Raw genomic sequence first — 72,089 nt, forward strand, 5'->3', positions numbered from 1 at the left:
GGCTTGATTCACATAAAAAGTTATTGAGGTACTATTTGTATGGATGATGCTGGATCAAAATTTCCCTATTCTATTTAAGTGTATCTATAGTTAAATGTATCCTTGTCTATGGTTATATATTGAAGGTGGACTCTTCTGTCAAGAGTTTAGTATAAAAATGAATGAAAACCTATGTTCGATGATAATGAACGTATGAAGATTTTATTTTAGTTCAACATTCCTCTAATTTTGTGTGCTCCAATCGCTCCACCTAAAGTTAACACCATTTAAATGGGTAATGATAGATTACGGTTAATAGTGAGCGACTAAATTAAAATTATGGGGAATCATCGCTTAGTTGGGCAAGTAGATGAGACTCAATTACCATTGGGTTAAGCTCTTGAAGGATGAAGTAGCATAGAATTGAAATGAAAATTAACCTACCTATCTTAATTTTTTTTAAAAAAGAAAGAGAAAAAAGTCATTGAACAATCTGTTTATGGTTATATATTGAAGGTTCACTCTCCTATCAAAAGATTAGTATAAAAATGAACGAAAGCTTATGTTCTATGGCAATGATCCTACGTACAAAGATTTTATTTTCGTTTAAAATTCCTCAAATTTTGTGTGCTCCAATCGCTCCACCTAAAGTTTAACACCATTTAAATGGGTAATGAGAGATTAGAGTTAATAGCGAGCGACTAAATTAAAATTATGGGAAATCATCTCTAAGTTGGGCAAGGAGATGAGACTCGATTACCATTGGGCTAAGCTCTTGAAGGATGAAGTAGCATGGAATTGAAAATAAAAATTAACTTACCTATCCTAGTTAAAAAAAAAAAAACGGAAGAAAGGAAGAAGAGAAAAAGGTCATTGGTCGGTCTGTTTTGGCTCTTCCATGTTCACTATCACCGCACCCTGTGGTTGAGCAGCGCTTGAGTCTCTGTACACGTCTTATGGACAGTGAAGCCATCAGCCTTTATTGCTGCGAAAGGCTGGCTTTGGACGCATCTTAAAAAGATTAGACCTAGGCCACATGTCCACAAAGGCGTTTGAAAGTGATGACCATTATCTTCAACACAAAGCCCCATATCCTCAACAATGTCAGTGTCCCTAAATGTCCCCGTTCTACATCTAGTCCCATACAATGACACACTGCATCATCATCATCATCATCATCATCAAATAAGCAATTAAGACATCCATGTGTCAATCACCACAAAACCCAAATGGCTATGCAAATTCCAAGTATCCATAAAGTTTAGATACCAAATGGTGGCATATGTGCTGAGCTAAGTTCATGTTCGATATCTTCGGAATTAGAAATTTGACCTAAAACAGATCCATTTGCTCAGCGACGACCGGATCGGATGTCATGCTATCTTAGCATATCATTTAAGATCAACTAATCAGGCTTCTTCTGGTCACTGGAGCTTAATTTCTAAGATACTCAGCCTGCACTTGACCAAATTCATGAATATTTGAAATTTGGATATGACTCATGGTCCTGATACAGGAGACGGATTAATGGAACTAGTTAGTATGACTTCATCCCTTTGCAATTGCTAGGGATATGCATATCTGGACCTATAATAGCTTACACACGTCTGATGAAATTTAGAACAATAAAAAACAAGAACAATTAATTATCTGATTATAATTTCTAAAGAAACATGTGTTGGTTGCTAAAAAGTTCCTCACTTTTTGGTCGCATCTAAATCTCACCAAGTTTTATGTCTAGGTCTATCTGAAACACTTGCACCCTATCAAGTAGAACAAAATTTGCGTCCCTCACCATGAAGTAAGTATTAGTCCCTGTAAAACAAAGTTATAAGTGCTAGGATCAGTATCTCTTTTTAGGACGATTAATAATTCCACGACCCAACAGTCTCCAACTCTCATTATTATCACCACAACAACAGGGATAAATTCCTTTCGAGCTAATAAAATCTCCAATCCCCATATATAGTACTAGATATCCCCCGCCCCCCGCCATCACCTCCCCCATCCTCTCTCTCTCTCTCTCTCTCTCTCTCTCTCTCTGTGTGTGTGTGTGTGTGTGTGCGCGCGCGCGCGCGCGCTTGTGAGTGTGTCTGCTCGCCATGCACAGGAACGCAAGGATCGTAGGGAACGGAGAGCAAACTGTGGTGCTCTCCCATGGCTACGGTGGGAGCCAGTCGGTTTGGGACAACGTGGTGTCGCGCCTGACGCAAAGGTATCAAGTCCTGCTCTTCGACTGGAACTTTTCCGGTGCCACCGATGAGTACTCCGGCAAGCCCTTGGAGCTGTCCAAGTACTCCTCCTTCACTGCCTTCGCCGATGACCTCATCTCTCTCATCGACGAGACGAACCTCGACGGCGTCATCTTTATTGGCCACTCCATGTCCGGCATGATCGGTTGCATTGCTTCCGTTAAAAGGCCCGACCTCTTCAGCCACCTTGTGCTCATCGGAGCGTCACCCAGGTATTTCTTTTACTTATGCCGGTAAGCTTGCTTTCTTAATTAGAACTGCTCATAGTTTCTTCGGTAGGCAAGTTACTTTCCCTTGAACAATGCTTGCATGGTAGATTGGTTTGGTTTTCTTTCATTTCCGCACCCCGGTCCAGGTCACCCACCTCAAATTGGTTCGTAATTTAGGATTTGAACTTTGCATCTTTGATCCACAAAACTATGTGCTTAAATTAAATACATAAGCCTTCTTATGATGATGCTCGTAAGGTTAATAACCTTGCTTGGAAGGTTAAATTCATGAATAATTCAGCAACAGTACTTGGGGCTCATGACACATACAAGACCAATGTCTCATCATGCATGTGGAATTCATAGGATTCTTGGATTCATGTTCATGCACCATGTGGCGTGCCCGCATGAACCGCTCAAAAGAGATTTATCATTTGCAGGATCAAACATACGATATAAAGTGATATATACGTAATTTGAACAGTGATGTATGGAGAAATACAACAACTGATGTTTTCTTTTTTTTTCCATTAGACACTGCATAATATGAGCAGGGAGTTAGAAGAAAATAATATTTGCAACTTAAAAAGCTAAAAAAAAATTTATTATTGTTGGCCGCATTTCACATATAGGGTTACACACAATAAAATTTTTTTTGAACGAGTTAAAAATCAGCGATAATTGATCACTGCTCAGTTCACCAAGAGGAGATATGAAAGTGGGTGATTGGTTTAGTACAGGTGCAGCTCGACCAACACCACCCACCGATCCTACCACGTTTGGTATCAATTCCTAATTGCCATATCTCAGATAAATTGAGCAGTGATCGATAGCCAGTGATTGATAGCAATGCTTTTTTTTTCTCACAGAATGGCTTGTAGTCTCCACTTTAACACTAGCAGGGATTTCAATGTGGAGGGACCCTATATCTGAAATAACCCTTAACATCAGCTTATGCAAGAAGACCCTTCAGAGAAAACAATTTACGAAATGCATCTGCTTTTTTTTATTTTTTCCAGCAAGGATCTCTCTATTTAGTAAAGTAGGAACAGATACAACCCAACAAATGGCACCAGAAGGCCAGGGGACCTTGGCTATGAAACCAATGGACAACGGTAAAGGGAGAACCAAAAACGGAAGCAAACAACCAAAAGCATATGAGGTTAAAAAAACAACAGCCGGACAATACCCATCCAACCTGAAACGGCAACCATTCGTACCAGGCGTGCAACGGAAGCAAAGAATGTGATCAAAAGAGGGGGTCAAAGAAGGGCCCCAAGAGCCTGGCCCACCCCAGGACACCAACGAGCGCCATGCGGCGTGCTCCAATTGCACGTACAACCATGATATCTGCGTATGTGGCCACAGAAGTACCATACGAGCTGGGGAGAGGCAGACACTCCATGATCTTTTATTTTTTGAGTTTATTAGATGTATTCGTACACATATTGTATAAAATACCTGCTTTAGCGTAAAAAAAAAAAAAAAAATCTAGCGACCCATGGGCCTGCTAGAAACTGGGTCTCTCCTACCTCCACTATTGGATCCATTAGAAACGTATGCTGATAGGTAGCCTTCCATGATATAAATGAGATCAATGAGACAGTTTTAGATCACCAGTGATCTTTATCTCAAGATAATCTGGTTCTTGATGATCTAAGATCACCGTGTTGGTTTGTAATATTTTAGTGATTAAAAATATCCGAGTATCTATAAGTAATCTGTTTGGTATTAATTCTATAGAAATCTAAGATCACTGACTATATAGTACAAAAATTACCTCTAATATATTACATAAAATATATTTATTGATCATATAAAATATATTATAATAAATTATAATATAATTTAATAATATATTAGTTATTAATATTTTTTCATAGAAATATATTTATTAATCTTAAAATTATAAATTCTATAAATATATTAGTTGTTATTATATATTATATTATTTTTTTAATACTTATATTATATTATTTTTAAATACTAATATTTATTTTGATTAAAAAATAAAGCAAATAGAAGTAATATATTAAATAATTTTATAATATAAATATAAATAACAATAATATATTTTATTATAGTTTAAAATCATAATTGAATAATAATACGATTGATATTATATTATAATATAATATATATCATACATATAAAATAAGTATATCAATACAATATAATATATATAACATTGATATAATATATTAGGTATATTGATTTACCATTTTTTTCAGCTGAACTGATGTATATTCTCTGTTTCCAAATTCAATCCACCATCACTGCTTTATGGTGATTTTGGATATCCGATCTCAAGGATGGATTTTTCATCATTGAGTTAGGCAGTGATTTGAGAAATAGGGATAAATTAGGACCTCCCGTAGTGAAGATGAACAGCCCGAGAGGGCTACATAGATATCGTCGGTGGTTATACACTGCTCTCTCTTATATGAGAAAAGCTAGCCCAATTCTATTTGATTTTCCTTACCTAAAGTGGTAAGTCTCTAACCAATTTCGTCTCCGCTTGTGCCAGTAAGTTCGTGAATGGATGTGGACTGGATACTTTAGAAATAAGTGACAGATATGATATTGTTCTTTTCCAGTCTTTCAGAGAGAAATTATGCTTGAATAGTTGAATGGAGTTCTATTCATCACCCCGAGCCTAAGGACATTTTTCTCTCTGTTCCGTGGAGTGAACATTAGTATTAAAACATTGTATGCTTATCCTCCTAAAATTTTGAAGGATCACTAAGTATTAATTCACCCAGCTTACTTTTTGTAGGTACTTAAATTCAGAAGGTTATGAAGGAGGATTTGAGAGAATGGAGGTGGAAAAGATGTTTGTTGCTATTGAGTCTAATTTCCAATCATGGGCTCAAAGCTTTGTGACGCTTGCTATTGGGGTAAATGATCCCATCTCCATTGAGACATTCAAGAGGAGCTTTCTGCAGATGAGGCCCGATATTGCACTATCTGTTGCAAAGATGATCTTCCTGAGTGATCTGAGGGATGTTTTGGGGAAGGTTGAGGTGCCTTGCACCATAATCCAAGGTACCAACGACATCGTCGTGCCGACCTCCGTCGCCCGTTATATTCAGCACAAGATGAAGGGTAAGGCAATGGTAGAGATTATAAGGTTCGATGGGCATTTTCCGCATCTAACCGCCCATCAGATGCTTATGGAAGCTCTTGACAGGGTCTTAGCAGCAGTGGAAGTGCAGAAAGATGGCAAGGTTTCCAGTCAGGAATATGTTGTGAATTCTGGTGTCTTGGGATGATGATGTTGTGAACTCTAGGATAAATAGCCTCAAAAAAAACCATAGCTTTTGTCTTTGGAGGCTAACTTTGTAAATCACATCCTTTTAATGACAGTACTTATCACTTACATATTGCATTAACAATTCCTCCTAATATATCTTTACATCATTTTCCCTCAGCTCTCTTCTGTAAGGTTTCTTATTCTGAAACAATGAACCCTGTAAATATTCATGCAAAACAGATCTGGGATGTTTGAGCAAACAATATCGGTGACCGTCACATGAAATGGTGCCTCTCGTGTTTAACTGGGACCGATGGTTTTTGCCTGTATGGTCTGCAAGTAATCAAAGATTTAAACTTATCACAAGCATAAGGAAAGAATTTTAATAAAAGGGAGGCGAAGAACAACGATGGTTGAGTTGAAAACAGAACCTCCTGAAGGTTCAGAATTTTGGCATTTTATAAACTGACAAATAAGCCTGCGAGCCAGCTGAAGAACCAAGAACAGGTCATGAAAAGCTAAATGAAGGAATGCAAGCCAGCTATCTGGACCACTGATTCGAATATTTTAATCACCTATTATAATCTGGGTTATATGTCGAGCCCCAGAAAACTTGACTGGAATATGAGGCCAAGAATCAATCTAAAAATCTGAAACCCAGAAATAATCAGATTGTGTAATCACCACAACAAAAACCTGAAAACATAGGCAGTACCTTCTATTGAATTAAGGTTACTGTGTTGATTGCAGCTGAAGAACAGCTGCTGGAAACCAGGGACGGTAACCATCAGCTTCTCAACAACATCATCATTTAAGTGATCAAAAGTACAAATCGTAAGCATAACCAAGCTGCAGGTACTGGAGAAGAAACTGATTGGAGTCAGATCGATCATTACAATTAGTATACGACTAACATCTTAAAATGACAACCAGCCAAGAGCTCTGATCAAACAAAGAACAATGAGACGAGCAATCTTTTTCACCAAAAGGAAAGCAAAAGGAAAAAGAAAACCAGCACAAAAAAAGATGCAATTGGAAAGGACAGCAGTAAGCAAGTCCTATCAACAGCTAACCTCATGCTTCCTGGTGGTATAGTTTATCACAGTACAGTATTGTTGCCCAAGGTGACAAGCCAAGAGGGGGGGTGAATTGGTTTCTTCTTCTTTTTTTTGATGCTTTAAACGTTTTCTTAATTAAGTGCGGTGGATGCTTTCTTAAGCTATTTGAGTGAGTTAAACTAACGCAAGAGTAGAAGATGATGCAAGAGTAAATGAAAACACAAGCACAACACAAACACAACAATATATAGTGGTTCGGTGCTCTCCTTAGCACCTACGTCCACTCCCCAAGCGACCCCTTGGGAATTCACTATAATCCCGCGGATTACAGTTGGATTGTTTTCCGGGCTCACAATCCAAAAACCTTTGTTGGTTTTACGGGCTCACCAACGAACCTATACACTTGGTTTTCCGGGTTCACCAAAAACCTTTGTTGGTTTTGCGGGCTCACCAACTAACCTTTACACTTTGGTTTTCCGGGTTCACCAAAAACCTTTGTTGGTTTTGCGGGCTCACCAACGAACCTTTACAAAGTGTTTAATTAACAAAAGGAAAGATTCAAACTCCTAAATGAGCATATGAAACAATATAAGCTACAAGGAAGAGTTAGAAAGTATTTATCGCTTTGAAGTCGCTTTTCTCTTCTTTGTCAAGGATGCTTCACTCTTTCAAGGGGATGGAGCTCTTGATGCCTCTTTGAATCTGCTCAATCCCTTTCTTTGATTCTTGAATGAAGCTCTTGATGAAGAAGATTAGGGCACTTTTGTATTCTTGGGTACTCTTTGATATTCAACTCAAAAGTTATTCTCTCTGATGAATAGTGCCCCTTTAAATAGCTTCCCACCTTCTTTGGTCAAGCCCCAATGGTTAGAATTCAAAAACTAGCCGTTACTGACCTTGGGAAGGACAAAAAGTACATCTGCAGAACTAGCCGTTACTGTTCAGCCCGTGTTTGGGTCGGCTCAACCTGTCCTTGGGTCGACCCAACTTTGCCTTGGGTCGACTCAAACATTCCTTGGGTCGACCCTCTCAGAAACCACAGAAACCTCAATTTCAGCCTTCCTTCCCATGGGTCGACCCAACCATTCTTTGGGTCGACTCAAAGTCCACTTGGGTCGACTCAACTTCTTCTTGGGTCGACCCTCTCAGTAATTCCAGAGAACCAATTTCTGTCTGTCTTTCTGTCTTGCCTTTGGGTCGACCCTCTCAGGGTTTGGGTCGACTCAAGCTTGGGTCGACTCAACCACTGTTTGGGTCGACCCTCTCAGTAAATCCAGAGAGCATTCTTCAGTTATGTTTTTGAGGTTCTTCAAGGTTGGGTCGACTCATGCTTACCTTGGGTCGACCCAACTCACTGTTCATTTGTGCCATTTTTGCAGGAGTGTGCCAAATGATTTCTTGATGTGCCGGGGTTGACCCAATCAACCTTTGGGTCGACTCAATCCACACTTTGCTGCATTCTCAAGGTTAGATTCATTCAAATGAACAAGGTCATGTATCTATTTTCAATTAACCAAATATACTGAGAGTAATGAACTTATAAATGAAGTATCAATTTAACTTATAGCATACTCTAGATAATTGCTTGTTAATCATCAAAATAACACTATCATCCTCAATCTCCCCCTTTTTGATGATTACAAAATAAAGAGTATAAGTCTATTGATACTTGTTTTTAAAATCAGTTTATAAAAGGGATTAAATTGCTGAATTTCAGCTTTTCATATATACTTGTGAAATCTCCCCCTATATCATTCAAATGTTGCCAATTTGACTTTTTGAATTGCTTCCCCTTTCATTTATAATTCATTAGCAATGAAACTTCAAAAATTGGAGATAAACTCTGAGTTTCAGGTTATGTATCGGGGTGCGAGAGGTGCGTGCCAAATTCTGAGCTTTGATGGAAATTTTTGATTTAGTCAATTTCATTATTACAAATTGCTCCCCCTTAGATGTATAAGCTTTCTTATATGATTTTCAATTTGTTTGCCCATTTATTTCTCTTTTCTTTACATAACTTTTATCTTTATTTCTCCCCTTTTTGTTATATTTCTTTACTTCTCCCAAAATTAATACTCTTTCTTTACTTCTTAAATAAAATACTCTTTCTTTACTTAAATTGAATACTCTTTCTTTTCTTAAATACTCTTTCTTTTCTTCTCCCCCTTTTTGTTATCATCAAAAATATATATTTGGGAAAAGATGCAATAAATAATAAACTTCAAACTTCATTGATCAAAATAGGAACATTTTCATACATTCATGTCAAAAACAAAGACAGATACAATGTTCCTTAATCAAGATTTAAAGATACATAAGATAAAAACAAGATACATAGGAGAAAAGCAAGATACATGTGAGAACTAGATATTTAGCCTAGGCTCTAAACATAGACGCTAAGATTAGCCTAGGGAGAATCTAATGGCTGGGATCTAGTTCTCATCCTCCTAGCATACGTGGCGAGGGGAGGTCGAGCCTGGTGAGACTGTGTCTGGCGTGGAGCACGACGAGCTGGATGACTCTGTGCCGATATCTCTGACTCAGCAGCCTGTGGCACAGATGGTCCATGTGTCTCTCTCTCTCTCCGGAGTGCTCCTATCTGCTGCCTCAGATCACTGATCTCAGCAGACATGACATCCAACCGGGCGTCCAATCGGCTCGTGAGCCCGTCAGTAATAGTCCTCGCCTGAGCTGTCATGAGCTCTGTCATCCTGCTCCAGAAGTCATCCGTATCTGTCGGAGGAGCGGATGACGATGGTCCAGCCTCTGAGGGTACAGTAGGATGATCCATAGGCTCCTCATCCTCATCCTCTGGTGCATCTCCCTCTGGTGCCTCACCCTGAATGCCTGCACCTGTGTGAATCCACTGCCCGTTCACTTTCTCATATCCCATGCGTATAAGTGTCCGTGCAGTGTACGTGTCAGTGTGATGCAGACTCTTGGATGCCTCCTCCTCGAGAGGTAAACCGTGCTGTCTAAATATCAAAGTGAGTATCATACCATAAGGTAGTGATACCCTGTTGCTGCACATCACCTTCCTCATCTGCCTTAATATCATAGCCGGAAGATTTAGAGGAGTCCCTCGAATCATGCACTCCATAACTGCTAGATCTCGCTCTGAGATGAGATCAAATCTCCCGGTCTTCGGAAATAAAATCCTATTTATCATATTGAGCAATAACCTCATCTCAGCGGAAAGAGAACTAGCTATTACCTTCTGAGAAAAATCGAAGTTCTCGTTTTCCATGATCAATTGCAGAGCTCTCATTTTGTCTTCTGGCCTCTCCGGAGTGGCTCCTATGCAGGGTAGGTGTAGTAACTCACTCAAGCTCTCCTCGGATACACGGATCCGAACCCCTCGAACTTCTGAAACAAGCCCTCCCATACCAGTCTTGAGGAAGGCATAGAACTCTTGTACCAACCCGGGGTAGATGACCACATCTAGGGAGCAAAGATACTCCCAACCTTGTCTTTGGATCCATTCCCAAATCCGAAACCCTTCTTGATTGAAAAACTCGGAATGGATCCTTCTCCCCGTTGTCACCGGCCTCCCCGCAAATCTAGCAAGAATCACTGAGGGGGAAGGAGGAGGAGGGGCCTCCGCACGTGCCTCACGTCGTGGAGACACGGGAGATGGCTCGGTAGGTTGCCTTTCCTCCCGTTGGATCCGAGTCACTCTTCCGGATCTCTTGGCCACGGCTCGTTTGGGTCCCATTTCTCCTAGATCTTTAGGAAATCTACTATTTGGAGGAGTTTAGTGGAGATTGGAGAGTGGGGAGTAGGTTTTTCGGAAGAAGACAAAGGGCAAACAGTGCCCTAGATGTGCTCTCGGGCCCCCTTTTAACAGTGGGGTCCCGACGTTGGGTCGACTCAAGATTTTTCTTGGGTCGACTCAACGTTGGGTCGACCCATGTTCTGGGTTGGGTCGACCCATGTGCAGAAATTTTCTTTTCTCTTCCTTTTTGCTTCTAAAAAGTTTTCCTTGCTTCCAATCCTTATAAACTCTTTATGGAACAATGATACATGAGTAAGAAATCTATAGATAACAAATTTGACTCATGTTTCATGGGATTTTTGAAATTAGAGGAATGTATCATGAGACTACTATCTCCCTTTTATATTTCTTTAATAAAAAGGATCACATATGCCTAATTCCCTCCTGAGCATACAGAATCTATCTTCACTCAATGGTTTGGTAAATATGTCGGCCAATTATTTTTCCGTGCATATATGCTCAATACATACATTTCCATTTTGCACATGATCCCTAATAAAATGGTACCTTATTTCTATGTGTTTGGCTTTAGAGTGCTGAACTGGATTTTTAGTGAGATTGATAGCACTAGTATTATCACACTTAATAGGAATATTATCTAGTTTGACTCCATAGTCCTCTAGTTGTTGCTTGAGCCATAATACTTGAGCACAACAACTACCAGCAGCTATGTATTCAGCTTCAGCTGTGGACAGTGCCACTGAGTTCTGCTTCTTACTAAACCATGATACTAAGTTATTTCCTAAGAATTGACATGTGCCACTTGTGCTCTTCCTATCTAACTTGCATCCAGCAAAGTCAGCATCTGAATATGCAAGCAAATCTAGACAGGAGTCTCTCGAGTACCATAATCCAATGGTGGTAGTTCCTCTTAAGTATCTAAGGATTCTCTTAACAGCACTTAAATGTGACTCCTTAGGATCCGATTGGTATCTAGCACATATCCCTACACTAAATACAATGTCGGGTCTACTAGCAGTAAGATAGAGCAAGGATCCAATTAGTCCTCTATAGAGCTTAATATCAACACTTTTCCCTTTTTCATCTTTGTCTAGCTTACTAGTAGGATTCATTGGAGTGCCAATTTCCTTATGATTTTCATTCCCAAACTTCTTCAGTATTTCCTTTGTATACTTAGTTTGATGAATGAAAATGCCTTCTTTGGTTTGTTTGATTTGTAATCCTAGAAAGAAGCTTAGTTCTCCCATCAAACTCATCTCAAATTCTCCATGCATTAAATCAGCGAATTCTTTGCATAGAGTATCATTAGTGGCACCAAAGATTATGTCATCTACATATATTTGCACCACTAATAGATTTTTGTCCTTTCTTTTGATGAATAAAGTTTTATCTACATTTCCTCTACAAAAATCATTTTCAAGCAGAAATTTACTTAGTCGATCATACCAAGCCCTAGGTGCTTGCTTTAATCCATATAATGCCTTATGTAGTTTAAACACATGATTTGGCAATTCATGATTTTCAAATCCTGGAGGTTGTTCTACATATACTTCCTCCTCAATAATACCATTTAAGAATGCACTCTTCACATCCATTTGATATAATTTAAAATCCATGAAACATGCAAATGCCAGAAGCAATCTAATAGCCTCTAATCTAGCTACAGGAGCAAATGTCTCATCAAAATCTATTCCTTCTTCTTGATTGTATCCCTTAGCTACAAGTCTAGCCTTATTCCTTATAACTAATCTATTTTCATCTAATTTATTTCTAAATACCCATTTTGTTCCAATTACTGAATTATGCTTTGGTCTTTCAGTTAATGTCCATACATTACTTCTTTTAAATTGATTTAATTCCTCTTGCATGGCATTTATCCAGTTAGTATCTTTTTCAGCCTCTTCATAAGTTTTAGGTTCTAATTGTGAAACAAAAGCAAGATAATCATTTAAATTTCTAAGAGATGATCGAGTTCTTACCCCTTGAGATGGATCACCAATGATTAAATCTTTAGGATGTCCATGTGCATACCTCCATTCTTTTGGCACGTCTTGGGGTTGTGGTGGCACGCAATCATCTCCCTTATCTTGATTTGGCACGTCATCAATTTTCAACTTTTCAAAGTCGATAATTCCTGTATCATCATCAATAGTATTTTCTTTCCTAGCAGACTCACTATCAGACTCATCAAATATAATATTGACTGACTCTTCTACTACTAAGGTTCTTTTGTTGAATACTCTGTATGCCTTGCTAGATGTGGAGTATCCTAAGAAGATACCTTCATCTGACTTGGCATCAAATTTACTTAAGTCCTCCTTGCCATTATTTAAGATAAAATATCTACATCCAAACACTTTAAAATATTTTGCAGTTGGTTTCTTATTCTTCCAAAGTTCATAAGGAGTTTTCTTAGTTATAGGTCGTATTAAAACTCGATTTAGAATATGGCAAGAGGTGTTTATAGCTTCAGCCCAAAAGTACTTTGGAAGATTTGACTCGCACAACATTGTGCGTGCCATTTCTGCCAATGTCCTATTTTTCCTTTCAACAACCCCATTTTGTTGAGGCGTTCTAGGTGCTGAAAATTGATGTGATATTCCATTTTTAGTGCAAAATTCCTCGAAGTGTTGATTTTCAAATTCAGTACCATGATCACTTCGAATGGCTACTAAGGTGAGTTTCTTTTCATTTATGATTTTATTATATAGTTTCAAAAATTCTGAAAATGCTTCATTCTTATGTGCCAAAAATGAAACCCATGTATACCTTGAAAAATCATCAACAATAACTAGTCCATATTTCTTTCCTCCTAGACTTGTAGTTCTAGTAGGTCCAAATAAATCCATGTGTATGAGTTCAAATGGTCTAGTTGTTGATACTACGTTTTTCGATTTGAAAGATGACTTAGTTTGTTTTCCCAATGAACATGGTCCACATATTTTGTCCTTTTCAAAAATCAATTTTGGCACATCCTTTATTAATTCCTTCTTAACTAGTTTTGATATTAATTCCATACTAGCATGTCCTAATCTTCGATGCCAAAGCCAACTAGTTTCAATTTTCTTTTCTTCATTAGTAATTAAGCATAAACCATTTTTCTTGCCTAACTCATGAAGATCTACTAAGTAAATATTTATTTGCCTTTGTCCTACAAGTACAATGCTATTATCTTTAGGATTTGTGATTATGCATACAGATGCTTCAAATGTAACTTTAAATCCTTTATCACAAAATTGACTTATGCTAAGAAGGTTATGTTTCAAACCCTTAACTAATAAAACATTTTCTATAAAAATAGATGGAGCAATGAAAATTTTACCCTTTCCAATGATATACCCTTTACCATTGTCTCCATAGGTCACTACTCCACCTTTCTTTGGTTCCAAGGTGACAAATCGATCTTCGTCACCGGTCATGTGTCTTGAACAGCCACTATCTAGATACCATCGTTTTTCCATTTTATCAGCTGCAAGACACACCTGCAATCAAGATCAAGAAGAACCTTTAGGTACCCAAGCTAAGTTGGGTCCTTTAGGGTTAGTACTCCATGTTCCTTTTGGAACCCAAACTTTCTTGAATTTTATCTTTTGATTATTACTTGATCTGTTTTGACTAGACTTTCTAAAATTACATTCATATGCTCTATGTCCTATCTTATTACAACAATAACAAGTAATAATTTCCCTTTTAGCTTTTACAAAAATATTCTTTAAGAGTTTTTGTTTCCTATTTGTTCTATACCCTAAACCGGCCTTATCATATACAGCTTTTTGGCTATCAAGAATCAAGTTTAATTTGGTAGAACTAAGAGTAAATCTATTTACCAAAGACTTATATTTTTCAGCATCTTCTTTTAGCTTGACATTTTCAGCAATTAGATTTTTGGTTTCATTTTCAAGTTTCCTACTTAATGTTTCATAGTTATGAGACAGTTTTATCTTATCTTTAATGAGAGATTGATTTTCTTCTTTTAGAGCTTTATTTTTATTAATTACTTTCTTATGTTCTTCCATGAGTTCTAAGAATGCATCATGCAATTCATCAACAGTAAAATCACAGTCAAGTTCAGAATCTACCTCATCGTCATTGGCCATATGACATATTTGGGCCGTGTCTTGATGATCTTCGTCCTCCGAACTTGATTCCTCACTTTCACTCCAATCGGCCATAAAATTCTTCTTTTTCAACTTTCTTGCCATCCTTTTCAAATCTGGGCAATCTATCTTATAATGCCCGGGTTTGTTACACTCATAGCAAATGGGAGTCTCCTTTTCTTTTTCCTTATCCTTAACCTTTTCTTTGCTTGAGTTACCTTTAAGAAAGGGTTTCTTTTTATGGAACTTATTCTTACCTCTCATGAATCTTCTGAATTTTCTCCCAAGCACTGCCATCCCTTCTTCATCAATATCTTCATCATCATCTGAATCTTCCGATTCAGTTTGTTGTCTAGGGGTGGTAGTCTTTAAGGCAATGGGTTTTCTTCTCTTGACCTCATCTTCTGAATTTTGCCTCATTGTCAACTCATGGGTCATGAGAGATCCTAGGAGCTCCTCTAACTGCAGTGTGTTGAGGTCCTTTGCCTCTTGAATAGCGGTTACCTTGGCCTCCCAATTCCTTGGTAGAGACCTGAGAATTTTACGCACCAAATCAGAGTTAGAATAAGACTTTCCTAAACTTTTAAGCCCATTTATAATATCAGTAAAACGAGTAAACATATCAGTTATGGACTCAGTAGATTCCATTTTAAACAGTTCATACTTGTGTACTAATATGTTTATCTTGGACTCCTTAACTTGATTGGTCCCTTCATGTGTGACCTCAAGTCTATCCCAAATTTCTTTGGCGGTGGTGCAAGTGGATATTCTATTAAATTCATTTACATCTAAAGAGCAGTAAAGTGTATTTACAGCTTTTGCATTTAACTGTGCTAATCTTCTATCACTTTCATTCCAATCCATTTCTGGTTTGGGTATGATAGTGCCATCTATGTTAAGTGTGGGTATGTGAGGTCCTCTAGTGATGATTTGCCACAGTTCATAGTCCGAAGCTTGAATGAATATCCTCATTCTAGCTTTCCAATATGTGTAGTTTGTGCCATTAAATAGAGGTGGTCTATTTGTGGATTGCCCCTCACTCATTGCACATCCCACTTGGGTTGTCATGATCTTTAACTCTTGATTGTTAGATCAATGAGCACTATTAGAGCACCTCGCTCTGATACCACTTGTTGCCCAAGGTGACAAGCCAAGAGGGGGGGGTGAATTGGTTTCTTCTTCTTTTTTTTGATGCTTTAAACGTTTTCTTAATTAAGTGCGGTGGATGCTTTCTTAAGCTATTTGAGTGAGTTAAACTAACGCAAGAGTAGAAGATGATGCAAGAGTAAATGAAAACACAAGCACAACACAAACACAACAATATATAGTGGTTCGGTGCTCTCCTTAGCACCTACGTCCACTCCCCAAGCGACCCCTTGGGAATTCACTATAATCCCGCGGATTACAGTTGGATTGTTTTCCGGGCTCACAATCTAAAAACCTTTGTTGGTTTTACGGGCTCACCAACGAACCTATACACTTGGTTTTCCGGGTTCACCAAAAACCTTTGTTGGTTTTGCGGGCTCACCAACTAACCTTTACACTTTGGTTTTCCGGGTTCACCAAAAATCTTTGTTGGTTTTGCGGGCTCACCAACGAACCTTTACAAAGTGTTTAATTAACAAAAGGAAAGATTCAAACTCCTAAATGAGCATATGAAACAATATAAGCTACAAGGAAGAGTTAGAAAGTATTTATCGCTTTGAAGTCGCTTTTCTCTTCTTTGTCAAGGATGCTTCACTCTTTCAAGGGGATGGAGCTCTTGATGCCTCTTTGAATCTGCTCAATCCCTTTCTTTGATTCTTGAATGAAGCTCTTGATGAAGAAGATTAGGGCACTTTTGTATTCTTGGATACTCTTTGATATTCAACTCAAAAGTTATTCTCTCTGATGAATAGTGCCCCTTTAAATAGCTTCCCACCTTCTTTGGTCAAGCCCCAATGGTTAGAATTCAAAAACTAGCCGTTACTGACCTTGGGAAGGACAAAAAGTACATCTGCAGAACTAGCCGTTACTGTTCAGCCCGTATTTGGGTCGGCTCAACCTGTCCTTGGGTCGACCCAACTTTGCCTTGGGTCGACTCAAACATTCCTTGGGTCGACCCTCTCAGAAACCACAGAAACCTCAATTTCAGCCTTTCTTCCCATGGGTCGACCCAACCATTCTTTGGGTCGACTCAAAGTCCACTTGGGTCGACTCAACTTCTTCTTGGGTCGACCCTCTCAGTAATTCCAGAGAACCAATTTCTGTCTGTCTTTCTGTCTTGCCTTTGGGTCGACCCTCTCAGGGTTTGGGTCGACTCAAGCTTGGGTCGACTCAACCACTGTTTGGGTCGACCCTCTCAGTAAATCCAGAGAGCATTCTTCACTTATGTTTTTGAGGTTCTTCAAGGTTGGGTCGACTCATGCTTACCTTGGGTCGACCCAACTCACTGTTCATTTGTGCCATTTTTGCAGGAGTGTGCCAAATGATTTCTTGATGTGCCGGGGTTGACCCAATCAACCTTTGGGTCGACTCAATCCACACTTTGCTGCATTCTCAAGGTTAGATTCATTCAAATGAACAAGGTCATGTATCTATTTTCAATTAACCAAATATACTGAGAGTAATGAACTTATAAATGAAGTATCAATTTAACTTATAGCATACTCTAGATAATTGCTTGTTAATCATCAAAATAACACTATCATCCTCAAGTATCACTGAAGGCATTTCCAGGAAAAGCTGTCTGCTGAGGAGCCTTTAGATAAGATTTCTAAGTAGAACAAACACAAACCTGGCGTTCAAGAAATTTATGAAAATCAACTTACCTAAGGTGACTCCTTGGCAACCATGACAAGAGGCAGGACAACCATCTTCCTCGACAATCTAGGACCCTGCAGCTGATTCCTTTGTCTCGTTTCAAGCATGAGCAAAATGGTCTCTCAACTTTCACTTCTGACTATAAAAACATCTGCATGTTAAGTTCTCGCAAATATAAATGAATTATCTGCAAAGCAGCCTAGGAGAGAAAAATGCTGTTGGCAAGATAATGATAAAAGTGAAAATCAGGAGAACAGAAAAAGATTTTTTAGGCAAGAATGGATGAAACATCACAGATGGCCCTCAAATGTGCTATAGGAATGTCTCTGCCGCAACAGATTTCCCATCATAGCAATAGACAGGGTAAAAGGTATGATCAGGAAAGACATGCATCAGCACCAAACTATTGATAATGACAACACCTCCATCAACCCTCCACCATGGAGACAACCACACCATTATAGGAAGGGAACTCATCCATTGCCAAGTTCAGTCTCACTTCTTTCTAGCGTTACAAGTATGCTACTGAAGAATATAACTATTATCCTAGCAGATGCCCTACCTGACAAATCTACCAAGAATCACAACCAATAATTAGTTTCATGGAGATGACCATTTCACATTTGGATGTCACATGTTACTTAGAGATATTTGGGAAACATTCACCAAATTTGCAAACAGATCCAAGGCTCTGTAAATCTGATCAAAAAAATTGATTCGCATTAGAAGTTCAACAGAAATAACAGATTTTAAATATCGCCAATTTTGAGCATTTCTAACTTTCATGAATCATGTTTGCTTTTTCCTACACCAAAGGAATGCACAAAATTGTCTTCCTCTAGATCTATGAGATACCAATCATTTCCCTGACCTCCAATTTTGGGCTACTGCAATCTTCACAATCTCTCTAACCACTAAGAGTAACAGTTTTTTTTTTGTTTTTTGTTTTTTTTCAAAAGACCACCTGCCACTAAGCCTCCATCATCTTGTTTTAATATATTAATATATTGACAAGTTGTTGAAGTGTTTTTCAGGTTGGAACCAATCAATTGGTCGCCAAGACTACAGATAAAAATGTGACAAGATGATATTGCATGTGTAATATAGTGTTATTATAATATGTATCAAGGTACTATGACAACTTTTTTTTTAATGTCTTATTACATATTCCCTAAGAAGCTTCTAATTTTAGAATCTCCTTACAATTGAACACAAGTCTGACACGTTGACAAACACTTGAGTTCAAAACCCACTTATAAAATAGATAACAGATAGCATCAGCTAAAACCTAATATATTGCCAAATTCAATAATCTTTTCACCTCTCCATCACCACATATAAATCTATCATGTGCCACGGAGGAAAATTTCTAATTAGTGCCAGATCCAAGGAAGTGTTTCTAATAATGATGGAGATAGATCACAACTCCATAGACTGTGGTATCAATGATCTTGTGTGGGTTTGCTTCTAATACCACTGGCAAAGCAAATCAGGCTGAAACCTCCAACAACAGCTAATCAATATCTTTGCTAAAATGTAATTGACAGGTAGCAAACTATAGTTAAATCAATCTAAAGTACACAATCGCATGAGCAGCCAAAACAACAAAATTCTTCCAAAAAATGCTTGAGACTTTGGAAAGTAATCTTAACATATTCAGGTGCTAATCACATGAGATGTTATACAAATTACTTACATTTTTCAGTTGTGGAGACTACTTGATAATTGGCAGTTTCTCCTGTCAGCACTTTGAAAGTTTCAATGAGCTTGTATACCTCTACATTCACTGTTGTTGCTTATAAAGCAAGCGTAAAGATTATGGCAATGAGAACACTTTCAGCACATAATTGCACTCCCATCAACACACATTCGCAGAAATAACATATAACTAAAGAAAAAAAAAATTCTGTACAATATGTATCAACCAAAAAACTACATACAATCCCCTGATTGGAGTTACAAGACTCCACCTTAATGGAGAGTTACTACAGTAGAAAGCCAAAATGGTAAAATTGACCAGCTGATCAAACTTCTCAAAATTGACTTATCTGGCTTTGCACGGTCCTAATGACACCAGTTTGCCTGGAAACCATTGTGGATGGCTAAACAGCTCTTCTCAAGAAAGAAATGCCTCAACCAATCTATGCAAACATTGGGCCACCAATATGCAAAAAGTGTGCCTGCTTTTTTCTCCCACTTTCTTCATGCCTGAGATATAACTGATACACATCTAACCATCACCAATCACATCTTTCTGAGATGCTTTTATCGCTTCTGCGGTCATAAATGCAACTGTTGCTTTATGAAGAGCAAGGTCAGCCTTGCGCAACAACCACTGAGCTTTTTCCCTCTTGAGTTTAGCCATGTTTGATGCATGTTGAGCTGCACTTGATGCATCATGCAACCTAAACTCTCTCATATCAGCTTGTTGCTTCTGAAACTCATCCAACTGTGACTGCTTCATGCCAGGCCATTCGCGCACATCAGCACTCCATCGATTGACTTCATTTCTCCTTGGTTCTCCACAATCTGAAAATATATGGGAAAATGGCAACATCTGAGAATCCCTTGCAGCCAGCAACATTCTGTTTTTCTTTGAATTAGTCCTTTGAAGGTTCGGGTGTTGGCTTCTATCTAGAACATCTCTGCTCATTGTTAGAATTCCAGCCCTCGCATCGTCCCTTGGTGAGTAACCAGATGGAGATGAATGCCACCGAGGAGAACAAGACAACTCATGGTTTGGCTCAGATATCAAAGCCTTCTCCCCTCTGACTGAAAACTCATTTAATTTTCTGCCTGATGACATATAAAGCAAGTACACTGGGAAAAAGGACAATCAAGGAGAAATATAATGCAAAAGCAGGTTAGAATGATGTTAAAATTGTACCAGAAGCACGGAGACCATCCTTCTCTCTGGTAGAAGAATAGCGGTGACCGGTGAACATCAACTTCTTGTGTGATCGCTGCTTCAAGCATTTGTTAGGTACTTCCAGGCTACGTGGCTTCAAGCAGAAAGCAAACATGGGAGGTTTTTCAACTTGACATGCCTTATTTTGGCACCCACCAAGTGAACTGCGAATTTTTCTCATAGCCAATTCCCATTCTCTCAACTGCTGCTCGTAACGCTCCCACAATGGAGGCTGGAACATATAAAAGAATGAAAATGGATAAGAGAAGCAGAAAAGGAAGGAATCGTCATGATTCAACAAATGAAGTTACTTACCAAAAAAAAATATTATCTGATTTTACTATAGATTTAGGAATGCTAAAGAAAATGTCAGAAACTTGAAGAACTGGTGTAATAGAGAAAATACAGAATAAAGCTCACCTGAAATTGCCGAATCAGGGGCAAACCCTTCTTCTGCCTCTTTTCATGCCAGTGTTCATAGACAGCTTTAAGGGTGTCCATTGGACCAAATTCAACCACGAAGTCTGCTAATTCATCATCGGTGAAGATGTCGCATTGTTTAGCATATGCAATTTTCTCAAACACGTCCATTATCCTCTCAAACATATCATCAGTAATCTCAGCTGCCCTACTCCCATTACCATCCAAATGCAGTTTGTATTTTGAAATCCACTCCTCATCATCACTATCCATGTCATACAACACATGAGATGGATCCAAGGCCATCTCAACCTCAGTCCCAATCTGCTGATGATACTTTGAGCTGCGAATAACGGGCACCTCAACAACATCATCCTCCCCATCATCAATTAGACAAACACCTGGTACAGGAATGTTTTTAATAGAAGCAGCTCTAAGGTTTCGATTGTAGCATTCTTCATGCATCACCTTAAAAAGTGACCAATGGCATCGGTTTGTGAACTCCAGAGCCCAATCCTTTCCTCCTTTCCACATCATAGCATGAGTATAACGATTTGAAGTGCCAGGCTGCAGAAACTGGTTTGCCTTGTGCACATACTTGGTGACCCCAGAAAATTTTATTGCTATCCACCAATCCTTTTGACCATCAGACTCAAGGACAACCTGTGCCCCACATTCTCTCCAAGCCCTGTCCCCTACTGTAACCAGGACATTTGCATCACAAGTCAATGATTCTAGGTAGGCTTGAGGAACTTCAGAACCATTAAGCATCCTGTTTGCAGTTTTAATTTTCTTAAAAAGATGTCCTTTCTTCTGATGGCCTTGATTTTTTGAACCAAAGCCATAATTTCCAACTTGCAATGAACACGAAACCTGAGTTCGAGGTTTTCTAGTACTATTAACAAATCCATTCTGAACAAAATCTTCTGGCCACAATTTCAAGTAATGAGCAAATTGTGGTGAAATCAAATTATGCTGATTGTGATGCCATATGCTTTGTTGAGCTGTTGTATTTGGGCTGTGGGTCATATCACCATTCATTTCTGAGACCAAGTTGGATGCAGACAGAACTGATTGTCTTCCACTACCATATATTTTTTCCTCAACTTGAGCAAATATTGTCTGGGCATTGCTTTCATTCAAACAAGAAGTATACGCACCATCAGACTGATCTGGAGAAGAAGAATCTTCGGGCAATGAAGAACATGTCTTTTCAGCACCCCGGTGAAACTTTTGGCATTGGATGCCTGTCTCATTAATTGCATTCTTCCCCAAATCACTGCAACCTACAGAATTCCCAGTCATATCAACATCATGTTTGAAGAGTTTCTGAGAGGATTTCATCCAATCACCATCATTGCTTACAGAGAGAGCATCAGTCTCTACCTTTGAGTGACCATAATTTAACCATCCAGAACTGGTAGCAGTCTGGCCTGAAGAAGAACCAAGATTTTCGAGGGTGACCTCTGATACTTGGTCAGACGAATCCTCAACAGGGGAGTGGCCCCCACTGATAAACCCACCATAGTTTCCTGGGCAGTCATGTGAAGTTGTTGAATTGATCTTTTGTAAGCTGATGAGAGATGCATTTTTATCCATCAAAGACTTGAGATGCATGTTCAGAAAAAATGAAGGGTTAACAGAACAACAAAGAGCATCTGAAGTAAGCATCTTGCACTTGTCATCAGAATAGCAAAGTTCAGTGTCAATAGCCAGACAGGCTGATTTTCTAAAGACACCTCTTTGTTTTATGTCTGAGCAATCTCTTTCTCGGAAATCCTGCACAAGAGAGAACAGAAAGTTGCTAGCATTTTTTTTTGACGTCAATACAAGAAGCATGGTGATATGACTTCATGCTAGCTGGTAAACAAGCACATTGTTTCTCAAGATTACCGTTGAAAGATTCATATTTTAAGGGGGAAAAAAAATGAAACACAAATTACATGAGGATTAAAAAAGTGTGTTACCTGCACACTTGCGTCCAGCTCCTAGAATCTGTGTTGGATGCATATCCGAGTCAAATACGCATCAGATTCTTGGATACTCATCAAATTGTCTTATTTACAGATTTTAGAAATTGGTAGAGACTTGGACTTCACCAATGAGTTTGATTCACTACAATAATGTTAAAAGTGAGATTTTGTTCTTTTAGAGATTGGTTAAAAATGTAGGTATTGAAAAAAAATTTTGCAAGTTTCATTTTCTAAAATTCTTAAGCTAAATGGGAAGTTTGGATTGAGAAACATGCATATTGAAAGACCTCAACAAATATATTTTATTTTATTCTTTTATACTTAAATATATAAAGTTGAAATTATTTTTTTTCTACTTATCCCCATATATCCTTTTTCCTATTGCCAAATCATCTACTTGGAAACATGTCTGAATCCAATTCTTGTATACATGTCACTATTAAAAGAAATTAAAATTTACTTCTCTAGACCCTCGTTGGGAATAAATTAACTTTCATCACGCATGAATAAGTGCAGAAGTATCCTATCTGATAAACCTCATAATCTCATTTTTTTTAAAAGCATGCCATATCATCTTCCAGTTTTAGTGCAAACTATAGTACTTAGCATAGTACATCCTCTAGTAGATTAGAGGGGAGATAATATAAAGGATGCAATTTCTGGAGTACAAAAAAACTAGAGTCACATTCACACTATTGAGTTCGCCAATCTAAGTTTCTTACATAACCTTTCCTAAACAAATTAACTAGTATAATAAAAGATGAAAATAAAACCAAAAAAATAATTGTGTTTTGATTCCACATAGTTTCTAGCACTACAAGTTGTTGATATTGATGTTGATAGTTTTTAAGCAGAGTTACCAATTTCAAAGTGTCACAATGTAAAAACGAGGACTGGATAATGAATAATATGTATATTCTTCTAGAATGAAATTTTGTAGATGCATTACACATTATTTCAACTGCAGACTGCATAAGTCAAATTAGGCTTTACTTTGTGAATGTTTTATGATAAAGACTCACCTATCTCATGTAAGCTTAGACCAACATCACTGCTCAATTGGCATCACCATCAACTTGGATTTATGCCATGATGGCATTGGCAATTTATTGATTGATTGCAACAAGATAATATCTGAATGTGATTTCAGGGTTTCAAGCAAATAATAATAAATTGGATTTATTGTGGAAAAGTATGTTACTTGACGACCACACAGAGGGTTTCCTTCAGTTGTTATCTTCTTAGACTTCTCACCCTTAACTGATTATAACATAACTTATCACGAGGGGCATGGTTTACACTTATCACGAGGGGCATGGTTTGCTGAACCGACTGATAAAGGCATATACCGAACAAACCGGACCAGTTGGTTGTCGGGATGGTTCAGCGCCTTCATTTGGTACATAACAACCAGCCCTAATCGCACTTCCGTTCGCAGAATCCAAGCTCTAATTGCACTTCCACTCCCTCCCCGATCACTTGAGGTTGCTCTCTGTCCCTCTCTCTCCTCCTCTCAATTTGAAGCACTCCCCTTATCAGGATTCTGCAGCTCTACCTGTTCAAAACCCCCCTAGGTTGGTCGTTATGGGTCCCTCTCTCCCTCTCTCTCTTCAAACATCCGGGGCTCTCGAAGCTCTTTGCCGAGCAGGTGAGTCCTTGGCCCCTCTCTCTCTCCCTTCCTGCCTTCCTCCCTCCCTCTCCCTCCTCGTTTTGGACTGGTACACCCCATAACGGCATGGTAGAGACCATATCCACCGATACCAGTTCGGCAAACCTTGATGAGGTGCCTTATTTTGTAACTTGTTAGCAAATGATCAAGTGTGAATTGATAGTATATACAAAGATTAATCCAGAATGCAAATTTTTAAGGCAAATTCTAAAATAGTCAGGCAAAAAATCCAAAAAATTAAAACAAAGGCCATCATTAGCAAATGTGCCAAAAGTATAATCAAATACAAGGACTTTCGTGAATTCTAGTCTTGAAAATCCCTAGTCCTGCTGGTTTTGTTATATTAGGTTTATTATACCAAGGAAAGATAGACAAGTTAAATGAAGGTATCTTGCAATATCCAAATGCCTATAACTGAACGACATGATGGCTTATCATATATCAACTATATCTAACGAAGCAAATGAATGTCGATAACAACTTTATTAATATTTATTGATTTTTTTATAAGTGAGAAAAAGAAATGGTTCCCTACCCAACCCAGGGCAGAATTTCGTTAAAGATGCTAATATTGAACCACCATCAACTTGTGCAACAAAAATGTAATACAGGATTTCTGTTACATCAAGCCTGTTTTGTAACTGTGTTTAGGAAATAAGGGGCTGTTGGATGCTCCAATAACTTGCCGACCGGATAACTCTCCTCGTGCAATTGGGAGTAGTTGAGAAGATAATGTTGGGTGGAAAATTTGAGGGATTGTCCCAGAGAATCTAAATCCCGTAAAATTCGGAAAACCAAACCAGTTAAAAAGGAGATTTATCTTATCACCAAAAGCCTAGGATGATATGCTCCACGGCCTCTTCCTATTCTTCAATTTCTTCCATCTCCTCTATTCAGTTCTTCAAAGTTTCCTCTACAGAGCACAAGTTATCCTTGGACAACCTCAGGATCATCCAAAAAATGTTCACCGCGCTCCACAAGTTTAAAAAAAAGGTCTAATTAACAAGTTATAAAATGATGAAATAATTTCTTTTCCTTTTATTAAGCAACATGTGTGGTAGCATAATTCTCTCTCTTTCCAGCTGATGCCAATTATTACAGAAAAACAGAAAATGGACATTTTTTTAGTGCATTTTCTTCTGAAGCTTTTAGTTCAAAAAAAAAACCATCTATAATGTAGCAAACCAGATTAAGAATCTGAATTATCATCTGCTGCGTATGTAACTTCAAAAAACATGCATGCATCTTGTGGTCTTTAATCATTTGTAGAAAGTCCAAAACAAAATGCACATGCAATCACAAAGATTCAGTTAGTTTATTTAATCACTTAAATAGTACTTCTCTAAATTCATCTGCTGCATGTCAGAAAGAAAAAACAAAAGATAATTTATATGGTGAAGCAAGGTAAATAAACAATGCCGTGAATGAAGCAGAATTAATCTATAAGGGTTGCAGCACAAGAGTATGAGAAGTCAATAAAAAAGGAAATCATGCATAACAGGATAGGTGACTAATTTTCAGCAAGAAAGTTAAAGCAAAATTTAAGGGACAAAAGAAGTTACCACAGATGTGTCTGGCTCTTCAAAAGCATAAGGGCATAGTAGGCGGTTACTTATAGTCAACTGGCTCTTCACATTGGCATATGTGCAGTCAGCAATAGGTAGCTTGCTTTTTGAAATACATTGATGTCCAAGTTTATTTTCCAAGAATTTCCATTTCGAACACTCCAGCTCCATAAAGCTATATATCACAAAAAGAAGCTGATTTCTTTCATGTTGCAGGCCTGAAAGCTTAAATTCAACTGAAGTGAACGGAATTTGCAGCTCCGGCAGCCTGTTGCATGTTTCTTGCGGATGGATTGTGGCCATGATCAAACAAATAATAGCAACTGTCCCCCTTAAACAGCCTTCAAATGTCAAAATCTTTAACCCCTGAACATTATCAACAATAACTATTTCCATATGAACAGTTGGCCATAGATGCATCAGTATACCATGATGAAAGAGAAAATCAGCATTAGATAGCGAAATGATTTTAGTTTCAAATGCATGAAAACGAATGCCTTGGAGTGAGAAGATCAAGTTCCATGTAGTTTGTTTGAGTTCTCTTGTTGTGGCAGCATAATGCAGTTCTTCAAAAGCTGACTCATTGTCAGCAACAGAAGCAAGCAAATCAATGGGCCCACCTACGGAAGTAGAATCGTCTAGTGCATTGTCCAAGCCCTTCACCCTCTTGTGAAAGCGTTTCCTTATATAAACAAAAGATATGTTGCTGTTGTCGGAGCCAATGCTTCTCCCTAGTACACGTGGCACTTCACTAATGTGCTCATTGATTGACCAATCTGGCATAGTACTGTTAGACGATAATTTATTAGAGGCCATACTAGGCATGCTCACAGATTTGCACTCATTAGGTAACAATGAGATTGAAGGCCCGCAATCCATGGGCAGATGTATCCTTTGTTGCTTCTTTCTGATAACATGTTTGGGTGATTTGACTGCATGAGTTAATCGAGGCAACCATGAGATAATGGGCTCCGACTCCATAATGCTTGCCATAGAGTTTTCATCCATATCGTTCCTATCCTCATCTTCAGTTTTTTGCTTCACAGCTGTCCCTAATTTTTCAGGGTTAAGCTTACCATCAACTTCACTAGGAAAAAGCAACAATTTGAATCTCTCATTATGGAGATCAATCCATTCTTCATCCCGATCATCATATTTGACATGGTGCATCTTAGTTACCGGATCATAATTCTTAACCACACCAAAATACCAATTCTTGTCCAAAGGCCAATAGACCCTGATTCGCTGCTTTATAACCCAATAGGGATCCATATCGCTAGAGTTGACTTCATAGAAATGCCGACGCTTCCTAACAAGACTTTTACCAATGTGTTTTCTTGGCCTTAACACTCTACTAGAAGCATCAACTGAAACCATCTCTGATTCTTCACCCTTGAAGTTCTTGTGAGATAACAGTAAAGATGATCCATTTGTTGGTTTTACAGATGCCATCTTATTCCCCAAGAACCTAGTGCATCTTGGATCAAAACGAGATGAAAGCATCCTAGCAGCATTCTGTTCGAGGTTCTCCTCATCATCATCTAAAAAATCATCATAGAACTTCGCTTCATCCTTAACTAAACAAGCTTGAGCCTCCACTAGGGTCCTATTTTCCATTATGGTGCTCTGTCTCTTTCTTCTTCTAGCCTTTCTCATAGTAATCTGGACAGCATTCCCACTTTTAACCTTGATGCTGGAGTCAAGATGGTCTCTAATTGAACCATTGTCCACAAGTTCACGGAATTTCTTCTTTTTCTTCTTGTTGATTGAGACATAAGAGGGGGGCTCCAGATTGATGGATAATTTACTTGTCTGGTCATTGGCACCACAAATAGAATCATTGGTTGCACACTTCAAGCTAGTAGAGCTTTCAGAATAGTTTGTTTTCCCTACAATGCCATGGGGCCTTTCCAGAATGGCAACAGTGTCACCAACACCATATGAGCTCTCCAAATTACCCACATTCAGAGCTCTACTGTCTTCATCCTTTCTTGGGGTGGAATGCTCGCTTAGATCACTCTCTTTCAGTGAAGCGCCACCTAAACCATTTGACTTTGGCGTCGAGGTATTCAGATCCTTCTGACACCTATCGGATATGGGAACAAAATTACTCAACGAGACATTCCTTCTGCTCCTTTTCTTCCTTGATTCCACCGCAACAGAGGCTCCATGTTCCAATGATGATCGATGTTTCCGCTTTAAATCCTTAGATTCCTGGGTTGTGCTCGAATTCCAGTTCTTAACTCTAGATTTTCCAGTGGAATGCCTCGATTTCTCAGCGTAGATGCTCTGGAGATGCAACGATTTTGACTTTTTAGAGGTATTGGATGAAGCAGGCTTCTGAATGCTATCTTCCATCTACAACCCCTCGATCCACAGGAAGAAAAATCAAAACCCCCAAATCTCATCTTCTATTATACATGATGCTCAGATCGAAACCGAAATTTCAGATCTGATTGCAAAATTTCGAGCGTGATATTCCAAGAAGCACCAGAATCGATCCTGGAGTGACGATAGAATCGATCAAAACCGATTCTCCAATCGATTCCGCATTAAAATCGAATCAATCAAAGTAATAGACAAGGAAAACACAAACCTGGATAAAAATGATCCAGAGAATCCAAATCACGCACCGATCCGCACAAGATATCTTGGGGCAAATGGTTAGCGTGTCGAATCGGAGGTTTCGTGCAGGAGAATCCTTCGATTTGTCTAATTTTCTTGGGGTAATTTCTTAACCCTAGAGAGCTAGGGTTTCGCCGATTTCACGAGACCTAGGGTTTAGAACGGAAAAGGAAAGAGAAAAAAGAAATATCAAATTAAGGAAAAAACTCCTCAGGCGGCCATTTGGACTGTTCTTGAACGTCAGATCCGAATTGGACGGCTGTTTCTCTTTCTCGTGCCGACCGAACCCCAAAAAGCGTCGATGGGAATCAAGAATATCGGGGAAAAACTAGACGGACAAGATCGTCTCAGTTATGACATGGACGGACTAGATGCGAGAGTAGGTTAGGCAAAAGTGGGAGACACGGCAATATACCGTGAAATTTCTGGAAGGCTTTCTAAACGTTTTTTACTTTTTCCGCTGATTCTAGAGAAATGGTTAGCCCTGGTCGCTGACAAATTTACCGGCCGTATCCTTTTCCCTCTTTTGGAAAGCAATAAACGCCCTGGTTTTAGCTGCGATTCTATCATCCATCCTTCGATGCTTCCTCCAAAGAAGTGGTTGTACCGCGCTCATGCTCTGAGCCAAAAGGGCACTAAAAACCACGAAAATGGTAACACAGTTAGCACGAAGCTTTATTTTTATATAAGTGATCCAAGTTCAAAATATGCAGGTGTCAACTAAATACGGAGACCAAATATCCTCGGCGTGACCTGCCTATTTAAAAAGATGGTGCTGAGGTGGTGCCGGAGTGACGTACTCACACATGGATTCATCCATACTGGTGGGGAGGGTATAAAAAATTTTCTACCTGTATCGAATATTTTCTGATGGAAGGAAGCCTCAGTGGGAGCTGCTGCGCGGGTGGGGTTAATTTTTCTCTCCTTTTTTTTTGTCAAAAAAAAACAAAGAGCACTAAGATAAAGTTTGACCCACCTCCGCATGGCCATAATTTACTCCATTCCATAGACCGGATCTGAACTAATCCCCTTATACCATATTTTACCAAACTTCCAACATATCCATTCATAATGCCAAAACTTATCTCAAATTCAATCCAAATATATATATAATTCTTTATTATTTTTTTCTATTTTGGGATTTATTTTATTTACGCATAAAAAAGATTGGACATGTAAAAGTTGCATGATACTTAATTGTTCTTTATTTAGTTTATTATTTTTTTAACTTCTAAAAAAACATTTTTTATTTATTATATTTTTATTATTATTAAAAATTTAATTTACTACAACTTTTAGTTTAGAAGTACTAACCATCATCTATAGCAACAAGACAATAGATATGACAACAAAATGCATTCACATTCACTATCCTTTGCCTTCAATTTAAAATTGGATGGATGAATGACAAAATAATCGATGGTACAAATTTGCATAATTGGTTAAACTGGTTTTTATTATAATTAAATCCAAAATTATGTTCTTTTCAGATGCATCCCTCTATATTTCCTTTTTAGTTTTTTATACCTTCATCAACCTCACTGCAACCTCTCCACCGTTTCCCACTAACCTCTATCCCTACTACCTCGCTGATACCCCCTTCCCCCACCTCCCTTGCCACCTATGTCCTCTCTCATCTTTGCCGTGTCAGCCTTACAGCCTCATCGACAACGACACCCCACTTCCCTCATACCTCATCGCTGTTGCTCTCTCCCTCCGCTCGTGCCCTCCTCAAATCCCCTTCCCTTGTTGATCCTGTCATGCCTGTGTCGTCGTGTCTCCTACCACAACTACTCGCCCTATAGCGTCGCTGTGAGCCATCATAGAAAAACAGTTATTCTCGACACCCAACTGCCGATATTGGAGAGAAGCGTGAGTAATTTGGCTGGTGTGCCAAAATTTGCCCGACGCGTCGGAAGATACCTATGCTTTCTAGTCGGCAAAAGTCTGACTTAGACAACGCTAAAAATTGCCATGAAAAACCAAAATGAAAACAACGCTTAATGATGGCAAGGTTAGGCAGGATGGAAGACTTATATATAATAATGCCGACTGGGCTACCCGTTGGAGATAACAAAGGAGAGTGTCCGACGATGAGAGAGTCAAGTAGAGGTTCCCAAGAGTTCATTAATGGATGTGTAACCAAAATTGGAAATAATAAAAAGATGAAAATAGAAAAATGGTTGGCGACCAATAGCATGGTATTTCCATGGTACCCCCCATCAATCGATGATTTGGACCAATAGCATGGTATTTCCATGGTACCCCCCAAAGCCCTCAACGCCAAGAACCTCGGTCTCCTTCTACTCTATTTCTCTTATTATTGTTGATTTCTTTCCCATCTCTTCTTCGTTTCTTGTCGTGAGTTTTTCTCTTGAATCTTGGTTACCTAGTTCCTCGATTCCATGCTATATGGGAATAGAAGCAGATCCAGTGACCGGGAGATGACTTGATTCTTTATATCTTCAAGAATCGAACTTCTTGACAAGAAGTAGAAAATTTAGTCCATGTCCTATAATATCTATATGATTTCTAGATCTTTTTTTTGAAGATTTCTGATCCCGTCAAAGCTGGATCAGCATAAAGGCACGAGCTAAATTGCTGGTAGTTTTGTAGGAAGAAATTGAAGATAATTTGATTCGTAGGTCATATTAGGGTTTCAAAATGCCATTTCCTCTCCGAGTTGTTTAGTTTAACAACAATTGAGATAAATTGACCTAGTTTTCCATCTGAAAAGTTACATACTTCCAATCTTTCAGAGGCATGCGTCTTATGATGGGTTAAATTTAATCTATGTGCTGTTTATGGACATGATTTTCTCTTGCATCTGTTTTTTTATAAATATCTTTGGATAGCTGTCATTGATCACATGCTTATGTAATCTTTTTAGTCCTCCGTGACTCATAATTGAAATGGTTGTGCGGAGATGGATGTAAGATACAAAGGCTATCTTCACGAGTGGAAAAGTCATCCTTGTATCAAATGCGTCCTTGTGGAGAGCACCTCACCTTGTGCCTGTTCTGCATGTCAATGCACAATGAAATCATCACTCTTTCAATATTCCATTAGGCCTTTTCTTTTACTTATCTGTTTTATGGGGTGTTTGGTATGGGCTAAGGGTTGAATTATATATGGACAAGGCAGGAATGGCTATTAAGGGTGTTGTAGCTGAAATTCAAAAGGACAAAGCTACACAACTCATGAAGAGTGTCTTTTACTGGGCATAGAGTATGTCTTGTGTTACGAACGCCATGCATGGATGCATCATATGCATGTTTTTATATGATGTTTTGCTCTATCATTATAAGATCTTTTGTATAATATGCAGGAAATACTGTGAATCAAGATACTATTTGATGCAAAATATCAGAATTAGTTGAGCTCTTTGCTAGCTGAATGCTACTTATAATAGCAAGTTTGCAATCTCAAACCATATTGCCCGGTACGGAGCATACTATACCGTACTGGTAGGGTATTGAGACTTGGTACGCATTTATTTCATATTATATTTGAGGTTCTTGGATTCGGTGGACCACATGGCTTGCAGTCCACTGAATATGGCTGATACCGGGGTCCCATGTATCCACTAAATTCATGGCAGCAAATAGATACAGAAGCAGAAATCTGCACTTTCCCTGAATTTACTTCTTTCCCCAGCTTACAACTTATCTCTTAGCCTCAGGGATTGCTGCTTTGCCCTCTTCCTCCGTCTAGTTCCTCTACCTGCCTTTTTTGCTACCTAGTAGGAAAAGTAGGGGTACAAGGATGTCATTCTCTCCTACTCAGTATCTTGACTACCGCTCTTTTCTTTCATTTCTCGCTATTACCACCAATTTCTTCTGTCAAGGACCTTCAGTACCCCGAACGCTGTCTCCCTTTCTTCCTTCCAAAAGCACTGGGAGATTGTCGGTGTCCTTTCTTACCTGACTTTGGAAAGGTTTGTTCAGCTGGTCCCTCTCAGGAAGAGTTGGCTTCCTCTTGACGAGCCCGCCATACCCAAGTAGCATTAGGGTCTCAGGTACATTGGCTAGAGATCATGATCAATGGTGGGAAGGGGATTTTCCTCATGCCATTCGTCTTCATGATGCACCCAGATGTCCCTTGCTCTTGAGAGCAACCCCTTTGAAGTCATGCTACACATCCCTTTGTCCACCTCTGGCCACCACTTGAAAATGACTGGTTGCTTGTGGCAGAGGAGGATGCTGGTCAGCAAGGGAGGGGGGGCGGAGGAGGTGTTCGTGGGCTGAGGAGAAAGGCCAGGCAGATTTTCCAGGAGCTTGTTATGGTACAGGCGGAGGTAGAGATGGGAGGAGGAACTGACAGAGGAGGATGGAGATGCAGATTTTTTTTCTTTTCTTCTCGTTTCAAGAAAAGAAATGATGCAGATTTCTGTTTCTATAGATGTTTGTTGCTGTGGATTAAGTGGAAGACATGGGATCCCAGTATTAGCTGCATTTGGTGGACCGCAAGCTATACAATCTACCGAATCTGTGCCCATGGCTAGGCTCTATAAGATAAATGGTGGGTTTGCTCTGGTGGTACAGGAAACAAATCATCTAAATAGTGTAATTGTTGTAGACTAGGTGTGGTTGATCACCATTCTGGAGTACCCAGGCAGTTTGCTTATCATTTGCCACTATAAGGGACATGACATCTTACAAGAAGACTTAGATTGGAGTTTTCATTTCTTGTTAATGGAGTTGCCTGTAGAGTATGAAACATTTGGTTGATTTTGCTATTTTTGATATTGTCCTTCTTGCTGTTTCTTTCTTGTACTTTTCATTTTTTGATGCAAGACAACTTTATGAATAGAAATATATAAGTAATACGTTAAAGTGATCTTCTGAGGCTACTAAACTTTTATTGATCAATTTGATGAGTATCGAGAGGTTTATAGCACCAAGGTTTGCCGTCTTGATACTGAACTCTATACTGGCGCTATCCTATAAAAATATTGCTATATAGTATGGTACGGTAAAGTTCAACATGATAGTATGGTAAAGTTCAGCGTACTTTTGTATGCATCAGCACATAACTTCTAAACGATTCATTATTCCGTTTGTGTTTTTTTTTTCCTGTCTGTATAATATTTGGCATTCTTTTTCCTTGCTTTTGTTATCATGATAATGTCATGCTCGAGGAAATTAGAAGGAAACCGTTGTAGCTCAATGTTTTATTTTTTTGGGAAAACTTCTTTTGCCACCATCGATGTTAAATTGCTCCCATGCATGACTTTAGGAAAATTAAAACATGGCCAGCTTATCAAATATTAGTTTTCATCATGTTTTTTTACTTGCGTTGGTCTTGTATATGGTTGTTAAATCCTGGCTTAAGTTGTTATTTGGATGTAGAAAGATGACTGCTATCAAAAAGTTATTTAGGGCTTTGTTGATATCTTTCACCTTTTATTATCTGTAAACCGACATGTGATGCTAGACTCTCTATGTTGTTGAGGTGAAGCTTCTTGTTTTTGCATGAATGTCTTCTTGACTTTTCTTTTTTCTTTTTTTTAAAGCAATTTCTACATCTACATTTTGAACCATTGTAAAGGTTGATTTAAGTTCTCTTTCAGTTAAACTGGAGTCTTGTTCTTTTAGCTCATGCTATTATTTTCTTATAGGTGTTTGCTCTGGTATATTTTCTGATATGTAAAATTTTTGGATATCAAATGCCCGTACATTTATTTCATGGATGGTGTAACAATGGGGTTTGGGATTGGCCTGTCTGGACATGGCCACTACCAAATTGTCACTGAGGTATACCTTTTTTCAAAGCAGTGATCATTCGTCATATCATAGGTACCCTGGTATGGAAATTAATTTTAACTTGGTACTTGATTTTATATGGTTTATGCCAAAGAACACTTCTTGCCATGCGAGAATGGAATTGGCTTGTTCCCAGATGTTGGCTTTTCTTATATGGCTGCAAAGAGTCCAGGAGAAGGGGCAGTGGGGGTGTCCCCCTGAATTCTTTCACATTCATCACTCAACTGATCTTCATGACTGTGCCTCAACTTGTTTGACTTCTCAAGTTGTACATCATAACTTGAAACACCACTAAAGATATATCACACAGAATCTTGTGATAGATAATGAGTTGTTTCTGGCTTAACAAGGCATGGTCCCTCTTAATTTTCCTACAATATTATCAAATTTACAGTAAAAGATGGTTTGACCTTTCAGTTTTTGTCAAGGTCATCTAACATATGTCTATTCTTGCTATCTTCTATTATAAGTGATCAAATCAAGGTTTGTTGCGCCGGTCCCATAAGCAGTCTCATACTGTACCGACATTCGGTATATCTCGCCATTTCGTACCGTACCACATTTTAATATTATAATAAGATAGTACCAGTATGAGGTCGGCTATCGAGACGGACGAACATCGGATCAAAGTAATGCTAATATGTTGCTGCATGCTTCAAGTATCAAGAATCTACAATATTAGGGCAGTAATAAAAGAAAGGGTGCAAAAAAATAAAGGTATCTAAGATGATTACTTGTGATCATGTCCTGTCAAATTTTATCTTGCTTACCTCACATTTGCAACAGCGCACCTCTAATACAAACCATTCTGTGTAGCCTTTTCTTAGTGATCAGAATACAATGTGCACAATAACCAAGCTTTTAGGGCTTGTTTTGGACGTCGGAAGACCTTATCAATCCAATAAGATCTTCCAATGAGGCCTTAATATTGGAAATACAACACAAGAAACCATAGAGGAAAGCGATTGGGGCTGCCGGAGTTCTTCAGGGTTAAGTAATCACTTCTGTGAGATAATTTATCTAATCTCTGAGAAATAGGGATTAGACACTCCTTCGGCTTCCCGGATCACCTTCAAATACTGTGCCGATTGCCTCTGCTTCATTCTAACTTCAATAGTAATGCCTTGCCTGACCCTGCCGGAAGATCTTTGTCAGATCGACAAGATCTTCCGGCATCCAAACAGGGCCTTAAACATTACATCCTATTCGTACTTAAGTGCATATATACCTAGCATGAGGGAATCAGAATGGCTAAACCTTGAACAACATATAATCAAATAATGAACCATATAGATCACCATTCATTTCTAAGGAACCCTAGGGTTCTTTGACTTGGGAAACATGTTGCCTGGTGTATATGCAGGAAAAGATGTCAAGAGAAAACCACGTGAAGAAGAACATGTGACTTTTTAAAGTATTTTATACTTATTAATTTTTTTTTTTTAAAGATCTCTCTTAGTAAATTTGCCTTAGGCCTCCAAATGCATTGGGCCGCTCCTGCTAGGGGTCTCTCGGCGGGGACTACGAGTGCACCTTGTGGCTTGGGAGTCTTGATGAGAAGAGAGGCTTTGTCACCCGATATGCGGCCATATTCATCCTAGAGCCCCTAGTGCTTTTGGAGTCAGGTGATGGTAACCTGGTATGGTCTTGCTCGGGTGGGTGAGATATCGGCTAGGGGTTGGAGATGCTTCCCCATATGGCGAAAAATCGGTAGGTATGTGCCTCTCGTTTTGTTTAATTGCAGGTGGCTAATCGGTGATAAGCAGAACATGGATGCGGTGGAAGACTCCTAGGTCGACTTGCTCCTTGTGAGGCGTTGATCGGCCACGGTCAACATCAACGCCCCAAGAGGACTGCGGGTTTGCGACCTCCTTCGTCCCAGAGGTGCAGGATGGGATACTACCCGCTTAGCCTAGCTATTTGGAAACCAACTTGCTGAGAGGATTCGGTCAGTGCCAGCATGTGCCTGCCCTGATGTGAGGGTGTGGAGCTCGGCTTGCAGATCCAGGGTTAGGGTAGGCGATGTCTATGGCCTTCTCCAGAATGTGTAGCACCCGGGGGTTGATTGTGCCTGGGTTTGACGCTTTAGCCTGCATCCGAGGTTGGCCTTGTTTCTCTAGAAAGTTGCCTGGGACCAACTCCTGACGAGGCTCGTCTTGAGTGAAAGGGGCCTAGATATCTATTCCCAATGCCCCTTGTGCCAGGTGGCTTAGCCTGTGGACCATGCCTTGTTCGAGTGCCAACATGAGAGGAGGATTTGGGAGCTTGCTATGATCCTATTAGAGGTATGGTGTGACTCAGCATCATTTTTGCAGATGATCAGATGGTGGGCAATCACCCCACGATCTAGTTAGGCGACTACAGTGGTGACCTATATAGCATACCATATTTGGCTATTCAAGAATGCTTGGACGTTTGGTGATAGCTGGCCCCCACTGAAGTTCGTTGTCGAGAGGGACCAGATTTAGGCAACCGAGATTATTAGTCACATCTGTTGAATGGACCATTAATAGATTGGGACATTTGGAGCTTTTCTCTTGCTTGTGGAACGTCTTGCACGGTGTTCTTTGCCTGCAAGCCCCTACTCCTGAGCTTCCTCAAGGTAAATTTTGATGGATGTGTACTGGATGGTGGGAGTAAGGGAGGGGTTGGCTTCATTATCACAGGTTCGGACTTCAGGATGATTGCGGCTGATGGTTGCCAGATCTTCGATATTTCGGTTCTGAAAGTGGAGTTGAGGGCAGCTTGGACCGGCTTGAGTCATACTTGGTGTGCGTTGCACGCTAGTGCTATAGTGCTTGAGAGCGATTCGGCAACAGTTATTGGCTGGATCTAGCAGTGTGTGGGAGGGGTAGGCGATAACCACCCATTGCTTATGGATATCCAGATTATGGTGAGTGGCGGGATGACCTTGCAGGTTAAGCATATATATCGAGAGGCCAACGGGAGAGGAGATTGGATAGCGTTTTATGTGGCTAACCATTTTAACAAGACCCTTTGGTTGGAGAAGAGGAAATTATTTGGTGCGCTTCGGAACTTGTTATTTTTAACTTTTTTTTAGTATATTCGTGCTTGCTATCTATGATTCATCCATCTCGAAAAAAGAAAAAAAAAATTTTTTATTCCAAAAAATAGTCAAATCTTGTACGACGACAAACCTAACTTGTACTAGAGGTGATCCATGTTGACAAATTGGTATTCTTTACAGTAACTTGACGTAACTAGACGTGTGGCGTGTAAACTCGGCTCTCTCTTCTTTTTGTCTCCTTCCCTTCTCTCTCCTCTCTTTTTTATAATTTTCTCGTTAATTTTATTATCTTGAACCTTTTTTATAAATTTCTCGTTTCATTAACCTATTACTGCAGGCAGGAGCACAATCAGGTAAATGTTAATTTTTTCCTTTGAGATTTTAATAATAAAAAAAGTAAATGTATACCAAATTAAAAATCAACTTTAATAGAAGTTAATAAAATACATGCAAGCAGGGGTCTTGCCCTGCTTAGGCATCTAAACTATTGAGCCCAGTTCAGGAATTGTGAGCGAAAACTTTATCTGGCCCATTTTTAGGCCCACATGAGAAACGTATTTTCTTCTCCCTTTCCTCTAGTTCTGGAGGATATTTGTTCTCTCCCCTCTCGGTTACATCGGGATCCTGATTCTGAAGGGAAGAAATATGAAAGATCGAATCGATTATACGGGGAAATTGGCCTTAACCAAGCTTCGTTCCTGAACATAATGTATTAAAAGGCAAAAAAATAAAATAAAAAAAATAGAATGCCTAATGCCACTCTGTTTATTTCAATCGTTATCCACAAACTTAATAAACTTCAACCATCCTTTGAAGTCTGGTAGATAAGGATGATGATAACACCAAACAAATACCGTCACTGACTGTATGAAAAGTACTTTTGTTTTTTTTTGATTAAAAACGGCATTCATATAGTTTTCACATAAGTACAACATGCCAAATCAAAGAAAGAAGATGATACAAGGGGTGGAAAATATCTCCGATCCTGGTCCAAACCACACCATCCGAATACCGGGCCACAAAGGAAGCGACCCAGTCTGCTGTACTGTTTGCTTCCCGATAAACGTGTGCAACGTGAAAGAAGCCTGACTCCGGATAAAAATATTTTTGAAACCGGTAAAATAAAATTTAAGAACCCAAAAAAAAAAAAAAAAACAGAGCAGTCAAAAACGAGACGTGGGTGGAAATGGGTCCTTGGGCTGGCCCTTGGCCTGCTCTCGCCGAGGAGTGGCTGCGAGTCTCTTAGCCACATCCCTCAGATGGAACTTCTGTACCTTAGGCCCGGCCTTGGAAGCTCGGCCAGGAACACCACCTTCTTCGGCACCATGAAACCGGATATGTTAGCCTTGCAGTAGGCAATTATATCCTCCTCCTTCAAACTCCCCTTGCAAACTCCGGCTTCAGCGTCAAGAAGGCGCACGGCGTCTCCCCCCAGTGGGGATGCGGCATCGCCACCACCGCCGCCTCCAGCACCATCGGATGCCGGTACAGCACGCTCTCCACCTCCACACTACTGATGTTCTCGCCGCCGGAGATGATCACGTCCTTGGCCCGGTCCTTCACTTCCACGTACCCATCGGTCCAAAACCACCCATCCTGAAAGGCCGCGTGGGTCCCTTTCTTGTTCTTGTAGTACCCATTCATGGCGCTGCTCCCTTTCAGCACGATCTCCCCGAGCGACTTCCCGTCCCTCGGGACGCTCGCCATGCCCTTGCGGTCCTTGATCACGTCCATGTCGGCGAGCATGAGGACGCTGACGCCCTGCCGGGCCTTGAGCCGAGCTTTCGCCTCCTGCGGCAGCCGGTCCCACTGCGGCCGCCGCTGGCACACCGTCGCCGTCGCCTCCGTCATGCCGTAGGCGTGCGATACATGGATCCCTAGCTTCTCCATGCTTTCGAGCAGCGCGGCCGGGCTCCGCTGGTGAGCACCTGGACGGGGCCCGGGATCGGGCGCCGGTCTGCAGGCGGAGCGTGGAGGAGGATGCTGAAGACGACCGGCGCGCAGCACATGTGGGCGACACCGTGCGCCGCGATTGCGCCGTAGATGGCTGCAGCGGAGAGGTTCCGGATGCACACGTTGGTGCCGCCGCGCGCCGCTATGCCCCACGCAAACCCCCAGCCGTTGCAGTGGAACATGGGGAGGGTCCACAGGTAGACGGGATCGAACGGCACCTGCCACTGGAGGAGGACGGTGAGGCTGCTGAGGAAGGCGCCGCGGTGGCTGTACACCACGCCCTTAGGGGCCGCCGTCGTGCCGGACGTGTAGTTGAGAGCGATCGCGTCCCACTCGTCCTCGAGCCGGTGCGGCTCGTCCAGAGGATTGCCGCATGCGATGAGCTGCTCGTAGTGTAGCTCCCCGGATTTCGTGCTTGCCGGGGAGTGGACTTCGTCGATGATGACCACAAAGGGCGGTGGCTTGGTTGGATGGCGCTCGCCGATATCAGCGACCACGCGCTTAAGAGCCTCGAGAGCTATCGTGGTGTATTGGTGGTCGATGAAGAAGGCCCGGTTATATATATGAAAACGCCCTCGGTTAAGTGAAATTTTGAAACTTACGAGCATGCAGATCGCACCTCGGTTATATATGAAAACGCCCGTTTCACGTGGAAGCACACTTACGAGCGATGCCGTTGTCTTGCATCATCCCTCCAATCTCTGAACATCTCCAAGAACGATGTCGTAAGTACAAAAATTTCCCTTAACAACAGTTTGAGTGAGTTCGGGCTTCCAAGAGAAGCGATTTACCGAACTTCCCTGATATCATCGGATTGTACGTACCGTGTTGTAGATATCGTTGCTTGCACAGAACATCCCGGCCGTCTACAAGATGCACTTCGCCGTTCTGATGGCCGGCGCCGTGCTCAAAACCATAAACACCCGTCTCGATCGATGCCAACAACATCGCTGCTATCCTCGTGCACTCAGATGCGAAGGCCTTCTTCATCGACCACCAATACACCAAGGTAGCTCGCGAGGCTCTTAAGCGCGTGGTCGCCGATATCGGCGAGCGCCATCCAACCAAGCCACTGCCCTTTGTGGTCATCATCGATGAAGTCCACTCCCCGGCAAGCACGAAATCCGGGGAGCTACACTACAAGCAGCTCATCGCATGCGGTAATCCTCTCGACGAGCCGCACCGGCTCGAGGACGAGGGGGACGCGATCGCTCTCAACTACACGTCCGGCACGACGGCGGCCCCTAAGGGCGTGTTGTACAGCCACCGCGGCGCCTTCCTCAGCACCTTCACCGTCCTCCTCTAGTGGCAGGTGCCGGTCGAGCCCGTCTACCTGTGGACCCTCCCCATGTTCCACTGCAACGGCTGGGGGTTTGCCTGGGGCATAGCGGCGCGCGGCGGCACCAAGGTGTGCATCCGGAACCTCTCCTTTGCGGCCATCTACGGCGCAATCGCGGCGCACGGTGTCGCCCACATGTGCTGCGCGCCGGTCGTCTTCAGCATCCTCCTCCACGCTCCGCCAGCAGACCGGCGCCCGATCCCGGGCCCCGTCCAGGTGCTCACCAGCGGAGCCCGGCCGCGCTGCTCGAAAGCATGGAGAAGCTAGGGTCCCATGTATTGCACGCCTACGATATGACGGAGACGACGGCGAAGGCACTGGTGTGCGAGTGGCGGCCGCAGTGGGACCAACTACCGCAGGAGGCGAAAGCTCCGCTCAAGGCCTGGCAGCATTTTATATAAGTTTCTTAATATTTATTAATGGTCCTTTGTTTAGATCCCATTTTATATTAAAAAAATAAAAAATTATTCTATGGGTTGTAAAGCATGAGGATGTCAAAGCCACCAACTTCATCCCGGGCGAGCGGGTGCTTTGAGATCCATGCTAGGGGGTGACCATGGAGAATTTCGTCAAACAGGTGATGGCTGGGTGCTATGGCCAAATCTGGGGTGGGGAAGGCTGGAGAATCGAGCAATACCATCCCTAGAAATTCGGCTAAGCATCCTTCATGGGCGGAGGTGGCGAAAGGTGCCCCGAGGTAACCGACATGGACCTGTCATCGGATTTCCTCCCGTGAACTGGAAGAGTTGCAAAATAGGGTCACCAAGGTAGTCGAAGTACTGAAAGAGGAAATGGAGGATGTGTGGTCGGAGTGGAGGAGTACTACAGTCATTGTGAGGAGCCTAGGGAGGAGTATTCCGGCGGATTGGGTGGTGAAGAAAATCCGGCGAGTCGGAAAGCTGGAGTATGATGTCGAATGCTTCACGCTGGTGGACGACGTCATCGCCATCAGGTTAGCTAACAAAACTGACCGGAAGGTTGCAATGCGGAATAGCCCATGGATGGTGGCTAGACAGCTGCTCCCCATGGACCAGTGATGTCCCAACTTCATCTCGAGGGCCGGTGGCGTCAGGCGGGTGGTTGTTTGGCTTTGTCTACCCGGGATGCCGTTGGACTACTGGTAGAAGGAAACGATTTTTAGGGTTGCGGCGAGGGCTGGCATTCCCCTGACGTTGGATGGCTATACGGAGTAGAGACGAAGGTACGGCTTTGCGAGGGTGAAGGTGGAACTAGACGCTTCTGCTCCGCTTATGCCTGGGACTTTGTTGGGGAGATCAGCAGGTGGAAAAGCTAATTTCTGGCAGGGTTTCATCTATGAAAACCTGCTAGCACCATGTTCCAAGTGTGGGCGGGTTGGCCATTCGGCAGTGGCATGCGAGTTCTTGCCTCCGGTGGTGGGGGGGACGAAACCGATGGAGGAGATGTTTGGATCCGAGGAGGCCAGCAATGGGAAGGTTGCTACGGAGTTCTGAAACAGGCGGAGAGAGGAGGAGAACAGCCTCGGGAGGAAGGGGTCTTTGGACCATGGCTTGTGACAAACCAGATCGGACCGACCTCGTCGGCGCCCCGGAAGAAGGAGACACCCGGCCTTGGTGCAAGGAAGAAGATGGGGCCCTCGTCTCCCTGTCCCGGTCTGAATCGGACAGGAGACAGGACGATATCAATGGCTCACCAATTGATCTTGAAGGGTGACAGAAGCTAACCAAGGTGGCTCGCTGGAGGACGCCGGAGAAGGATGTTTCGGAGCGGGAGCGAGTCTGTCAATGGGTGGAATGAGCCAACTCGGCTTGGGCTCCGGGTCAAATGCCGAGGCAACTTAGGATTCGGGCCGGGTCAAGCCTAGTCTGGGCCGGATCGAAGTGCGGCCCAGCTCTAGTGGTGGGCTCCGATCAAGCGGGCTGGGCCTAAGCCCGCTGAAGCATTTTAGGAGCCCGCCCAGGAACAAATCGGATGCAGGCCCATTCGTGGGAGGTTCATCGGATTTGGATGAGGGGAAGACACCTATTTCTGCGAAGGGTCGGCGGCCGGTGGTTGGTGCCCACCGGAGGAGCCAGAGCTCACCCCCGCCCCTCATGGTAGTGCGTGGCCGACCTCCTCGGGCAGACCAACAGTCCATAGGAGCGGGTAACGACCCTCGGTAGGAGGTGGCGGAATCCTCTGGATGTCGGTTGAGTCGTTCGTTCTCAGTGGCAGCAGGTCTGCCGGAGCTAGGCCTGGCGGCAACGCCTGGGATGTGTCCGGGGGAGACGACGATGGGGCAGGGCAGTGGAGAAGAATGCCTCGGCAGCGGCTTGGAGAGGGATGCCACTTCCGTTTCAGAGGACTTTCAACTGGCCAAACCGTGCCAAATGACATGGGTGAACAGTGAGGCAGAGTCCAAGAGTTTGCCATCTCTGGAGAAAGGAAAATTTGGGGAGCTTGAAGCTGAGAAGGAGGCATTTGAATGTGGAGGGGTGCAGGGAGAGTCTGGCATAAGGGGCACAGGCACTGTGGACAATACATGCTATATGGCACAAAGGAACAGTGGAGGGCAGCATCTTCAAATCTTGCTTCAATTAATGGCTTCGGCGAAGGGGGCGAACAGTGAATCACAAGGAGGTGCAGGGTGTATGGAAGTGGATGCAGGGGGTAGCAGCAGCTCCAAAGTTGTGGGCTGTGCGGGATTGTTGGGTAATTTATGAAGATCTTATTGGGCTTTTCGCAGGTTGGTGCAGCAGCACAACCCTGATATTTGTGTTTTATTTGAGAGTCAGCTTTGTGGTGATAGCTTACAGAAGGCGAGAAAGGCGTTCCGAGATCGTGGGGATTATATGCTGTGGAATCTCAAGGATTGTCAGGAGGCATCATTGTCACTTGGGGATAGGGACGATGCAGACTAGATTGCTTCAATGTTTGCAATCAAGAGGTGATTTTGGTGATTTCGGATGGTGATAGAAGCCCTTAGGTTCTTTCAGCGATATATGCTAGCACTGATTATAGGGTCAGGAGGACCATGTGGGTGGAGTGATTAGGCATGGTTATCCCATGCTGTTGGCAGGAGATTTCAATTGCATTGTTGATCCTCAGAAAAGGATGGGGGGGAATCCCTTCTCCCTCAATAGGAACATCAAGGAGTTCCAGGATTTTCTTATAGCCAATGGATTGATTGACTTGGGCTTCTTGGGCCCTAGGTATACATGGTGCAATAATTAGCAGGGGCGGGCCCGTGTCTGGGAGAGATTAGACAGAGCATGTGCTATAGCTGGATGGGTTCAGTGCTTTCCAGATCATCATATCAGACACTTGCCGAGGATCGCATCAGATCACAGTCCCCTGTTGGTGAGTACTGAGGCACATATCCCAGTTCGTTCCCTCTTCAGGTTTGAGAAGTTTTGGCTTAGATATCCACGATCCTGGGAGATGGTGAGGAAGGCATGGAGCTCCCCAATTAGGGGTGATGTTATGTATCGGATATCCCATAGGCTGGAATTGACTAGAAGGAGGCTGCGAAGGTGGAATCGTGAGGAAGTGGGAAACATTTTCAGAGGACAGAGAAGGAAGAGGAGGCCATTTCTAGATTACAGTCTCAGAAAGCACAGAGGGGAGGGTTATCTAAGGAGGAGGTAGGGGAGGTTAGATCACACCTGGCTTTACATGATTCCCTTCTTAGACAGTAGGAAACATTGTGGAGACAGAAGTCCAGGGTACATTGGATTTTGGAGGGGAATCAAAATACCAAATTTTTTCATCAGGCGACGGTGATCAGGAGGCACTAGAATAGGATCAGAGCCATCAGGAGTGAGGATGGTCAGCTGTCAGATGACCCTGTTACGATTCGGAGGATTGTGGAGTGTTTCTTCAGAGCGAGGTGGACGGAGCAGGTAGGGGAGGGGGGCCGAGCGGAGATGCTGACGCCTGCAGTGAGGGTGTTGGAGGAGGAGACTGCAGCACTGATCAGACTGGTTTCGGAGGAGGAGATTAGGAAGGCGGTTTGGTCCCTTGAAGGGAACAAGGTGCTAGGGCCAGATGGTTTCCCACCGTTATTCTTTCGGAGGTACTGGATGATAGTAGGACAGGATGTGACAGCGGCCATACAACAGTTTTTTACCATAGCAGTGATGTCGTCGGACTGGCAGCGGACCCTTATTACCCTGATAGTGAAACGGCTGGATGCTTCAGAGGCGGGTCACATTCGACCGATCAGCCTGTGCACCACTCTGTACAAGGCTACGGCGAAGATCCTTGCCATCAGGTTGCGGGGACATTCTTCCGAGGCTGATCAGTCCAGAGCAGGGAGCTTTCATCGGAGGTCGGAGCATCTCCAATAATGTCATAATAGCCTAGGAGTTCATGTTTGACTTGGAGAGGGCCCTGATGAGGAGAAGCTTGATGGAAATGAAGCTTGACATGGAGAGGGCCTATGATAGGATGCGATGAGAGTTTGTGCACCAGTCTTTGCAGGGGTTTGGATTTTTTGAGACATGGATTCGGTGGATCATGGATTTTGTCAGGGCTCGTTCTTTTGCCATTCTGGTGAATGGCATGCCTTCTCGCTACTTCGTGTCTGCGGAAGGGCTGCGACAGGGATGTCCCCTATCCCTCCTTTTTGTTTATTATCTGTGTGGATGCATTATCCAAAGCTCTGCATCAAGCTGTGCTCACCATGGAGCTGGAGGCTTACAGGCCAGTGGAGAATGCTCCCTCGATCTCTCATTTGCTCTTCGTGGATGATTGTTTGCTGCTAGCTTGAACGACACGTCAGGATGTTTGGGTCTTTGATAGGGTTCTCCGGGACTACTGTGCTCTATCGGGTCAACGGGTTAACTTCTCAAAATCTGAGGTTTGTTTTAGCCCGTCGACTAGACAGGAGGTGAGGCACTCTATCAGAAAGATCTTGGGGGTGGGCGAGTAGGATGGCACAATGAGGTACTTGGGGGTCCCACTTCCTGGTCGGCGTTTGTGCGGTAGAGATTGTACCTCCCTGGAGGCTAGCATCAAGTAGAGGATGGAGGGTTGGCAGATGCATTCTCTTTCTATGATGGGGATGATCACTTTAGTTCGGTCAGTTCTCTCTTCGATCCCTACTTATCTACTTTCCCATTCCTTCATTCTAGTGTCGGTTCTGAGGACCATTGAGCAGCTTCTCAAAAACTTCATCTGGGGGAGGCAGGGCAGTAGAGGTGGTATTCATTTGTTGGCATGGGAGGTGGTGTGTCAGCCGACCAGATGTGGTGGTTTGGGGGTGCAATCCTTGCTGGAGCGGAGGAAGGCTTTAGCAGCCCGCCACTTCGCTAGGTATGTCATGGAGCCCAACAGTATGTGGTCCTCGCTGATGAGGGCCAAGTATGGGGCTTTGGTGCCCGGAGTGAGAGCTGCTCACCACCACTCTCCGGTGTGGAGGAAGATGTGTGCCAGAGCAGGGATGGTCCTATCGGAGATCAAATGGGTTATTGGTGATGGCCGCTCCATTGATATTTTGGAGGACTATTGGGTGACCGCGTTGCCGATCAGTCGCATGCCGACCATGGTGGACTCGGTGCGCTTAGTGGGCCAGAGGGTCAGCGATTTGTTGGTCCCATATGAGGGCAGATGGAGGGAGGGGTTGGTCTGAGAGGTGTTTGGGGAGCAGTTGGCAGAGATGATCTTAGATCTCTCGGTGCCTCTTCGGGGGGAGTCTGACAGGCTAGTCTGGGCGCCGTCAGGTCGATCACAGATGCGAGCTAGGGATCTACAAGCTCTTTTTAGAGGAAAGCCAGCTAGACGGATTGAGGGAGAATGGATTTGGCGGATGCGGATTCACCCGCGGGTGGCGCTCTTCATCTGGAAGGTGGCCTGGGGCTGCCTATTGTTGGAAATTATATCCTGAATGACAATCGTCAGCCTGTTGATGATTGAATTGTATATGAATTAATAAAATTAATAAAAATTATTTGGCAATGTTTCATTACATATTTTGCATCTTCATGAACTTAAGTAATGTAATGAAGTCCTTAGGACTTTATTAAACGATAAAGAAGGATTTATCTACAAGTCCTTAAACTAGTTCGCGATCAAACGATATGCTATCACTAGGACAATAACATTATCAAGAATAGATCATTGTGTGCCATATACGTTGGTTGTCCTCTTAACAAGAAGTGTAGAGACACTGATATGTCACATAGGTGAAGTATGGGAGAACATTTTATTGAACGTGACCAGTTCCGGAACGCTCTGCTGTCAAGAGATATTTCGAGCGGATATGAATATAAGTATCCCTCAGACTGAGATCACCATGGTGACTTGCGAGCAACTCATTGTACTTTGGTACCAGACTATCTGAATTTCTAATTCAGTGATAGAATTGACCCCTCTTGGTGTTAGGAGATAATGCCCTTATGTTCAATTTAGCAAAATCTTGGCTAGAATAATTCTTGTGAGGAGTCATAGGATTTGTAGAGTTGAAACATATTTTGGATGCACTGATTAAAGAGTTGACAGAACTCTGAAGTCATCCTAAGCATTTGGAGTCATAGGAATTAATTATACGGTAACCATAGTCCAAGGATTCAAGAATATTGCTTTGCGATTATTCGGCCTATACGGACGTTGGGTACCATTGCTAGATGGTCACTTCGATTAGTACAGGAAGATGTTCTTGTGCTATCGACTTAGCTTCGAACCTATCGGGTCACACGCATAGAAGTTTCTAGGTTGATCAAATGGCTGATCGACTATTAAGAATCGTCTAGGGGTACATCGGTCTATTCGATTGACAAATTACCCTAAGCAAAAGTTGCAGTAAAATAATTGTTGAATTATTAAAGGATTAATTAGTAATTAGATTGCTAATGAACTCAATTGATTGAATGATTGAGCTTAGGTTAAGCCAAATTGAATAAAATTCAATTTGGGCTACATCAGGGTTTAACCTAATTAGATTGGGTTCGATCCGAGTTGATTAGGCTCGACCCAATTAATCAAACTTGACCAAATTGGATTGAGCTTGATCCGAGCCTATTAAAATTCCTTATTTGATAAGGATTCTAAGTTCAAAAATTCAAATTTTGATAAGAAGAAGAATTCCTAAATTTTAGGATCCTAGCTTTCTTTCTTGGAGAAGAAAGATACCTCATCCTTATCCCTAAAATTAGTAGCACCTATCCTCTTTATTTTTAGCCAATTTTTGGCGTGAGGAAAGAGGAGGCATAGGGCTATTTTTCAGAAAAATATGGCACCTCAAATCTTCCTAAAGAGATTGAAATAAAATCCCTAATTTGTAGGAACTGCATGGAGCATCAAGCAGGGTGGCATGCGGCTGAAGTTTGGGGCGCATGAACCCATAATTTTTAGGGATTCATGGTTAAAAATTTAAAGAGAATTTGTTCATCTCTTAGTTGCCGGTTCAGCAGAATTTTTTGAGAATTTTATCAGCCAAATTCATCAGCTAAAATAGGTGTGAAGCGTGGGGGGTCTTTTGGCTATAAAAAGACTCCCACGCCTAGGGTTTGAAAGATATGGTCTTTAGAAAGGGTTCTAAATTCTGAAAAAAATCTGAGAGTCAGCCGCCTCTCTCCTCCTTCTTTTCCTTCATCTCCATCCTTCATCCTCTCGTAGAAGAATCAAAAGTTGAGTGCTTCGAGCAAGAAAAGTTTAGCCACTGTAGTACCTCTGCACGAGCTAGCACTCCTGTGGAGGAAGATCTTCCTAGAGCTTCGCGTGGACTATTCGTAGAGGCCGGATGCGTGTGCAGCTACACAAGGTGATCAAAGCATCATCAAAGTCCATAAAGCAAAAAGATATTAGATCTGATCTCATTAGAAATTAGAATTAGAAATCAACTAGGTTGCTAAAATTTTACATGACTACATGTTAGACATAGAATCATGTATACTTGTTTAGGATAAATGTTTAAAGTCCTGGATCTATTTTTATTGTAGAGATATGATCTCTAGTATGCATAGGAATTAAATAGTTTAATTCATGCTTTCGCTGTAAAATTTTAAAAATATATGCATGCGAGCACTAGGGTCCCTAACACCTACCTACCAGGAGTGTGCTAGTCAGGTGGGGCATGCGGGTCCCTCAAGGGTGCGAGGTGTGTCCGGATACCGAGGAGACCATTAGGCATGTTCTTCTGCACTGCCTAGGGCTAGGAAGATATGGAGGAGGTCTCCCACCCCTATTCCCTACTCGGTGGAGTCGACACAGGATCTGTTATAGTTGCTGAGAGCCTCGGTGCGGAGCCCTAGGTTTGCTGAGGCTGGGATACGTAGGTTATATCTGGCCTACCATATTTGGTTGGACCGGAATGCATGATTGTTTGAGGGTAGGAGGCTCTCAGCAAGGATGGTGGTGGAGAGAGCTGTGTTTCAGTCCTAGGAGGTCTCCTCTTGTGCTGCCTTATCTTCACTTGGGATGACTAGGGACACCTGGGGCACCCGTTGTGTTGTTTCAGCGTTCAGGTTCGCCGTTGTTTCTTGGGTGCCCCCACCCCTTAGTCATCTCAAAGTGAATTTTGATGGCAGTGTAGCGATGGATGGAAGGTCAGGAGGGGTTGGATTTGTTATCAGAGACCACCTTAGGAGATTGGTTTTAGCGGGTGGCCGGTGCATGCCAGGACTTACTGTTGCTGGGACAGAGTTGTGGGCAGTTTGGGCAGGCATATCCTATGCGAGGCGGGTGCCTAGGGTCGGATGGGTGCACCTTGAGGGGGATTCATCTATAGTTATAGATTGAATCTGGGGTGCAGATAGGTATGAAGATAGTCATCCTCTTATTCGTGAGACTCGCAGGCTGGCTATGGAGATGGATGAGTTTCAGGCAGTACATATTTTTCGGAAGGCAAATAAGGCAGCGGATTGGGTCATCTCCTATGTTGTACGACATTTCAGGGAGCTCCACTGGACATCCACAGAAGAGCTTCCGCCCTATTTGTATTTTTTGCTTTCTTCTGACTTGGCAGGATGTACTCATGTTAGAGCTATATGAATTGCCGTTTTCACTAAAAAAAAAAAGAAGTATGAGGACGTGTCTTTTGAGTTCCTTTTTCAAAGAGAAGAAAAAGATGGTGAGAGCTTAGTAGAAGAAACTTCATGAGCAGATTTTTTTTTTTTTGTTAAAAAAGGAAGAAGATATAAAAAGAAAAGGCATTTTTCTAGTTGCTGATTTTTTCTGCATATTTGTAAGTTCTAATTCTAGTTTTTTCATAGTTGAAATGAAGAAGTTTATAAAGTAATTTTGAAGTTATTTTATATTCTATTATTCAGCTCTATTTTTATTATTATTTAATATTATTTATATATTATTGATATTTATTTTGCTCCAATAAAAAAGTTGCTAGAAAAGATGGTACTGCAAGATTCGAAAATGGCTGGGCAAGACACTGCTGAAAGGTAGCAGCGTCATGAAGGGGTACTAGAGGAACAAGGAAGGGACCCGGACGGCCTTTCAGAATGGGTGGCTTTGGACCGGAGTATGGATCTTCTTAAACTTTGCTTCGAGATCCCGAATCTTCTTAAATGCTCTACACCAACCGCACCAAACTCCCCCGGTAGTCGATGCGACATTGCAGCCACCGTCCTCATCGTCGCCATCGTCGATGTCCTCGAGTTCTCTCATAAGAACGCGCCGAAGCGAGCACGGATTAGCGTCGCTGGTGTCACCATGGTCTATGCATAGGTTCTCGTAGGTAGTAATAATTTCGCCAGAGTAGCATATGCATCCGACTAGGGACCAGTTCCTTAGGTGAACCCTGCCCGGAGAAAGGATTCTACCATTAAAGGGGCAGGGAAAAGCATCTAAACCATCACGTGGACTCCTAGTTTAGAGTACCTAGCAATGTGAGAGTTTTTACAGATGCATGGTTGACTTAACCAAGGACCTTGGTCGGTGCAGGCAATATAGGAGATTAACAGAAAGATCATTTTGCAAACAAAAATTACTGTACCAAGGCCAACTTGGAACTAGGGGTAAGGAAAGGTGCTATATACAATCTTGGCAAAATCCTGGTTGTGAAATGCAAAACACTCCAAATAAACTAGCCATGATGTCCTGGAAAAAAAAAAAAAAAACATGACAGGAAGAAACAAGCTCATGGCCATCAAACTTCCTCCCACATGCCAACCACCAGCATATGTGTAAATAAAAATACAAATGTAATTAATGCTATTTTGGATCCCTAAAACAGGAAAAACTGGATTCATCTGAGAATCAATAGCTAATTAATCTTGGTCTACTATTAGGGATGAAAGTAGGTTTGAATTTGGTACATATAATTTGGATTTAGGTATGAATATATCAAAAGCAAACCGAAGCCAACCCCTATTTTATACCCTTGAATCTACAACAGCAAGTCTCAGATTTCAATTTTGAGTTGGCCTCTTTGAATCTGATACCTGCTACTTTGGGGCTGAATGGGAAATGTGCAGTCTCCCAAAATATGCAAGGTTAGATCGAGTCCTTACTTGACCTAATACATGCAAGTCGAAGGCTCCTAGTTGAGGCAAAGGACTAGATGGGAAGCCTAAAATCCCACAACAAGGAGTCAGTTTTTTTTTTTTTTTGTTGAAAACAGCAATTTATATACCTCTAACATGAGTACATATTGCCAAATCACGAGAAAATAAAAAGTACAAAGGAGAGAATATGTCTACTGCGGATGTCCAGACCTATTATACTAGGGGAGACGGCATTGCGACTTAAAACTCCCTAGAGTGTCGGGCGACAAAGGAGGTGATCTAGGGAGTTTCCTTGGACATCCGCAGTAGACATATCCTCTTCTTTGTACTTTTTACTTTCTTATGATTTGGCAAGATGTACTCATGTTAGAGCTATAAAGGAGGCGATCCAGTCTGCAGCCTTGTTTGCCTTTCGGAACATATGTGTTATCTGAAAATCATCCATTATCCGAACCAGTCTGCGGGTCTCTCGGATGAGAGAATGACTATCATCATACCTAACCACTTTTCAGATCCAATCAATCATCCAAGATGAATCTCCTTTGAGATGCACCCGCTCGGCACCAAGTACCCGTCTCGCATAGGATAAATTCTTAGAAGCTGCCCGAAATTCTGCCCCAACAATAGGGAGTCCTGGCATGCGGTGACCACCGGTTGTTATCAATCTGCCAATAGAGTTTCTAATCACAAATCCAACATCTTCAGACACACCATCCACTGGCATGCTACCGTCAAAGTTCACTTTGAGATGATCAGGAGGTTGGAGCACCCAAAAAACAAGGGCGAACCTGGGCATTGTGATAGCGGAAAGAGTACCCCAGATGTCTCTGGCCATCCCAGAAGAGAAATTGCGGTAGCTGCGGTGACCTCCCCCACATGTAGCATGTTGAAAACCCTGGTGGTCGCATGTATATATTTTTAAAAATTTTACAGCGGAAGCATGAATTAAACTATTTAATTTCTATGCATGCTAGAGATCATATCTCTATAACAAAAATAGATCCAGGACTTTAAACATTTATCCTAAACAAGTAGGCATGATTCTATGTCTAACATGTAGTCATGCAGAATTTCAGCAACCTAGTTGATTTCTAATTTTAATTTTTAATGAGATCAGATCTCATACCTTTTTGCTTTGAGAACTTTGATGATGCTTTGATCACCATGTATAGCTGCACACGTGTCCGGCCTCTACGGATAGTCCACGCGAAGCTTTAGGAAGATCCACAACTGGAAGAGTTCTAGCTCGTGCAGAGGTGCTGCAGTGGCTAAACTTTTCTCCCTCGAAGCACTCAACTTTTGATTCTTCTTCGAGAGGATGAAGGATGGAGATGAAGGAGAAGAAGGAGGAGAGAAGGTGGCTGGCTCTTAGAATTTTTTCAGAATTTAGAACCCTTTCTAAAGACCATCTCAACAAACCCTTGGTGTGGGGGTCCTTTTATAGCCAAAAGACCCCCCACGCCTCACACCTCTTTTGGCCAATGAATTTGGCTGATAAAATTCCCAAAAAATTCTGGTGAATCGGCAGCTAAGAGATGAACAAATTCTCTTTTAATCTTGTGCCAAGAATCCCTAAAAATTAGAGGGTTATTATGCCCCAAACTTCAGCTGCATGCCATCCTACTTGATGCGTCATGCAGTCCCTACAAATTAGGGAATTGATTCCTATCTTTTTAGAAAGATTTGAGGCGCCATATTTCTCTGAAAAATATCCCCACGCCTCCTCTTTCGCCAAAAATTGGCCAAAATAAAGAGGATAGGCACCACTGCATTTAGGGATAAGGATGAGGTATCTTTCTTCTCCAAGAAAGAAAGCTAGGGTCCTAAATTTTAGGAATTCTTCTCCATAATAAATTTTGATTATTTGGACTCTTAATCCTCATCAAATAAGGACTCTTAATTGACTTGAGTCAATTCCAATCCAATTGGGTCAAGTCCGATTAATTAGGTTATGCCCAATCGGCTCGGGTCGAACCCGATCGAATTAGGTCAAACCCTAATTTAGCCTAAATTGAATCTAATTTAATTTGGCTTAATTAAAGTCCAATAATTCAATCAAATTGAATTTATTAGTAATCCAATTACTAATTAACCCTCCAATAATTCAATAATTATTTTAATGCAACTTTTGTTTAGAATAATTTGTCAATCGAATTGACCAAATTACCCCTGAATGATTCTTAATCATCAATCAGCCATTTAATCAATCTAGAAACTTTTACGCATATGACCCCATAGGTTCGAACCTAAGCTGGTAGCACAAGAACAACTTTTTGTACTAATCGAAATGACCATCTAGCAATGATACCCGTCATCCGGATAGGTCGAATGATTGCAAAGCAACATTTAAGAACCCTTACACTATGGTTACCGTATAATTTATCCCTATGACTCCTAAATGTTAGGATGACTTCAGAGTTCTGTCAACTCAGTAATAAGTGCATCCATGATGTGATTCAACTTTAGAAATCATGTGACTCCTTACAAGGATTACCCTGGCCAAGGTTTTGCTAAATTGAACACAAGGCATTATCTCCTATTTCCAGGAGGGGACTTTTCCATCTTGACTCACAACTGACTACGCAAGTACTTGACTGTACCCAGTGATCTTCCATCACTGAATTAGAAATTCAGGTAGTCCGGTACCAAAGTACAGTGAGTTGCTTTCTAGTCACAGGTTGCGGTCTCAGGTCAGATAGCCAAACTTATACCCATATCCACTTGGAACATCTTTTGACAGTAGAGCATTCCGGAATTGGTCACGTTCAGTGAAATGGACTCCTACACTTCACCTATGTGACATATCAGTGTTTCCACAATTTTTGGTTAAGAGGACAACTAACGTATATGTCACACAACAACCTAATCTTGATAATGGTGTCGTCCTAGTAACAACATATCATTTGATCGCGAACAGTTTTAAGGACTTGAAGATAAATACTCCTTTATCATAAAATAAGTTCTAAGGACTTCATCAAATAAGAGTTCATTTGAAGATGTACAATGAAATGATGAATAATGCCAAATAGCACTTTATTAATTTATCAATTCATTTACAAAATTCAATCATCAACATGCTGACGATTGACATTTAGGATACAATTTCCAACAACTCCCACTTAGCCTAAAGCCAATCGGCACAGTTGTTAGATGTATGCCCTAGAAGTCAATCTGGCTGACATATTATTAATTCTGGGACATAAATTTGTACTTGACTTTATTATTATTGAATAATAAATGGGTATCTTTTCATTCATATTATTTATGTGTCTATGAATCGTCCAAGAAATTAATAAGATGATGATATATATTCTCAAGAGTTGAGAATTTGAGCCATGTATCATTGGTGATTAATTTCTAAATGCTCCTGATCAATGGATCGTCACGAGGACGGTGATCAATCCGATCAGTGCACAGATCACTTTTCTTCTGGATGGACGAGACTCGAGTCCAGAGTGTAGGGACACTGAAGTGATAGTGTAGGTGCTTGTTAGAGAACAAAAGTACTGAGCGTGACCAAGACAAGAAGTCACTTGGATGTCTATCCACTCGTCAGTGACTTGCTTGATGTTGCAGTAGTATGACTGGTCCTTTGACCTGCGGTGCTTCGGCTACTCACAGTGAGGTTATTGTAGTTTGACTACACGTATACATGGTCTCTAGCCATATCGGTCCTTGTAGTGTAGATTGGCTGCAGTAAGTTCACTGTAGGAGCAGGGTATGCACTTACATGGAATCTATCGACCTTGATAGAAGAGGAGAGATCCTATGTGATTTATTAGACTGAGTTCTAAGACCTTGGCCAGGGCAGTAAATACAGTGGAGAAAGAGTTTTCCACTATCGAACTCAAGTCGAATAAATCTAGACATATGACAGACGACGGGGTTTGACGAGTTATCCATGACCTCCGGTCTGTAGGGATCCATGATAGAAGGACTGTATCATACGATAACTGCACCTAGAGGTTCATCATTCTGTTCTGCTGGGTAGCCACTACATACTGCTAGGTGTCACTGGTGGATGGTGAGACTCACAGGGATCATCTTGATGGTCGATGAACCCTGATGAGTTGAGTTAGAATTGTTTCAACCCATTGAAAGGAGTTTTCAATGATATTGTGATAGAGATCGCAATATATCTCACTACCAGTCAGAATAGAACCTATGAGGTCACACACATTAGAGGTATTGACTGATCCGATGGTTGAATGTGATTAGGAATCTCAAATAATCAATTAGATTGATAAATGGATAACCCGCTAAGAGTTAGTGGTTGGAAGAAGAAATAATTGCAATCGGATTGCAATTTAATTAATTAGATTTAATTAATTGGACTTGATCATGAGTCCTACTTGGAGTGGGATTCATGAAGTCCTAATTGGATTAGGATTTCAAATTAAATTAGAGTCCTACTTGGAATAGGATTTCTAAAAAAAAAAGAAAGGGGTGCAGTTAGTCCTTTTTGAAAGAGACTAAACCTCCTAAGATTAAGCCCCTAACCTCCACTTGATTAGATCAAGTGGAGGCGTGCATGATGTAACATAAGGAGGGAGGGGCGTACACCCCTCCCTTGGCATTTCACGGGAAGAAAAGGAGGAGGGGCCCACGCCCCTCCTCTTGAATAATAGATAAGAATGGAGCTCCTAAATTTTAGGAGCTCCAACTTTATCTTAAAAAAGGAATAAAAAGGGGGCTGCCGTGAAGTTTTTTCTACCCTCTCCTTTTGTGCCGTGAAGCCCCTCCATTCTCCTCTTGTTATCAGCCGCAAGCCATAAAAAAAAAAAAAAAAGGTGGTGGTGTTGTGGGCTCCTCCTCCTTGATTCCTTCTTCCACCACAAGAATGATAGAAAAGGCTGCAAAGGGTGTTATCATCTTCTCCCTTTATCTTTGTTCTTCCTCTCAAAAACAATCAAGAGTTGATTGCAGAAGGGAGGATATCAGCCATCAAGAGTTGTCTCTGTAAGGGAGCTAGCACCCCGGGGAGATACGAAGGCTTCGATCGGTTCAATACTTCGTGTGGATACCTGTAGAGGCCGGACGCGTGTGCGGCTTTCACTGAACCTTCATCAAATACCACGTAAATCAGATTTACGAAGACCATCTACCCGCACAAAGTGAAGATCTAATCTTCTTAATGATTTTAAAATAGTTTAAAATAATTTAATTCTAATCTATCTACAAACGAATGGTTTTAAAACACGTTCATGCGATGAACGGATCCCGCATATGTTTTTCCGCTGCAATCTGAAAATTATTTCGAAATTTTCATGGCATATGAGGGATGCTAACAGTGGTATCAGAGCCATGGTTATGTAGATTAAGATTAGAATTAAATTTTTTAAGGCATTTTTGATCTGAAATTTAAGGGATTATGCTTGCTGAAAATTAAGTATGCAGAATTTTCAGCTTGCTGTTTTTTCTGCATACTAATTAATGGATGCTTAGATTAATGATTCTAATGCATTAATAATGTGATTACAAATGTTTAGAATCAAATCATGCATGATCAGCAAGTCATGAGATGATATAATCAGTTAAATTACAGATCTGAAAATAATTTTTTATGCATGTGATGCGTATGGTGATGATCATGGATGGACCCTTTGAATGTGCTGAAATGTTCTGCGATGTTCTGTGATGTTCTGTGATCCATGTAATTTTAATTTTCAGATGCCTGCGTGCATCTTAAATTCATGTATTAGAGACCTGCGTGTCTCAATGAAAAGGGTTGTAATTTTATTTTTATTTTTATTTAATTTTTAAAGCAATCTGGGATGTAAACTGTGATGTGTGTTGCACGTCGATGGTTGATCGATATGTACATCAACAAGCTCAACATGCGCGGATCAAGATCAAGGGTTGATTGAAGATGGATCAAAGAGTTGATCACAATTGGACCTAGAGGATCAAGATTGAGTCAAGAGTTGAAGACGATCAAACCAATTGACGTGCATGTGCTTGTAAAATGACCCCATCCTGGATCCATGATCATCACCATTTAATTTTATTTTTGATAAATGCCTGGATGTTTAATGCTTATGTCTATGCGGGTAGACTTATTTTTGCATGAGATGTGAATACGCGATCGAGTGAGACCTAAATCGAAACCTCCCTAATCAATCGAGGGTGAACCAACATGAGTTAGTCATATTAGATTAATTGATCTAATTGGTGTCTAGGCAAGCCTATAAGGTGGTTACTTAATTAGAACCTTACTCTCTAAGTAAAGGGAGCCTCCCACCTGCTTACCTGGCCAATTGTTCGATTACCTCTTATGAAGAACTCAAGTTGCAAACACTAAGACTTGATTATGCAATATTAAGTCCATAGGTCTTCCACCGTAGTAGAGTTGCTAAGGTCTTTCCGGCGTTGATTTGTCTCGGCTGGACACAGTGGGCAAGTTGCATCGGGGGACTGGACCTCTCTATTAGACATGAGATGTTGTGGGGTAAAGGTGGGGTTGGGCACCAATAACTGTTAGGTGAGGACCCAATGACGACTTTATTTCTGCGGTTATATGGTGGGTCTGACTTAACTAAGTAATGGGGCCAATAACTGTTAGGTGAGGTCTTCATGACTTAGAGACCAAGTACCACTGCAATTTGCTTGAGAAGCATTGTACAAGAGTTGTACACTCATCCATTTATATGTCACCAATAACTGTTAGGTGAGGCGGCATGTAAATCGGTGAGACCGCAGTACCCACTAGAAATCCTAGTCGCGTAGGGTTTTCGTTTCTCCATCAGGGGAGTATGAGGGATTCGAGAAAATAGTGGAAGCATATTTGTTTTAAAAGTTCCTAGAACAAATTAAGTTCAAGTACAAAGTCTAACTTGAATCTTTACTCTCTACAGATCACAATGTCAGCTTCAAACCCTTTGACCCGAATCCTTGAGACCAACAGACTGACCGGAACCAACTATAAAGACTGGCTTAGGAACCTGAAAATTGTTCTGAATTGTGAGAAAATAGGGTATGTGCTCGAGAATGATATCCCTAGGCTACCAGCACGTCCTACTGATGATCAGCGTGAGACGCATCAGAAGTGGACTGATGATGACATTAGGGTCAAGTGCTACATCATGGCATCCATGACTAACGAACTTCAATGCCAGCATGAGAACATAAAGACTGCTAGGGAAATACTGGCTCATCTGCAAGAGTTGTATGGTGACCAGAGCCGCACTGCACGCTTTGAAGTGTCCAAGAGGCTCTTCAAGGCAAAGATGCGTGAGGGGCAGTCTGTCCACAATCACTATTTGACTATGATCAAGGACCTCGAGGAACTTGAGAAGCTCGGTATGTCCATGCATAAGGAACTGCAGATAGATCTGATCCTGCAATCCCTTTCTAATTCATTTGGTCAGTTTATAGTAAACTACCATATGAATAAAATTGAATGCACAAAGACCGAATTGTTGAATATGTTGGTAACTGCTGAAGGGGCCTTGAAAGGTTCAAGGGGCTCTGTTCTGGCTGCTGAGCTGACTTCTAGTTCCAAGAAAAAGTCTACTTGGAAGAAAAAGAAGCCTGCAAAGAAGCACAAGAAAGACAAAAAGCCTAAGAAGGAAGTTCAGAAGAAAAGGGCTGATGACAAAGGAAAATGTTTCCACTGCAACGTCAACGGCCACTGGAAAAGGAACTGCCCTTCATACCTCGAGAGCCTGAAGAACAAAAAGGACACACCTTCTGAAGGTATGCTAGACTTGCTCGTGATTGAAACTAATCTTACGGTTTCTTCTACTTCTAGTTGGGTTATAGATTCTGGTTCTAGTGCTCATTTGTGCACTACTATGCAGGGTCTAAAGAAAAGTAGGAGGCTGGCGGAAGGTGCAGTGACCCTTCGGGTTGGCAACGGGGCAAGAGTTGCTGCTGTAGCTGTGGGCACCTACCCTCTGCGATTACCGTCTGGATTTAGTTTATTGCTTAGAGACTGTTATTATGTCCCTGCTGCTAGCAGAAATTTGATTTCTGTTTCGTGTTTAGCACAGGATGGTCATGTTTTGACTTTTGACAAAGACTGCTGTTCTATTTATTTCAGAAATAAATTAGTTGCACGTGGTTTTATGATTGACAGTCTCTATCACTTGCATATTGATGTGTCTGTGAATGTGTCTGAGCAAGTAGTGGATGCCATAGGATCTAAAAGATCGAGAGATGAGATAAACCAGAAGTATTTGTGGCACCTCAGGCTTGGCCATATTGGAGAGAACAGAATGAACAAATTGGAGAAAGATGGGCTTCTCGGCCCATTGACTTCTGAGTCATATCCAGTTTGTGAGTCCTGTCTTCAAGAAAAAATGGCTAGATTACCTTTTGTAGGACATGGGGTGAGGACCACTGAAATACTTACCCTGGTACACACTGATGTGTGTGGCCCATTCGATGTGCTAGCCAGGGGTCGTTATTCATACTTCATTACCTTTACCGATGACTATTCACGATATGGGTATGTGTATCTTATGATATACAAATCTGAGTCTTTTGAAAAGTTCAAAGAGTTCAGAAATGAAGTAGAAAAACAGACTGGAAAAACCCTTAAGGTTCTTCGATCAGATCGAGGAGGAGAATACCTTAGTGGGGAATTCCAGGATTATCTCAAGAAAAATGGCATAGTCTCACAATGGACACCTCCGGGTACACCTCAACTCAACGGGGTGTCAGAAAGGAGGAATCGGACTCTATTGGATATGGTCCGATCCATGATGAGCTTCACTGATCTACCTATGTTTCTTTGGGGAGATGCCTTATTATCCGCAATTTATTTATTGAATAGAGTTTCCTCTAAATCCGTTCCTACCACACCGTATGAGATATGGCATGGTAAGAAGCCGAGTCTTGGTCATCTCAAGATTTGGGGATGTTCGGCCCACGTCAAGCGACTACAGGCGGACAAGTTAGAGCCTAGGACCATAAGTGCTCGTTTCATTGGATATCCTAAAGAGTCATTAGGATACAATTTTTACATCTCAGAGGATCACAATGTGTTTGTGAGCCGACATGCCGTCTTTCTGGAAAAACAGTTTATCCTTGATAGAGGCAGTGGGAGAAAAATTGAGCTTGAAGAGAGAGTCTCTGAAAAGCAACGAGTCATGGATCCTATAGAACCTATTCATACAGAGCCAGTACACGTAGTACCTCCTCCACCTCGTAGATCTAGTAGGGTCTCCCATCCTCCTGATAGATACTTAGGTATACTAGTAGAGGACACCGAGGAAATGTTCCTCATGGGAGATAGGGAACATGTACAGGATCCCAATACCTACGACGTGGCGATATCTGATATCGATTCCGAAAAATGGCTGGAAGCCATGAAGTCAGAGATAGACTCCATGTATTCCAACCAAGTCTGGACCTTAGTAGATCCACCAGAAGGTATAGTACCTTTTGGATGTAAATGGATCTATAAAAGGAAGATAGGTTCGGATGGAAAGGTAGAGACCTATAAGGCAAGGCTAGTAGCGAAAGGGTATAGTCAGCGCGAAGGCATTGACTATCAGGAGACCTTTTCACCTGTAGCCATGCTGAAATCCATTCGAACATTGCTTGCCATTGCAGCATTTCATGATTATGAAATATGGCAGATGGATGTGAAAACTGCTTTCCTGAATGGATATCTTGATGAAGATATCTATATGGAGCAGCCTTTGGGTTTCACTTCCAGTGATGGTGATCACAAGGTCTGCAAGCTGCAAAGGTCCATCTATGAACTAAAGCAAGCATCTCGGAGTTGGAACACTCGTTTTAATGATGCGATCAAATCGTTTGAGTTCATCAAGAACGAAGAGGAACCGTGTGTTTACAAGAAGGTTAGTGGGAGTGCTGTTGTGTTCCTCGTACTGTACGTGGATGACATCCTCCTGATAGGAAATGATATTCCTATGCTAACCTCGGTCAAGGTCTGGTTATCAAAAGAGTTCTCCATGAAAGACCTTGGGGAAGCATCCTACATTTTGGGGATAAAGGTCTATAGGGATAGATCTAAAAGGATGCTTGGCCTATCACAAAAGATGTACATAGAGGAGGTACTGAAGAGGTTCAGTATGGAAAACTCCAAGAGGGGTCTATTACCCCTTGGGCATGGGATTCATCTTTCCAAAAAGATGTGCCCCAACACATCTGAAGAGATTCAACGCATGAGCAGGATTCCTTATGCTTCTGCAATAGGAAGCCTCATGTATGCCATGCTGTGTACACGACCTGATATAGCCCTTGCTGTGAGTGTCACTAGCAGATATCAGTCAAATCCAGGTGAAGAGCACTGGACAGCTGTGAAGAACATTCTTAAGTACTTAAGAAGAACTAAAGATTTGTTCTTGGTCTTTGGAGGAGCATTGGAGTTAAAGGTAGAAGGACACACAGATTCAGACTTTATGACTGATATTGATGATAGAAAGTCTACATCTGGATATATGTTCTTGTGCAATGGTGGTACGGTAAATTGGAAGAGTTCCAAACAACCGATCATTGCTGATTCTACCATGGAAGCTGAGTATATCGCCACCTCTGAAGCTGCAAAGGAAGCCTTCTGGTTCAAGAAATTTATTGCAGAACTAGATGTAATGCCATCAGATGCCATCACACTCTACTGCGATAATAATGGCGCCATAGCTCTTGCTAAGGAGCCAAGGTCTCATCAGAAGTCCAAGCACATAGAGCGGCACTTTCACCTTATACGCGACTACCTCGAGAAAAAATATGTCGAGGTGCAGAGAGTAGACTCCACGGACAACGTGGCGGACCCGCTCACTAAGCAGCTAAGTCAGTAGAAGACTAAGCCCACCTTGAGAAGATGGAACTTAGATATATAACTGATTGGCTTTAGTGCAAGTGGGAGATTGTTAGATGTATGCCCTAGAAGTCAATCTGGCTGACACATTATTAATTCTGGGACATAAATTTGTACTTGACTTTATTATTATTGAATAATAAATGGGTATCTTTTCATTCATATTATTTATGTGTCTATGAATCGTCCAAGAAATTAATAAGATGATGATATATATTCTCAAGAGTTGAGAATTTGAGCCATGTATCATTGGTGATTAATTTCTAAATGCTCCTGATCAATGGATCGTCACGAGGACGGTGATCAATCCGATCAGTGCACAGATCACTTTTCTTCTGGATGGACGAGACTCGAGTCCAGAGTGTAGGGACACCGAAGTGATAGTGTAGGTGTTTGTTAGAGAACAAGGGTACTGAGCGTGACCAAGACAAGAAGTCACTTGGATGTCTATCCACTCGTCAGTGACTTGCTTGATGTTGCAGTAGTATGACTGGTCCTTTGACCTGCGGTGCTTCGGCTACTCACAGTGAGGTTATTGTAGTTTGACTACACGTATACATGGTCTCTAGCCATATGGGTCCTTGTAGTGTAGATTGGCTGCAGTAAGTTCACTATAGGAGTAGGGTATGCACTTACATGGAATCTATCGACCTTGATAGAAGAGGAGAGATCCTATGTGATTTATTAGACTGAGTTCTAAGACCTTGGCTAGGGCAGTAAATACAGTGGAGAAAGAGTTTTCCACTATCGAACTCAAGTCGAATAAATCTAGACATATGACAGACGACGGGGTTTGACGAGTTATCTATGACCTCCGGTCTGTAGGGATCCATGATAGAAGGACTGTATCATACGATAACTGCACCTAGAGGTTCATCATTCTGTTCTGCTGGGTAGCCACTACATACTGCTAGGTGTCACTGGTGGATGGTGAGACTCACAGGGATCATCTTGATGGTCGATGAACCCTGATGAGTTGAGTTGGAATTGTTTCAACCCATTGAAAGGAGTTTTCAATGATATTGTGATAGAGATCGCAATATATCTCACTACCAGTCAGAATAGAACCTATGGGGTCACACACATTAGAGGTATTGACTGATCCGATGGTTGAATGTGATTAGGAATCTCAAATAATCAATTAGATTGATAAATGGATAACCCGCTAAGAGTTAGTGGTTGGAAGAAGAAATAATTGCAATCGGATTGCAATTTAATTAATTAGATTTAATTAATTGGACTTGATCATGAGTCCTACTTGGAGTGGGATTCATGAAGTCCTAATTGGATTAGGATTTCAAATTAAATTAGAGTCCTACTTGGAATAGGATTTCTAAAAAAAAAAGAAAGGGGTGCAGTTAGTCCTTTTTGAAAGAGACTAAACCTCCTAAGATTAAGCCCCTAACCTCCACTTGATTAGATCAAGTGGAGGCGTGCATGATGTAACATAAGGAGGGAGGGGCGTACACCCCTCCCTTGGCATTTCACGGGAAGAAAAGGAGGAGGGGCCCACGCCCCTCCTCTTGAATAATGGATAAGAATGGAGCTCCTAAATTTTAGGAGCTCCAACTTTATCTTAAAAAAGGAATAAAAAGGGGGCTGCCGTGAAGTTTTTTCTACCCTCTCCTTTTGTGCCGTGAAGCCCCTCCATTCTCCTCTTGTTATCAGCCGCAAGCCATAAAAAAAAAAAAAAGGTGGTGGTGTTGTGGGCTCCTCCTCCTTGATTCCTTCTTCCACCACAAGAACGATAGAAAAGGCTGCAAAGGGTGTTATCATCTTCTCCCTTTATCTTTGTTCTTCCTCTCAAAAACAATCAAGAGTTGATTGCAGAAGGGAGGATATCAGCCATCAAGAGTTGTCTCTGCCAGGGAGCTAGCACCCCGGGGAGATACGAAGGCTTCGATCGGTTCAATACTTCGTGTGGATACCTGTAGAGGCCGGACGCATGTGCGGCTTTCACTGAACCTTCATCAAATACCACGTAAATCAGATTTGCGAAGACCATCTACCCGCACAAGGTGAAGATCTAATCTTCTTAATGATTTTAAAATAGTTTAAAATAATTTAATTCTAATCTATCTACAAACGAATGGTTTTAAAACACGTTCATGCGATGAACGGATCCCGCATATGTTTTTCCGCTGCAATCTAAAAATTATTTCGAAATTTTCATGGCATATGAGGGATGCTAACAACAGTATCTAATACCCATCTTCGACTTGTGTTCGTTGAACTCTTTGATGCCGAGGACTTCGGTAAATGGGTCAGCCAGATTTTCTTTTGTTTCCCCTTAGGGCTATTCTTTAATGTGAAAAGTCCTCTTTTCTTTGATCGTGCAATCTGAGGTGTTCTCAAATAGCGCTGGTCGTGCGCTCTGTGCTCTGCTTTGTGGCGAACTTTTCATACCGGTGGAGTATTCACAGGTGATACTGCCGAACATGTACGAGCTCCTTCTAATGAAAAAAAAAAAATTTAATGAGGATTTGGTTTATCCCACACGTACCCGTCATGGGCATCCTGCTTTTCTATGTCCTTCCCCCTTCGAAACTCCCCGGGACTTTTCTGGTTACTGGTTACTGGATCACTTAACTGATAAGCTCAAGCTTAATCTGAAAGGGAGATTAGGAGCCGTCTAATCTATGAGATAATTTTAGGAATTTTTACCAAATAATTCTCCACGTAACTAGTTTAAAAAGCTACTAAACCTCACTTAATTCTAAGACTAATAGAGTCAAATTGTTGTGTGGTGTTGGTTGTGGTCATCTGTGTCTAGCCCTTCTTTTCTCTTAGGATTGTTCATTTTAGGTCAAATCTAATGAATTGTTGATAATGTATGCATGGTAGAAGGCCCTTAAGGGGTAAGTTAATACCATTTGATCCTGAGATTGACAGAACGTTTCATCACAATCAGCGAATTGTATGCCAACCGTCAATCTCTACAATGGGTGAACATATTAGAACTTTGAATGAGTTGTTCGCATCCGCATCCGCTAGTCCCCCTACTTGCATAGTACTACCAATTAATAATGCAGCCCAATTCGAGATTCGGGCTGCAACAATAAACATGTTACCCAAATTTTATGGGTTTGAGAGTGAACAACCGTATATTCATCTAAACAAATTTTGACAATCTGTCAAACGTTTTGAAATCAAAATTTAGATGAAGAGGGTATTAAATTAAGGTTGTTTCCCATGACTTTAGAGGATCGTGCTGTTGCATGGCTATATTCTCTTGCTTCAAATTCCATCACATCATGGGAACAATTATCTAGGAAGTTCATGGCTAAGTTCTATCCCATGGTAAAGACTGAAAAAAATAAGGATGCCATCAGAACTTTTAGAGAAAAATTTGAGGAGAAATTTTTCCAACTTTGGAAAAGATTCCATGATCTGTTGGTCAAATGCCCACACCATGGGCTTGACAAGGCTGATCTGGTCTACTTCTTTTATAAAGAACTACCTCCAGCACATAGGAACATGATTGAATCCATGCATAAGGGTAGGTTAATGAACCAAACCCCTGATCAAGCCTATGAGTTCCTTGTGGACTTAGCTGAAAATGCCCAAAATTGGAGTAGCTACGGTCAGGAGATAGATAGAGATGATTATAGGTCTAAAGAACCAAGTACCTATAGAATAAAAACAGATCCAGAACTCAAAAATATCATGTCCAATCTGGTGAATGGGGTGAATAATCTAAGCAAAAAGTTGGATGCTTTTATGTTTTCCACTAACTCAAACTCACAAAAAGAGTCAAATCCCATCATGAAAGTGGAACATGAGCCACAAGGCTTATGCATCTTGTGTAACAGTTCTGAGCATCTAGTGGAGTGTTGTCCTAGTCTACCCAACATTAAGGCTGAGCAGACAAATGCTCTAAATTCATATAATGCCTTTAAGAAACCCACTCCCAATTCATTCAGCCCAGTTTATCACCCTGATAATAGGTTTCACCCGATCTTCTCATACAGGCAGACTGAACCTATTCAGCATCACGGTGGTCCACCAGGTTTTCAAAAAAAAATTTCCACGATAGGTCCACCACAGATGAACCAATCATTAGCTCCACCTATCCCTCCTTATAGTGCCCCTATCCCTCAGCAGTCTACATCGTTGGAAGCCATGATGGCTAACATAATGAAGCAGCAACAAGACTTCATCCAACAGTAACAACAGACCAACATAGCTCAAACCCAAACTAACCAATTCCATGCGCAAGTGATTGCAAAACTTGAGGTTAGTCTGAGCCAAATAGCAAACTCTCTAGGGGATAGGAAGAAAGGTAAACTAGCTAGTCAACCAGTGCCTAACCCTAGTAGACAACAAAATCAAGATCAGAGAGGTCAGTATCAAATCGATTCTAATGAAAATCCGACCTATGAAGTCCAGACAATTAGCACTTTAAGGTTTGGCAAGCAAGTGGACAATAAAGTCCAACTTCCTGAACACGTAAAAGAAAATAAGAATGAATCCAATAAGAACCCTATTCAAAAGAGGGGTCAAGAACAGGACAAAAAGGAAGAACCCATAGAAATATACAAACCTAAGGTTCCCTTTCCCAGTAGACTTCAGGACTCCAAGAAAAAATCTAACTTTGATGAAATAATGGAAGTCTTTAAAACTGTTCAAATAAATATACCTTTTCTCGATGCCATACGGCAAATTTCCTCCTATACAAAATTCTTGAAAGACCTCACCACGGTCAAAAGAAAAACCAGTATTCCTAGGCAAGCTGTTATGGCTGCACAAGCCTCATCTCTCATTCAACAACAGATTGTCCCAAAATTCAAAGACCCTGGTTGCCCCACCATTGAAATAAAAATAAAAGAGACGATCATCTAGAGAGCCTTATTAGATTTAGGAGCCAGTATGAGCCTACTTTTCTACTATGTGTACCAAAAGTTAGGTTTGGAAAAATTAAAGCCCACAAAATATTACCCTTTTCTTAGCAGATAGGATGGTGAAGTACCCCAAGGAGATTGTAGAGGATGTAATAGTGAAGGTAAATGAGTTTTACTATCCTGTGGACTTCGTTATCCTTGAGACCGAACTTGTAATACACCCAGATAGTCACACACCTATAATTTTAGGTAGATCTTTTTTTGTCACATCAAATGCTGTGATAAATTGTCGAAATGGCATGCTGAAGTTATCTTTTGGCAACATGAAAGTTGAGCTTAATGTCTTCAACATAAGTAAACAACCACCAAGCAATGAAGAAATTAATGAAGTTGATATGATTGAAAGTCTGATTTAGGAGGCTTTCTTACAAACTTATAGTAAGGATCCTTTAGAGGCTTACCTTGCCCATTCCAAGGAAGGGGTCGAGCATGCGCTCCCTATTTCTGTTCCTCTTATGAGCATAGATCATCATCGGCCGATTGTTCTTCCTCGGACTCTTCCAAAACCATTCTTAGATAATGGTTAAAAAAAAAATGAATCTACATTTTGTCTGGCTGAAGACATAAAACTTAGCGCTCTTGGGAGGCAACCCAACATGTAAATATTATATAAAAAAATAAAAAAAATAAAAAAAATTCAATAAATTACTAACATGCAGGTTTGGGGGTTTTTGCCCTAATTGTCATTTTACCTACCCATATCAGGTAACTTCTCCTCTGTCCTATTACTGCTTTAAATTTTCTTTAACATTGAGAATAATGTTAGATTTAGGTTTGGGGGTGTTTTTAAGCATTTAAAATAAAAATAAAAAAAATTAAAAAAAAATCTAATTTTTGTACAATACACAAGGTATATAAAATCTAGGAGCCCAATGACTAGTCGGAAGTAGTGCTAAGTGAGTTCTTTTTATTAAGTTCCTTTTAGTAAGTTGTAAGCTAATTAGTACTTTGAATTTCACAACACATCTGACCTGCATTTCTAAGGTATAAGTTCGACATTGTGTTGAGAATATGGTAGCAACCTCGAATCCTGATGAACCATCTTTTTCTGATTCACATGTAAAAAAAAATGGTGGATTTAGTCAGGTACATCGAAAAGGGCTACCTATTGTCAAAGGTCAGCGGGCTTGTGATGAGGAACCCGAGCATAAGTCTGTAGGGAAGTCTTGATGCCCAACACCTCATGCCAACTGGTGTGAGAATTGTCGACTAATTGCTCGCTACATGAAGAAATCATCATAGGAGTAAAAGTGCACAATATATACATTATCATATTTTTTTTAAAAAAAATTTGTATATTGACCTTAAGAAAGACAATAGTGTGAAAGCCGTCATTGCAAAAATTCGAGTAAACTGGAATATTACAGATAAAGCCCATGGGGTATTAAAGTAAACATCCACAGCTCTCAAAATCATGCAGATAAGATGATTTTGAATCAGCAAATAGGTCTTGTCCGACCAATTCTTGGAAACTACTAGTATTAGCGACATTTTGGAGATCTAAAACCTTAGCTTGTGCATGGTACATACTTCACTGAGCACTCAAGTATAAATAAGTCTTACAAGTCTCTAACGAAAAATTTAATGACTTCAACTTAAATTGCATACTAACCTAGAATTTGGGCTACTTAGTAATTAAAATCTTGTGTGCTTTTGAAATTCTTATCAGTTATGTACTTGAAATTAGACTTTCATTTCATAAAACAAATTTTATTTTAGGATTGAAGTTTGTGGGTAACTTCACTGCAAACCCTCACGAGACAACACTCGTCCACTAGGATAACCTAGAAATTTAACGGCTTGTTGCACGTGCTAAGTGCAATCGTGGTGCTCTACGAAAGTGAGTATTTATTTTAGTTCATATATATATAACAATAATCAATACTAAAAATAAAACTTTTGCACTCTCATTTTATCATTTTCGCACTAAATTGCTAGAGACTAGCAATAAGCTAGATGGAGGGTGTGATAAGAGCACAAAAGTGCAATCGTCATACCATCTTAATTAGTATTATAGTTAATCATTAATGATAAAATTAGCTAATTAACGTTGTATTTGTGTTTGAGTGTAAGTAATCCAAGAGACCTAATAACATTGAATTTGAGCTCAGCTTATCCCAGCGTGCCAGCCAGCAACAGCCCAAACCGCGCGGGCCCAATCCTGCCATGATCTGATCGATCACATTTGCACCCAAACATCCGAGCCCGCGTGCGATCTCCCAGTGATCCTCGTGTTCCCTCCTTTTCGGATTAGCACCCGCACTCTTCCGGAATAGAGATTTCCACTCTCACTTCATCACAAAGAAAAATATCTTTTTAACCTCCAATCCCATGAAGAATAGCTGAAAATACTATTCATTCCTGAAATTACTGTTCATGGCTGAAATCACTATTCATATAAATAGTGTTTCATGAAGACACTGTTCATATGAACAGTATTGCGTGATGACACTGTTCATATGAACAGTGTTACGATATAAAATTTTTATTCACTATTCTTCTTCTTCCTTCCGCAGTGCATCACGACCGTCCATTTTCCACAGATCATCCCGCGCCCGTCCGCCTCATCCGCGTCAAAGCAGGCTCCACCCTCTTCTGGATTCCCAGCATCAACCCGTCCGTCTCCTCCGCGATCCCTCCCAGCGATCTCGCAACGTCCCAGCTCCAAGCCGTGATCGGCTCCTCCCAGCAGCCAATTCACAGCCGACGCTCCTATGGTCCAAAAAGGAAATCCATGAAGCATCGCGTCCACTGAGCCCGTGATCTTCTTCTTCCGCGCCCCAACAATTCCGTGATCCAAGCAGCATCCCAGCCTCCACCGCGTCCGTGATCAATCTCCTCCACGGATCACACCTTCCTCCCACGATCCAGCCGTCTCCGCATCCAAGCAATCCCGCGGCCAGTCATCCCGCATCTGTTACCCCTCCATCAGGGGATTCGTCGCTGTCCATCAGGGGGTGGGCGACTTATTTAAGGAGAGGAGAAGAGGGAAGAAAGGGGGGTGGTCGGCTGGTTCAAAAGAGGATCCTTAAAAGGCTCGCAAGGTCATCCGTCTGCGGCGTTCGGATCCTGAGCCGGGCAGCGGTCTTGGAGTCCCGAGTTCTTCGTATGCTCCCCTGCCAGATGTTAAGTGCACATTTTAGCACTCTTTTGGATCTAATTTTCTAAAGTTCTCATGTATATAACTCTTAAAAAGATGTATTTCTTTATTTTGGTTTTCTTATTGTAATTGAAGGTCCTTCCGGGCTAAGCCAACCTAAAACCTGGGTCATTCCCTATCTTTCCACTGCATCATCACGATTCGTCCCTATTATTATGGACAGAAGTTCATCTAAACTAATTGCGATCAGGCATATTTCACCCATGAATCCCTTCTCTTTGCACCACTCTCACTTCATCACAAAAGAAAAGACCTTTTTAATCTCCAATCCCATTAGCAATAGCTGAAAGTACTATTCATTTCTGAAATCACTGTTCATATGAACAGTGTCATGTTCAAATGAACAGTGTTCCGTGAAAATACTGTTCATATAAACAGTGTTACGAGAAAACACTGTTCATTTGAACAGTGTTACGAGAAAATACTGTTCATTATTTCACTGTTTTTCTTCTTCCTCCCGCAGTGCCCCAGCCGTCCATCTTCGGTGATCAACGTCCATAGCATCTCATGATCCGAGCATTCCCAAATCAGCATCCGAAGCAATTTCTAGATCACGCGATGAATGCCAAGCTTTCCGCATCTAATCCCGTGCGTCCGCCATCCCACAACAGCATCCCGCGTCTCCTCCTTTCCGTTTCAGCTCCCAGCATCCCACGCTTCATTCAAGCCTCCGAGTCCGCTTCTTCCACGAGCCCCAGCCTCCACGTCCGGACATCCCGCGATCTCCTTCCACCGCAGCCTCCACGTCCGGACATCCCGCGACCAGCCGGGAAATGGAAAAAATGATCGCTTCCTCCCAGTAAAGCTCCTTCCATTTCCGCATCCAAGCATGTGCGGCATCTTCTTCTTCCGCTCGTCCCAGCACATTCACAGCAGCAGAATGGCAGCCCAATCATTTGGATCCACATCTCAGCCTTCCCACGATCCTGCATCCGTTCCGAGTCCGCGTCCCAGCCAGCTTTCGAAGCTCCCGTAATTAATCCAGCGATTTCGTGGCCAGCCGGATGGGCATTCTGCATCTCCTCCCTTCCCGAATCAACCTCTCAGAATTCCGTGGCCAGCCAGATGGGAATCCACGTCCTTCCTCCCGTCGATCTTGCGGCACTCTTCATTTCGGATCAGGCACCTCCCAGCAAAATGACCAGCTCCCGTGATTCAGCCGTTTGCGTGCATCCCGCCTCACAGATCACGCATCCATTTCCCCCTATCCAAAGAATCCATCGCCGGGGTTGGGGTGATCAATATAAAGGGAGAAGGAGCTCTCGTACTGGGGGAGGTGAGGGAGGAGGTTCTCGGTTGGGCCAAGGTAAAGGAGCTCACATCAAAAAAAAAAGAAGAAGAACAGAGGATGCTTTGTTCTTGAGAAAAGAAAAAAAAAAAAGAAAAGAGAGAGTTCCACCGTGGGAGAGAAAGGGAGAGAAACAATGCAATTTTTATTTTTTTATTTTATTTGCAGAAGAGAAGAAGCATTATGCTTCCAATCTTTATTTTTATTTTTGTAATCAATTTTCTTTTTATGAAATCCATCAATTTTCTTTCATGCAATCCGTGCTCTAGGTTCAGTTTAATTTCTGCTTTTTATGCAATCTATTAATTTTTTTTTTTATGCAATCCGAATCTAAGTTTTAATTTAATATTCTGTAATTTATTTTATGCATTATGGAATTCTTATTTTAATTACAAAAACTCTCTTTCTTTTCTTTATCTATTTTTTTTAGAAAAATAGCTCTAGTTGGTTAGAGATTAATCGAATATCCTCAATAAATTGTCTTTGTTAAAAAATAAACCTTTTTGGAGTTTCTATTCTCTATTTGTGTACTCCAATCGCCTCCCTGTGGATCGACCTCCTACAACCACTATTCATTGAGTAGAGGATGGTAAGAGTAGTATAAAAATCTTTGTTTGTTGATTAAGACTTTGACAATGACACCCTTTTTAAGTCATCCTTAGGTCTACGAAGAAAGCCGACAACACCAGGCTCTTCAGGACTCAACCCTCCGAGCTCTTCAAGGGTTGAGGTTTGTTCCGAGAGACGGCCCTACTCCCTCACATGGTTGGTTTTTGAGGACGATTCGACCCTCCATAACAGCGAAGTTGCTCATGAGGTCGTCCGCTGCACGCTGCTTCTAGCTGACCGAGCCGAGCTTGAAGCCGGCGAGATCAGCGATTTTGTTGACCAGGCCTACTGTT

General features: G+C 41.5%; 3 protein-coding genes and 1 pseudogene across 4 annotated transcripts; 2 read left to right on the forward strand and 2 right to left on the reverse strand.

Annotated features, from left to right (window-relative positions):
• The first annotated feature begins 1,950 nt into the window (after window positions 1-1,950).
• LOC103695647 (putative strigolactone esterase DAD2) lies at window positions 1,951-5,870 on the forward strand. The gene is made up of 2 exons (XM_008777021.5): window positions 1,951-2,443; window positions 5,217-5,870. The coding sequence occupies exons 1-2, from the start codon at window positions 2,082-2,084 to the stop codon at window positions 5,710-5,712; spliced, it is 858 nt and encodes a 285-aa protein (XP_008775243.4). The 5' UTR covers window positions 1,951-2,081; the 3' UTR covers window positions 5,713-5,870.
• Window positions 5,871-19,244: 13,374 nt separating this feature from the next.
• Window positions 19,245-28,927, reverse strand: LOC103695648 (uncharacterized). 2 transcript variants are annotated; one of them, XM_008777022.5, is made up of 5 exons: window positions 28,518-28,927; window positions 25,919-28,423; window positions 20,715-22,493; window positions 20,274-20,526; window positions 19,245-20,182 (listed from the first exon to the last, which is right to left on the reverse strand). In XM_008777022.5, exons 2-5 carry the CDS (start codon window positions 28,277-28,279, stop codon window positions 19,617-19,619), a joined length of 4,959 nt encoding a protein of 1,652 aa, XP_008775244.4. In that variant the 5' UTR covers window positions 28,280-28,423; window positions 28,518-28,927; the 3' UTR covers window positions 19,245-19,616. The 2 variants fall into 2 exon arrangements, with proteins under 2 accessions (XP_008775244.4, XP_089783266.1); XM_089927140.1 differs by having other exon boundaries at window positions 25,919-28,927.
• Window positions 28,928-38,384: 9,457 nt separating this feature from the next.
• On the reverse strand, window positions 38,385-39,902 carry LOC103695650 (trans-cinnamate:CoA ligase, peroxisomal pseudogene; annotated as a pseudogene).
• Window positions 39,903-39,962: 60 nt separating this feature from the next.
• Window positions 39,963-40,598, forward strand: LOC103695651 (trans-cinnamate:CoA ligase, peroxisomal-like). The gene is made up of 2 exons (XM_089928714.1): window positions 39,963-40,017; window positions 40,264-40,598. Exons 1-2 carry the CDS (start codon window positions 39,963-39,965, stop codon window positions 40,596-40,598), a joined length of 390 nt encoding a protein of 129 aa, XP_089784840.1.
• Window positions 40,599-72,089: the final 31,491 nt, after the last annotated feature.

The sequence above is a fragment of the Phoenix dactylifera genome, chromosome 1 (genome assembly GCF_051530095.1).
Source record: "Phoenix dactylifera cultivar Ajwa chromosome 1, Ajwa_hap1_PhDact_Kaust_v1.1, whole genome shotgun sequence".
Classification (NCBI taxonomy): domain Eukaryota; kingdom Viridiplantae; phylum Streptophyta; class Magnoliopsida; order Arecales; family Arecaceae; genus Phoenix; species Phoenix dactylifera.

What these genes read in the sequence shown, in the direction of transcription:
- LOC103695647 (XM_008777021.5), top strand. Translation starts at nt 2,082, where the DNA reads ATGCACAGGAACGCAAGGATCGTAGGGAACGGAGAGCAAACTGTGGTG. An exon ending in CTCATCGGAGCGTCACCCAG is followed by an intron (nt 2,444 to 5,216) that starts GTATTTCTTTTA and finishes TACTTTTTGTAG; the next exon opens with GTACTTAAATTCAGAAGGTT.
- LOC103695648 (XM_008777022.5), bottom strand. Translation starts at nt 28,279, where the DNA reads ATGGAAGATAGCATTCAGAAGCCTGCTTCATCCAATACCTCTAAAAAG. An exon ending in AAGAGCCAGACACATCTGTG is followed by an intron (nt 22,494 to 25,918) that starts GTAACTTCTTTT and finishes TCTCTTGTGCAG; the next exon opens with GATTTCCGAGAAAGAGATTG. An exon ending in CCCTGATTCGGCAATTTCAG is followed by an intron (nt 20,527 to 20,714) that starts GTGAGCTTTATT and finishes TATATGTTCCAG; the next exon opens with CCTCCATTGTGGGAGCGTTA.
- LOC103695651 (XM_089928714.1), top strand. Translation starts at nt 39,963, where the DNA reads ATGCCGTTGTCTTGCATCATCCCTCCAATCTCTGAACATCTCCAAGAA. An exon ending in ACATCTCCAAGAACGATGTC is followed by an intron (nt 40,018 to 40,263) that starts GTAAGTACAAAA and finishes TCGTGCACTCAG; the next exon opens with ATGCGAAGGCCTTCTTCATC.